This window comes from Petromyzon marinus, chromosome 23 (genome assembly GCF_048934315.1).
Source record: "Petromyzon marinus isolate PM22_M1 ecotype Great Lakes invasive population chromosome 23, UKy_Petmar_22M1.pri1.0, whole genome shotgun sequence".
In the NCBI taxonomy this organism is placed as follows: domain Eukaryota; kingdom Metazoa; phylum Chordata; class Hyperoartia; order Petromyzontiformes; family Petromyzontidae; genus Petromyzon; species Petromyzon marinus.
Window position 1 is genome coordinate 3,730,783 of NC_133689.1, and position 72,089 is coordinate 3,802,871.

At 50.2% G+C, this 72,089-nt stretch overlaps 1 long non-coding RNA gene across 2 annotated transcripts; it reads right to left on the reverse strand.

Annotated features, from left to right (window-relative positions):
* Nucleotides 1–817: 817 nt before the first annotated feature.
* On the reverse strand, nt 818–39,349 carry LOC142925667 (uncharacterized). 2 transcript variants are annotated; one of them, XR_012942624.1, is made up of 4 exons: nt 38,993–39,349; nt 11,047–11,190; nt 6,253–6,421; nt 818–5,061 (listed from the first exon to the last, which is right to left on the reverse strand). It is a non-coding gene; the product is annotated as an uncharacterized LOC142925667 (long non-coding RNA). The 2 variants fall into 2 exon arrangements; XR_012942625.1 differs by lacking the exon at nt 38,993–39,349 and adding an exon at nt 15,707–16,564.
* Between the last annotated feature and the right edge of the window lie 32,740 nt (nt 39,350–72,089).

Sequence of the window (72,089 nt, forward strand, 5' to 3'; positions counted from 1 at the left end):
GCTACGAAACCCCGGCGACCCGAGTTCGATTCCCGCTCAGGGCCAACGCCAGCGACGATTATCCGCTACCGGTCCTGGGTGTCTCCTTGGTCGGCTCGGCCTCAAATGCGAACCTGGATGCGGTGTGTCTACGAGGGAGACAAAGGCGGCCGGGCGTGCTGTTGCCCACCCACCCTTCTTACGTGCAGTAGCGGCCTTCATCGTTGCACGCTAACAGCACTTGCCAACAGCATGTTAAGGCTATACGGGGGATCTTTGTCTCTGTCTCTGACACGTGCGTACGAGTAACTGTGTGCGTGTGTGCTGAACTTCTTTCGCACCCTACATCGTGCTAATCGGAGGTGCGGGGGGGTGGGAAGGACAAGCAAACGAAACACAACGGCAAGCAGTTGTGGCACGATGAGCGTCAACCTGCCTTCTGTCGGCTTTAATAGCGCACTCACAACAACGTGCAAGGGCAGCGGCTACATTTCTTCAAATCGTCGCCGTCATTTTTTTGAAAATTCGGCACCCTATAGTTTAAAGTTGTAAACTCTCCAAATGCAACATTCCTCATAAAACTTCGCCCAAAAGCAAACATGTTCAAACGTTTAGGACTCAAAAATGTTTTTTGGGGGGGGGGGCGGGGGCGGGGGGAGGGGTGCACCCATTTATGTAAGTAAATAAATATAACGTTGTGCGTTTTAAAATGCCTTGGCATGTTTTGATGTACAAACATTCATAGACGTAGGTTCACAAATTAAACGTTAAAAATGTTTCCCCAACCCAGTTTTTTGGGAAAGGGGTATGACCCAACATGAAACTTTTTCCTTGTGGGTTTGTCGTCGCCATAAACTTTATTTGTGCCAAAACTCAGTCTTCTTGCCGTTCTAAAACATCACGAGAATGTTCATCAAAAGACAAAGATCTCCTTTATATTCTTTAACAGACTGTTGGGGCAAGTGCTGTTAGCGAGCATCTATGAAGATCGGCACAGCTGTGGCCAACACCATGCCCGGCCACCTTTGTCTCCCCACTGAGTCGGCCTAGGGGAGGCTCAGGATTGGTTCAGATAATTGTCACTTGGTGTTGACCGCGAGCGGGAATCGAATTCACTGGGCACTCTCCCGGCTATAAAAAAAACTACAATGATGGTGTTGTTGCTGTTGTTGTATTATTATTTAAAAATATATATTTGGGGTGCATCAGAATCCCTGCCTGCTTTTATAAACCAGCGGGTCGGCTCAGTGGTTGTGAGGTCAGCCTCTCGCAGCCACGAGGTTGCGAGGTCAAATGATGGTTTGGGATTGACTCAGCTCATAACGCCTCCTGGCTCAATGAAATGAATATCACTTCATGGGGAAGTCAACAGCGGTTGTCCTATGGAGGGATGCTCACTTCCCGCCATAGGAATGTGGAATTTCCACCACTGGCTCAGGGCTGTAATGAAGAGATTAGCGCCAATGCATCAATGGCCATTTCAGTAGGAAATCATTTTTGACTTTCGATGTTTAACTCTACATTTGAATGCGTTTCGTGGCAACCTGTTTGCTCGTTTTTTCTGTTTTTTCGACGTCTTTTCGAAGAGAGACCTCTGGCATTCGCTGTGTTGTCACCTTCTCATGAATACAAGCACTACATTCAAGCTGCCCCCCCGCCCCCCAAGTGATACGGACACATTTGAGCCAAGTCTGAGCCAACCCTTAATCGTCTCGTTCTCAAAACGTTAAGCCCACACATTGTGCCGTACTGTGCACCTGTCGAAGACGCGAGCATAGCAAGGCGCTCACAAACACCAATCTTTAATAAAGGTACAGTTTTGGGGGTTAGATCGCGTAAATACAAATGCGTCGTTAAACCCGCCACCACCCGCCACAGCCAATCAGTAAGGTATGTCACGTAAACAAAAACACGCCAATTAGTTACCACTTCAGGATACCGGTGTGTCGGAGAGCAAACCCACAACGTTTATATTTACACGATCTAACCCAAAAAAAAACTTTGTTATGGATAACATTGGTCGCGAAAGCCTACTACTACTAGCACTACGTGTTAAACCAACACCTCTCTCGTGACCTCGGATGGGGCGCCCTCAATTACCCGGGGGGACCAGATCGGGGCCGGAGTGCCGAGCCCTAAAGTCTGCCAGGTGACGCCGGCGAAGGGCACCCCGACTCTCCGCTCGGCCGCACAAAGTGTGCCGCCGTTTAGACGCGAGCGCTGTGGACACGTGCTCTGGCGTGGGTGGCTTAGGGGACAGGGCATCTACGGTGTTCGCTGGAGCCTCCTTCAACCCCAAAAAATCCCGCGCCGCCCACCACGCCCCGACATCTCGTTCCCTCCGTGACCCCTCTGCCACAAACGCACCTACCAACCTGCCTACCTTGTTACCCGACCGTCCCCGACCTTAGCCACCCGCCCTACTCACATCAGAATTGCGCGAGATCAGCTCACGCCCAGACAGCTTGCGATGCCCTCTCACTGCCCGTGGGTGTTTGTAAGGGACACGCAGGTCAGGAATGTTGCATTCCAGCAGCCGAGTTTTTCATTCACCCCAAGCCCTTTGATGTCTGAGTTGAGGTTTTTGTTGTTGTTGTCCGCGTAGATTTCTCTCTCCCATCTCGGTCGTTATTTTGGAAACGCCCGCTTCGATCTGTCAGGTCGTCGATGCCGCTATTGCAACTCACTCCTCGGCGGGACGTCTGGCAAAAGAAAAAAACACACACATATTCCCAGCTGCAGCGTGTACAACGCTCTCTGGCACGTGCCGTTACGGGGTACTGCAAGATCCCACCGTGTCCTTCCGGTGTCTCGCCGAGCTGTATTGGCATCCGGTTGCCGCACGAATACACCGTGAGGTCGCACTCACCGCACACAAAGTGATTGGCACAAATGGACCACAATACCTCGCTGACCTCGTCAAGGAGTACGAACCATCGCGAGAACTCGATGGTTCATCATCGCAGCAGCGGGTTTTGGCTGGGCCATCGAACAAAGACGGTGGTCACCGCATCGCGCGCGGGGCTTTCAGATGCGCTTCTGCGGCCGTCTGGAACGCCTCTTCCTTCCGATATTAGGAAGCCACTGGGAGCTGTGGCACTTTTAAATCTAGACTGAAAACTAATTTCTTTAGAAACTGCTTTTCGTGTTTAGTTTTTTGGGCCTTCCCGCGCACCTCCGATTAGTCACGGTTGGATACGTGCGGCACGACAGAAAACGTTTAACATACGGTACAAACTACAGCAAGTCGGGGCATCAGGTCTGCTTGCATCTTTCCCATCTGTCTCCGTGACGACATAAGTCCACGGTTTATTTACTGCTCAAAAAAGTAATAATAATAGTACACTCGGAGGCGATGTTCATCTCTCGTTTGCGATCCTGTGCCAGCGGTGGAAAGGTCTGATCCCGATTGCGGGAAGCAATTCTCACTGTGAAACAACCACTGTTGACCCCCCCCCCGCCACCCTCCCCGCAAAGTGGTACTAATTTTATCGACCCCGAAAGAAATGGGCTCCATTGGCGAGTCCGCTGGCTGTACCGCACAACCCCATAGGCCAGTCCGTTGAATATAGTTACACACCATAGTTACGCACCATAGGTACGAACCATAGGTACGCACCATAGTTACGAACCATAGGTACGCACCATAGGTACGCACCATAGTTACGCACCATAGGTACGAACCATAGGTACACACCATAGGTACGAACCATAGGTACGAACCATAGGTACGAACCATAGGTACACACATAGTAGTCTGTCAGGTGTTGTGGGTACAGTACATCTTTCTCTCGGTGTTTCTCGCGAGATTGGCCGGCGACCCAGATTCACAGTGGGAGGTCGCTCACTTTCCTGTGCTGACCCCACTGCCTGGAACTCTCTTTTCATCCCACCCCCCTGCCATCCGTACTGTCGACTTCCCCGCCCCCTGTTCGTACGTCGAACTTCTTTCGCGCCGTACGTAGCCAACTGTGCTAATCGGAGGGTCAAGATCTTTAATGACCGCCTCTTGCTTTCTATAAAAAAAATAATTCCCCCTGTTTTGTACAGCGTCTTGCGGTGCGGGTCGCATGCACATCATCATCATCATCAACATGACGATCCATGGAACAGAGCCCCGTAGCTACCCACTGCTCATTTCGTCATTTGTTTCCACTTTCCTCCGTCTTGTGTCAGTATGCTCGCGCGTGTGTACACGTCGAGTATATATGAACAGAGTCTGCTTCATCGAGAGAAGGATGGGGTCATTTACAGCACGCACATTGAGGCCTACATACGGCAGCCTGTGAACGGTGATGATGGTGGTGGCTGTGGTGATGGATGATGGGCGCTGTGGTTAAGAGACGTTATCTCCCTCGCCTGGCACGCAGGAATTTCGTGAGTTGGATCCCGGACCCTGACGATGCCTGTTGTATGTATGCATGTTGAACTTCTTTCGCACTGTACGTAGCCAAACGTGTTCCTCCACATTTAGAATCAATACGCGCTTAGATTATTTGGCTGCTGCTATAAATTCCCACGTGTGATGATGATGATGATATCAGCCACTGCGATGAGCTGTCATCATCATCATCATCACGCGTTGCCAAGTCGTCTCTGAGAAAGAGCCAATAACCCAGTGGGCTTTACCTGGTAAGTCAAACAAAGTTTCGTTTACGGTGATGGCGATAGGTGTCTTCATTTTGGCCATGTCATTTGCATACTGTGCCATTAATTACCACCACGCGTTACTCGTACTACTCCGTGTAACCCGAGTGTGTGTACTAGGTATGTGTCATCACGTAACTAATTACTACACAACTATCTGTCGTTTTACACGTAAATATATAGATGCACAGGGTGGCCCAAAAGTCAGGACATTTTGGGTTATTATATATTTTAACAAATAACACCTGATTATTGAATTAATTTAAACAAATGTCCAAATGGACTTCCATTAAGATTAATGCATGATGCGTGAACTCTCTTTTGAAATTAATTTAGGATTTTTCTTCCAAACATTAAAGGTGTCATCTTTGAACATTCAACACGTTATGTCTTGTCTCAATTCACTGCATTTTCTTTCCATTCTTAAAGCGTCATCTGAAAGGGAAGAAGAAAAGTAGACATCAACAATGATAGCAATAAGTGAAATATGAACTTGCAGTATAAACAACGAAAACGTTCGAATGCTCGTGCTAAAATAATAAGAATAAGCCTACGTGTCCTGACTTTTTTTGGGCCACCCTGCATCGAAATATTGCGGTCTCAGTGATGTGTTGGCGTCCCATTTTTCTCCCTAGGGGCGACCATTTGTGAATGGCCCAGTCATCAACCTCATTTTTACTGCTTTCATGCCCGTCTTCAATCATTTCTGTGTTGTGTTTTCTGATTTATTTCCACTCTTCTCCTAATCGTTTTTGTAGACTTTCGCATGCTCTCGTATTTTTTTTTGTATATCGCAACTTCGTGCGTCTTCCACATCCTCTCCTCGCGGGCCATCAAGCTTTTTTTTTCCATTACTCGGATCACGTGGAATGATTGTTTCACGTGGAAGTGAGACCATCTGTTTAGAACCGCACTTTGGTGAAATCTGATGCAACAAACTAATGGTGCCAGAATCATTCTCCATCCAAAGATCTCACCCGAAGAACCACCGACCCCATTAGCGTCTTGTGGCACGTGCGCATTGAAACTTCTCACGACGCTCACTGGCAACGGGATGACGGCGGAACGATGTCCTAAAAAACTAAAATAGAAAATTTGCGGAGTTTCCGGAAGTGACGTTTTTGTTTCCTTACCCCATTCCCAAGCACGTCACTTTGTTGATACAAAGTGACGTGCTTGGAGAGTGATCGGGTCATTGCCTGGAACGTCGCTTACTATATATGTGCGTGTGTGTTCCTTTATAGGGCCGCAGCGCTATTGACGGATGCGTCGACTGTTTACATTTTAATTAATCGCGCTTATGCACCACTGCCAAAGCAATTTCACAAACAACAACACTTCTTTTAATGCGTTCCACCAACGTAGCGCTGCACACACACACTCCACATACTATTCACGCGGTGCAATGTACAAGTTGGTCCAGATGTCTTGTGACCCGCATTTACTTTGCTAAAACTTAATGAAAAAAGTAAGGTTTATTTAAAACATAAATTAACATGAAAATTAGAAACAAATGTTCGGTGGTAAATTAATTGGGGGTCATAAGACACCTGGACCACTCTGTGTGTACTGTAGTACATTTTAAAACGTAAATGGCTAGCGGTGGCGAGATGTCAACTACCTTACCAGGTATACAGGAGGTCGCGGGTTCGATCCCGGCCTTGAGTTCGCATGTTCTCCCCGTTGTCGCGTGGATTAACCCCTCCACATTCAGAAACACGGTGGTTTAGAGTATTTGTCTGCTGTACATTTCCACGCGATGTAAGCCACTTCGTTTGTGGTAGCCAGGTCGCTTCTGAAAAATAGATAAATACAGCTCAGTGGGCCCTTACCCCGTAAGATTAACAACTCCGTCGGGCAGCGAGGCGGCGACGAGACGTGAGTACAGCAAAAGGATTCTTGAATCTACCTGTGTAGACAATTGGGTGTTATCCCCTTGTATGCGTGGTGGGGTTTTGTCCGGTTGTAACCGTAATGCCAAACGCTCGTAAATGGAACTATTGGGCCAAACTTCCCGATGCAGGACCCTCCTGCCAATGAACAATGAAATAAACAAATTAAACTTAACCTATTTATTTTGTTACCGGTTTTCAACAGTTTTTTTTTCAAAATACAGTTTTAGCGTGGGGCCCGTTCTCTGCCGAGGTACCCGTGGAAAGTGGCCGTATTCTGGCTCTCGTACGGCCCCCACAAAGCCGCAGATGTCGGAGTCAGAAGGTGTTTTAATTAAGCGCGCTCAGCCAGCGGTTAATTCTGGGCGACAGGGAAAATGCTGCTGGCATCTCGTCCCGCGTGACCTCATTTTCACATCCCTCCACCCCCCCCCTCTTGTTCTCCCCCCCTCCAACCCCACCCCCTCACCCTCCACCCCCCCCTCTTCTTCTCCCCCCCTCCAACCCCACCCCCTCACCCTCCAACCCCCCCCCTCTCCTCGCCCGCGCCCCTTCGCTTTTGTCCGCTGCCATCCCCACGCGCGCGCCTCCCCCCCAGCCCCGCCGGCCGCCGCCCCCCCCCGCCCCCCACATCGAGTGGCGTGACTCCAACACCGCTCTCCTTTAGGACCGTACCCCGCGGGGGGGAGGCAGGGAGAGGGGGAGGCAGGGAGTGGGGGAGGCAGGGAGTGGGGGAGGCAGGGAGTGGGGGAGGCAGGGAGTGGGGGAGGCAGGGAGTGGGGGAGGCAGGGAGTGGGGGAGGCAGGGAGTGGGGGAGGCAGGGAGTGGGGGAGGCAGGGAGTGGGGGTGGCAGGGAGTGGGGGAAGCAGGGAGTGGGGGAGGCAGGGAGTGGGGGAGGCAGGGAGAGGGGGAGGCAGGGAGTGGGGGAGGCAGGGAGAGGGGGAGGCAGGGAGTGAGGGAGGCAGGGAGTGGGGGAGGCAGGGAGAGGGGGAGGCAGGGAGTGGGGGAGGCAGGGAGAGGGGGAGGCAGGGAGTGGGGGAGGCAGGGAGTGAGGGAGGCAGGGAGTGGGGGAGGCAGGGAGTGGGGGAGGCAGGGAGTGAGGGAGGCAGGGAGTGGGGGAGACAGGGAGTGGGGGAGGCAGGGAGTGAGGGAGGCAGGGAGTGGGGGAGGCAGGGAGTGGGGGAGGCAGGGAGAGGGGGAGGCAGGGAGTGAGGGAGGCAGGGAGTGGGGGTGGCAGGGAGTGGGGGAAGCAGGGAGTGGGGGAGGCAGGGAGGGGGGGAGGCAGGGAGTGAGGGAGGCAGGGAGTGGGGGTGGCAGGGAGTGGGGGAGGCAGGGAGTGGGGGAGGCAGGGAGTGGGGGAGGCAGGGAGAGGGGGAGGCAGGGAGTGGGGGAGGCAGGGAGTGGGGGAGGCAGGGAGAGGGGGTGGCAGGGAGTGGGGGAGGCAGGGAGTGGGGGAGGCAGGGAGAGGGGGAGGCAGGGAGTGGGGGAGGCAGGGAGTGGGGGAGGCAGGGAGAGGGGGTGGCAGGGAGTGGGGGAGGCAGGGAGTGGGGGAGGCAGGGAGTGGGGGTGGCAGGGAGTGGGGGAGGCAGGGAGAGGGGGTGGCAGGGAGTGGGGGAGGCAGGGAGAGAAGGAGACAGGGAGTGGGGGAGGCAGGGAGTGGGGGTGGCAGGGAGTGGGGGAGCCGTCCCCCCCCCGCTCCCCCCCCGCTCTGCGCCCACAATGAAGGGGATTGTCCATCCACACAACCAAACTTCCACATCTCCGGCAGATCGCCTGATGGTGCTGGTTGCTGCTGCTGCTGTTGTTGTTCAATCACCGGCGAATGGTCACGGTACGCGAATTGTAAATGCTGCAGGGTTTACTAACTCCGACACACAGCCGGTATGCTCAACTCGTAACGAATTGTCACGTTCTGTTGACGTCACGAACCTTACTAATCGGCTGTGTCGGGTAGTGGTGGGTTTAACGACACATATTTACGCGATATAACCCACACACACACACACCCCTTTATCATGGGCAACATTGGTCGCGCAAGCCTACTAACGTGTTAAAATAACCAAACATATATAGTTTCGTTATAATATTCACGTTTCCGTTACAAATTGGGCACCAATAGTCACACACACAGGCCGCCCGGTTGCGTCCCACAGCTCCTGCCGTGGTTTTCCATCGCTCCAGGTGCGCGTGGGTGGCTGTTAGTTCGGGAAGGGGGCGACATCGCGCAAGTCGCGAGGTTGTGCCTCCCTCCCCTCCCCACACGTAACGAACCTTCATACCGTAAAGCAAGAGCCAGATTCGCGTCTCCGACCATTACGTCGGTTCGCAAATACGTCGTCACTTGACTGTGAACACCGCGAACCGCTTGTCCGTAACCCCCCCCACCACCACCACACACTTGCAGTCGCCCGCAGAGTCATCCGTCATTTCTCGTTATCCGTCGGCTTCATAATTCTACGGATCTCCGTCTAACTCTATGGATCTTTACGTAACTATATGTGTATATATGGAACTCTATGGATCTCTATGTAACTCTATGGCTCTCTATGTACCTCTATGGATATCTACATAACTCTATGATTCGCTGTGTAACTCTATGGATCATTATGTAACTCTATTGGTATCTACGTAAGTCAGCGGAACTCAGTGTAACTCGATGGATCTCTATGTAACTCTATGCATTTATATGCAGATCTACGGATCTCTATGTAACTACGCATCTCCATGCAACTCTACAGTGAGGGAAAAAGCATTTGATCTCCTGCTGATTTTGTACGTTTGCCCACTGACAAAGAAATGATCAGTCTATAATTTATATAGTAGGTTTATTTGAACAGTGAGAGACAGAATAACAGCAACAAAATCCAGAAAAACGCATGTCAAAAATGTTATAAATTGATTTGCATTCTAATGAGGGAAATAAGCATTTGACCCCCTCTCAATCAGAAAGATTTCTGGCTCCCAGGTGTCTTTTATACAGGTAACAAGCTGCGATTAGGAGCACACTCTTAAAGGGAGTGCTCCTAATCTCAGCTTGTCACCTGTATAAAAGACACTTGTCCACAGAAGCAATCAATCAATCAGATTCCAAACTCTCCACCATGGCAAAGACCAAAGAGCTCTCCAAGGATGTCAGGGACAAGACTGTAGACCTACACAAGGCTGGAATGGGCTACAAGACCATTGCCAAGCAGCTTGGTGAGAAGGTGACAACAGTTGGTGCGATTATTCGCCAATGAAAGAAACACAAAAGAACTGTCAATCTCCCTCGGCCTGGGGCTCCATGCAAGATCTCACCTCGTGGAGTTGCAATGATCATGATAATGGTGAGGAATCAGCCCAGAACTACACGGGAGGATCTTGTCAATGATCTCAAGGCAGCTGGGACCATAGTCACCAAGAAAACAATTGGTAACACACTATGTCGTGAAGGACTGAAATCCTGCAGCGCCCGCAAGGTCCCTCTGCTCAAGAAAGCACATATACATGCCCGTCTGAAGTTTGCCAATGAATATCTGAATGATTCAGAGGACAACTGGGTGAAAGTGTTCTGGTCAGGTGAGACCAAAATTGAGCTCTTTGGCATCAACTCAACTCGCCGTGTTTGGAGGAGAAGGAATGCTGCCTATGACCCAAAGAACACCATCCCCATCGTCAAACATGGAGGTGGAAACATTATGCTTTGGGGGTGTTTTTTCTGCTAAGGGGACAGGACAACTTCACTGCATCAAAGGGACGATGGACGGGGCCATGCACCGTCAAATCTTGGGTGAGAACCTCCTTCCTTCAGCCAGGGCATTGAAAATGGGTTGTGGATGGGTATTCCAGCATGACAATGACCCAAAACACACGGCCAAGGCAACAAAGGAGCGGCTCAAGAAGAAGCACATTAAGGTCCTGGAGTGGCCTAGCTAGTCTCCTGACCTTAATCCCATAGAAAATCTGTGGAGGGAGCTGAAGGTTCGAGTTGCCAAACGTCAGCCTCGAAACCTTAATGACTTGGAGAAGATCTGCAAAGAGGAGTGGGGCAAAATCCCTCCTGAGATGTGTGCAAACCTGGTGGCCAACTACAAGAAACGTCTGACCTCTGTGATTGCCAACAAGGGTTTTGCCACCAAGTACTAAGTCATGTTTTTGCAGAGGGGTCAAATACTTATTTCCCTCATTAAAATGGAAATCAATTTATAAAATTTTTGACATGCGTTTTTCTGGATTTTCCTGTTGTTATTCTGTCTCTCACTGTTCAAATAAACCTACAATTAAAATTATAGACTGATCATTTCTTTGTCAGTGGGCAAACGTACAAAATCAGCAGGGGATCAAATACTTTTTTTCCCTCACTGTATGTCTCTCTCTAACTCTATACATCTCTGTGTAACAATATCGATCTCTACGTAGCTCTATGGATCTATCGGTGAGTCGATGCATGTGCCGTACGTAGCCAAATGTGCTAATCGGCTGTGTACATGCAGTGTCCTGCAAATCGCCGCAACTGCCGACGGTTTTTCAGCCGTGGCCTCCTTCTCACGGATGGCGGAGCCGCTCAGCTCGATGGGTTGGGGATCTTGCGAGCTGAAATCTCGACTCGGCCCGTCCAGAGTAGCCGTCTCTGCTTCGACGTCGCGTCCGCGTGGACCGCATGGAAAGAGCCCGAGCTGGACATCCGTGGCCGCTGGTGATAACGCACACAAGAGTTCCACTCGGATGAGTCGACATCACATTTCTTAAATTTGGTGTTAAACTATTTTTTTAAACGTATATATATTTGGTTGTATCTTTATTTGACCAGGTAAGGCCCCAACTGAGCTAGGTAGCTCTTTTTCAGAAGCGACCTGGCCACAAATAATCGCCAAAATCGACGTGGCTTATCATCCACGTGGAACTTTTATAGCAGCAGCCAGACGCTCTAAACGAGTGAGTCTAAATGTAGAGGGAAAAACCGAGGACCCGGGGAAAAATCCACGCGACCGTGGGTTAAACATGCACACTCCAAATATACAACAGGCGTCAAGGGTCGGGATCGAATCCACGAACTGCTGTATACCAGGCGAGATAGTTAACATCTCACCGTAAAATAAATAGACAAATGAGATTCTCACCCATGTCTTAACTCAGCCCTTACGTGCGCGTACAATGAGATCCCTCCCTGAGTTTGAGGTCTTCTCCTAGGTTAACTCAGCCTGAAATTAGCGTACAACGATGTCCTTCCACCGGTCACATCAAGCCTAAAACGAGCACCTGATAAAGTCGCTACCCTAGAGCCACTCATCCTGAAATGAGCACCCCTCAACCACTCCCCCCTCCCCTTCCTCTTTGCTTCAAGACGTTGCACGGAATAGCCAGCGCCTCCGTGCGCTGGGGTAGAGAGTTGGAGTGGCTCCCTAACCTCCTCACTCCCCACCTCATCCTCCCTTCTCCTCCTCCTCACCCCCATCCCTCCACCTTCCTCTTATCATCGTTACCGCCTCACCGCCGGTCCATCACCGATCGTGCCAACTTCTCCCCGGGTTCACGGAAGTCATCACCAAGCCACTCTGCGTGAAGGACCCCCCCCCCCCAACGCCCCCCACCCCGTCACCCTCCCTGCCTGCCCCTGCCCCGCGACCCCGCGAGCGTTAATGATTTAAACAAGGTTGGGGGGGGGGGTAGAAACAAAGGCGCCCTTCAAGATGAGGCTGAGGCTCCGCTGCCGCGGCCAATGTCGCAGATCCCCCAAGCAGCAGGGCCGCTCTGCACGTGCGCGCGGCAGGTGCCACCTCGCCCCGATGCACGTAAATGTTTCGTGGGGTTTACTACTCCAAAAGCACAACCGGTTGGTGCCGAACTAGCCAGCTAATTGGCACGTTCTGTTTTGTTTACGTGGTAAAAACCTTTACTAATTGGCTGCGTCGGGTGATGGCGGGATTGACGATGCATTTATATCTACGTGATCTAACCCCAACTCTCCCCCCCCCCCCCAAAAAAAAATAATTACGAATAATATTGATCGCGAAAGCTTACGTGGTAAACTACTGTACGTATGTTGAACTTCTTTCGCACCATACCTAGCCAACCGGGAGGTGCGGTGGGGGTGATAACGCACTATGGAAGGATCGATGGCGCTGAGCTGCATCCGTTTGCCGAACGAAATTTAGAAAAATCTTGATTCGGACTGCTGGAGGAATCCGATGAGCGCTTGAAGCTCTTTTTTCACCACAGATGTCCAGCACGGGCAGGTCTGCGACGATACGGTGCGAGCTCGCGCTCGTCACGCACACAAAGTGCTCGCCACAGAAATGTACCACCGATAACCTTGGCGATCTCGTCAAGGAACCTAAACCATCACGCGAGCTCCGTCATCCTCGCATCGGCAGCTCTTGGCCAACCGTCGAACTAAGACGGCGGTTACCGCAAACACGCGCTTTCAAATGCGCTTCTGCGGCCGTCTGGAACGCTCTTCCTTCCCATGTTAGGAGGCCACTGGAGCTGCGATGCACTTTTAAATCATCTAGATTGACAGACCCATTTCGTCGAACTGTTTTTTGTGTTTAGTTTGTTGTCCTTCCCCAGCAACTCCGGTGAGCAGGGTTGGCTATGTACGGTGCGAAAGAAGTTCAACATACATACAGGACCATACAAACTACTAGTAGACATCTGTGAAAAAGAGCTTCATAGCTCGTCGGATTCCTCCAGGCTAATTAACGATTCTTCTCTTAATTTTGGACCTCCCCTCTTTAAATGTATACAAAGTCCTCTCGAGGTGACAGAAGAGGGATACAGTGTATAGACATGAGATCGAGATGACGTGAGACGAGACACATGCATAGACGGACAAGTCGAGAGATGAAGAGAAGAGATGCAGTGAACAGACATAGATGCCGCGAGATGAGAGAGACATTCCCTGGATTGTGATATGAATTGTCTTATTTTGTTCATTTGGAATTTGAGCGTACAGTGAGGGAAAAAAGTATTTGATCTCCTGCTGATTTTGTACGTTTGCCCACTGACAAAAAAATGCTCAGTCTATAATTTTAATGGTAGGTTTATTTGAAAAGTGAGAGACAGAATAGCAACAAGAAAATCCAGAAAAACGCATGTCAAAAATGTTATAAATTGATTTGCATTTAATGAGGGAAATAAGTATTGACCCCCTCTCAATCAGAAAGATTTCTGGCTCCCAGGTGTCTTTTATACAGGTAACGAGCTGAGATTAGGAGCACACTCTTAAAGGGAGTACTCCTAATCTCAGCTTGTTACCGGTATAAAAGACACCTGTCCAGAGAAGCAATCAATCAGATTCCAAACGCTCCACCATGGCCAAGACCAAAGAGCTCTCCAAGGATGTCAGGGACAAGATTGTAGACCTACACAAGACCATTGCCAAGCAGCTTGGTGAGAAGGTGACAACAGTTGGTGCGATTATTCGCAAATGGAAGAAACACAAAAGAACTGTCAATCTCAATCGGCCTGGGGCTCCATGCAAGATCTCACTTCGTGGAGTTGCAATGATCATGAAAACGGTGAGGAATCAGCCCAGAACTACACGGGAGGATCTTGTCAATGATCTCAAGGCAGCTGGGACCATAGTCACCAAGAAAACAATTGGTAACACACTACGCCGTGAAGGACTGAAATCCTGCAGCGCCCGCAAGGTCCCCCTGCTCAAGAAAGCACATATACATGCCCGTCTGAAGTTTGCCAATGAACATCTGAATGATTCAGAGGACAACTGGGTGAAAGTGTTGTGGTCAGATGAGAACAAAATGGAGCTCTTTGGCATCAACTCAACTCGCCGTGTTTGGAGGAGGAGGAATGCTGCCTATGACCCCAAGAACACCATCCCCACCGTCAAACATGGAGGTGGAAACATTATGCTCTGGGTGTGTTTTTCTGCTAAGGGGACAGGACAACTTCACCGCATCAAAGGGACGATGGACGGGGCCATGTACCGTCAAATCTTGGGTGAGAACCTCCTTCCCTCAGCCAGGGCATTGAAAATGGGTCGTGGATGGGTATTCCAGCATGACAATGACCCAAAACACACGGCCAAGGCAACAAAGGAGTGGCTCAAGAAGAAGCACATTAAGGTCCTGTAGTGGCCTAGCCAGTCTCTGGCTAGGCCAGTCTGGAGACTGGCTAGGAATCCGATGAGCTACAAGGCTCTTTTTTCACAGACGTTCAGAACTTTATAACAACAAACAGTAAAAAAAAACCGCACACACGAATACAACTAAATTATTTTATTTTACCAGGTAAGGCCCACTGAGCCATTAGCTTATTTTTCAGAAGCGGCCTGCCGACAAATGGGAGCGAAGCGGCTTAGCATCACGTGGGAATTGATATCAGCCATATAATCTGAATGTGCCAACATGAGTTCGACTCCCAGCCATGGCTAACGATACTCTTTGCCAGCGCGGAGTGACAGCATGGTGAAGTATGGTCAAGCCCCCCCCCCACCCACCATGACGTACACAGAGTTGAGAGTTGTTCATCCAGCAGTGGATTGACAAAGGGCTGAAAACTACGAATTATGCCAGTCACACCAAAGATTGTGCGATTGCTTGTCTAATGACAATATACATTTGCTGTACTTGAATGTAAATAATATAACTTGGGTAAATAAGACATTTCAAATGATTGCACTTGCTTGAATAAAAAAATAAATGATACATGATTACACAATATTCCATTGAGCCAAAGTCCTTGTCAGTGCAACGTCTTAATAACAGTAGCAATTATAGAAATCATCACCACCATCACCTCCATCATCACCATTCACGACCACACTGCTAAATTATTGACATCGTCATCATTACACTGCTAAATCACCAATCACACCATCATCATCACCACCACCGTCATCTTCCACCACACTGCTCAATCATCAATATCATCATCATCATCATATAACACTGCTCAATCACCAATATCACCACGACCGTTATCACCATCCACCACCACACTGCTCAATCATGAATATCAATATCATCATCATCATTACATTACACTGCTCAATCACCAATAACACCACCACCACCACCACTATTATCATCATGAACACCGTGACACTATGCAATTAGCACATGATCATCATCATCATCATGTCACTAGCAGGCACGTACGCGTGTTAGCGAAGGGCCGAGTGCCCTGTCGGGCGAGCGTGCGCTACGTGCAGGGAATGGGACGGCTGGGACGGCACGAGGACCCACCGTGTTTAGTCCCTGGGCATTTGCGCTCCTCCTTCTCCTCGGCTCTCATTTATACGCAGCCCGAGGCGGGCGAGCCAAGCACAAAGTGAGCAGGCGTGCCGGTGTGCGAGCGAGCGTGCGAGAAAGAGGGCCGAGAGAGCGGAGGAGGGGGGGGGGGGTGAGAGAGCGAACGAGCAAAAGGAACGACCGAGTGAACGAGAGAGCGAGCGAGAGAGCGGGCAAAAGGAACGAGCGAGTGAACGAGAGAGAGAGAGGGAGAAACGGGGGGCAAGAGGAGCGAGCAAGTGAGTGATGGAGCAAGTGAGTGATGGAGCGAGTGAGAGAGGAGATAGGGGCAAGGGAGAGAGGGAGCGAAGGGAATCCGAGCGCTCCCATATTATTTATTTATTCCCCACCCCCCACCCCTCCACAGCTCCCCTTCGAACTCGCGGGGATGATAATCGGATCTCATCGGGGCGATCGGTCGCGGCGCGATGGTGCTGATCACTCGTGCGCGAAAAGATCTCGGCCCACTGCCCCACTCCGTGTTTCGTGTACAATTAGCGGCGCGTCGCCGCCAGTGACATTCAAAAGCCCCGTTCGCACACGAGCGACATTCAAATTAAATAATAATAACATCAATTTATCTTAATGTTTTACACTCCGTGCACAATACGCATGTTTTTTGAGCTTGTATTGGTTGATAAATAAAATTGCCAACGCGAATTTCTGGTTAGTTTTTTTTTTGTATCCAGATGAACCATACCATCATGATGTTTGTATAACTTTTGCCGATAAGCCAAGATTTAAAACTTTTTAAAATTAAAAGGACCCTTCAGTAAGCCCATCTCCGCATGCACTCATTTTCATCATTTGAAAAATTTCGACTTTTTAATGTTTAAAAAAAAATCTCGAAAAGAAAACCAATTTTGGCTGTTTAATGTTTAACGGATAACGCGGCACAAAGAACAACGGGTGTCTTCAAAATCACTCTCATAAAACACCCCCTTCGTAACACACCCCCTTCGTAACACACCCCCTTCATAAAACACTCCCTTCATAAAATAGTGAAACAACCTTTTTCACACCACAAAGCCAATGTCCACGGGCGACTGCGGCCTGACATACATTATATTAATTGAGATTATTTTTTTGTGAGGGGCGGGGGGGGGGGCGATTTCGTTAAAAAAAATTTAGCCGAGGCATTTGGACTCCACGTGGCCTCCTCCAAGCCCAGCCAGTGGCATCTCGAAGACCCCCACTACTTGCGGCGACGACCCTCGCTAACCTCTGACTACCTCCCTAACGAGATTCGGACGATTAACCCCGATTGAAGGTAAACATCCCCGCCTTGCGGACCACGCTGCGACTCGCGCGTGGCCCCTTGCGATGATTGTGCTGCGATTTCCTCTCTGCCCATTTCCTCACACAAACCCCCCCCCCGCCCCCCAAAACCATTCGAAGGGCGCACAAGCGTGGCAGACGCGCGCGCGCGCGCTCGCTTTCCATTCAACACGCGCGGTGCGTTCTCGACGTTTTTGGTACCGTTCCCCCTTGCCCCCCCCCCTTGCCCCCATTCTCCACCCCACCACGACGTACCACCCCAATCACGACCACGAGTTCATGCACCCCCAGCCCAGGGCGCAACACACGGAGTGCGCGCACGAGCGCGCCTACGCATGCCGTGAACGCGGTGTCAACGAGACGGGCACGGAGGGCCGGAGGCTCGGATCCGATATGGATATTTACATCGATTGGGAAGTTCCTGCAGCGAGGCATTTGTTTCCGTGTCGCGTATGAGTGCGTTGTGTCGTCACAACGTCGCCCCCCCCCCGCCACACCCCCGTCCCAACCGCGCATTTGAAATGTGTCCTGCACGGTATCCACGCCGCAGCCTGCGCCCCGCCCCGTGGGTGAAACAAACCGCTGAAATTAAGCGCCGCGGCTGATGTTTCACAACCGGACGAAACGGCTCCTGTGACACCCGGGCGGGCGGGCGGGCGGGCGGGCAGAACGTGGCGAGAATTTCGCCGAGAGCGACGCTGCTCACCACAAAGGGGATGAAGAATAATAATGAAAATAAAAATAATAATTAATGAAATGAAATTATTACAACGTTCTCTATTTACCCAGTAAAGCCTCACCGCGTCTCCCCCCAAACCAACCTCCTCGCCCAGCATTACTTGTGATGCAGGAGGGCCCTGCTACATTGGGATATGTTAGCCAGGTCTATTACTCAGTGTTTGACGCGTGATAAGGAAATCAGTGTCCGGTGGAAAACCACGCAAATCGGCGTGAGGGGGTGACATTCAAAGCTGCGCCATGGAGGCGAGATATTTACTACATCGCCTGGTATACAGGAGGTCGTGGGTTCGATCCCGACCCTGACGCCTGTTATTTGGAGTGTGCGTGTTCTCTCGCCCCATGGTTGCGTGCATTTACCCCCGAGTTCTTCGGTTGTTCCCTTCACATTTTGCAACATGTGTTTAGAGAATTTGGCTGCTATAAGGTCCACGTGATAAGCCACTTCGTTGAGCTATCATTTGTGGCCAGGTCGCTTCTGAAAAAGAGCTACATAGCTCAGTGGGCCTTACCTGGTCAAACAAAATAAAACAATGTCTAGTAGTTTCAATAGAATACGGTGTACCCTAGTTTATACTTCGCAGCCCATGGCCTACACCAATCTGGTATTCCCACCCAGGCAGTGAAACCCATCATCCAATCACTTACCAGGCCCAAGACCCCTTGCTTAGCTTCCTCCGATACGTGACGAGGTCAGGTGGTGGTGGTGGGTGGGGGCGCTACTGCGCGAGAGCTCCACGCGGATTCCTCGTCCCGTGACACCGATCGCGCGATTGTAAATTGATTGGGGGTGGTGGTGGTGGTGGGGAGGGGGGGGGCATGTAAGGGGCGCGGGGTGGATGTGGGGGGTGGAGGGGTGGGGGAGAAACGAAGGAAAGAAAAACAAAAGGAAGATGATCGGTGTGAAAGAGCAGCAGTTCTGGGACGAGAACGCCGCCCGCGCATCTGCTTGCTTGGAAGCCTCGAGCTGTTATTTCTTCCGCAGTTGCAAACACATTTTTCCACTGCGTCGTGTGTTTTTTGCTGGAGCCCCGTGTTTTTTTTTTCATTTTGATGTTCTCAATTATTGGGAGAATTGAAAAAAAAAACATTTTTAGCCGAGGTGGTATAGTAAAAAAACGACACTAAAATTGACGACTGGCGCAGAGAGGAGCTGAGCGGTTAAATGTTTAATTTTGTTTTTATACTCTTTGGTTCTTTCGGTAAAGTCACGTAGATAGAAAATGTATAATTAAAATAAAGTGAATAAAAAACCCATGAATGTAGACTGTAGCCTGGTTCTTAATTGTAGTGAGTGTACTGGCAGTCTATAATGTAGACTATAGCCTGGCTATTACGTTTGGTGATTGTACTGGCAGTTTATAGTGTAGACTGTAGTAATGGTTATTGAGCTGGGTGAGTACTGGCAGTCTACATTGCAGACTGCCAGTACTCACTCACCGAGGTTAAGAACCAGGCCTACAGTCTACACTGCCAGTACGCCCACCAAACTTAATAACCAGGCGACAGTCTACACTATAAACTGCCAGTACACTCATTCCGATTACGAACCAGGCTACAGTACACGTTAATGTTTATTTATTTAATATTTTTATTTTTATTCACTTTATTTTTATTATAACTTTCCCTTCTACGTGACTTTACCGATAGAACCAAAGAATGTGAATTCCTGCAGTCACGAAAGTTTTAAGTCAAAATTGTATCTTGTTGTTTTGTTTTGTTACGGTTGTTTCTTGAAAAATAAAAGTTGGGCCTGGGTGGCTTTAAAGGGCTGGGCTGGGTTGGGCCCCATCGCTTGATGGGATCAGCGTCAACGTTGATGGGATAATAGGAAAAGCGTTTAAAGACCGCGGGGGATTACCCCCGGATTTAGGGGAAGTGGAGCGGAGAAGTGTGCACGATACGAGCGCAGCAGCTTGGCACAGCGGAGAGACAGATAATCCGTCCGGGTCACCTGAATTTTGGTAGATCACAAAAAAAACATAGAAATAAAATATATAAAAGAAAAAAATAGGCGGCACAACGTCAGTGAGTGGACGTGTTTGTATATATTTCCAGCGGATAATCGTGACACGCAAAGCTCCAAACAATACAGGCGTCAGGGTCGGTCGGGATCGAACCCACGAACCTCCTGCATAGAGGGCGAGATTTTTATTTTTACTGGGGAACGAGATTTTTATTTTTACTGGGGAACACCCCCCCGCCCCTGCCGTCGACGGTGAGAGTTGAGTTTTAAACGAATGAGATTTGGGAACACGCACTTCGTAGAGCGCAGCGCATGCACCGTGCTCGGGGAGAAGGGGTAGAGGGGAATTGGCGTGGCGATGTGAGCGGTGGTGGAGCGGATCGAAACCCCGCGACCCGAGTTCGATTCCCGCTCGCGACCGACACCGGTGACGATTATTTGAACCTGTCCTGGGCCTCCCCTAGGTCGACTCAGCCTCAATCGAGTAACGAGTGCGATGTGTAAACAACCATTGCCACTAGGGAGACAAAGGCGGCCGGGCGTGGTGCTAACCAACCCACCCCCTCGTGTGCCGTTCTGGCCATCATAGGTGCTCGCTAACAGCACTTGCCCTAACAGTCTGCTAAGGCTATACGGGCGGGAGGGGGGGATCTTTATCTTTGGTGGTGTGCATGGGTCATGGCTTAGGAGTGCACAGGCAGCGGTGGTGGTGGCCGCTCACGAGTAGATACCCACATTGAGCAGTAGATATAGCACCATCACACACTCGGCCAGCACGCACAATGAATAATGAACTCCACTTGACTTCACGCATATCTAATTGCAGACCGTCTCCAGCTGGGGTTCTCCGTGATTTCATCCCTGCCCCCCCATTCCCCCCCCCACCCAACCCTAGCCGCCACCCCCCACCACCCACCCACCCACCCCCGCTCTTCTCCCTTCCAACCACCCACCCGCCCGCCCGCTCGCCTGCCTGGAATGATGGTTAATCATTTTAGGTGACCTCTGCCCCTCACCAAATTACACAGAGGTCATCGCTGTCAGCCCCAATAGGGAGCGTGTCCAATCCGCACTTATTGAAGGTGTCTGCAATAAACTGCTCCGTTTTATTTTATATATAACAAAACAAAACGACATGAAAAAAAAGCGACAACCGGCCCGGCACCTCGGCCCGTCCCCGTTAATCGCATTAACGTCCGACATCAACCTCGTTACCACTTTTATTTAATTGCCTCTCATCTCCTCGTTAGACCGTAATTTGACAATCTAACCCCCCCCCCCCCGCCACCATCGCCCCCCACGGGCATCCCCACCCCAGTCCACCTCTCGTCTTAATTTGCGAGCGAGGTCGATTGCACACAAAAACAAAAAAGCTAAAAAATCCACGAAAGTCTTCGCGTTCCGCGGCATCTCGCGGGGCGCCAGCTTGGTGGAGGGCATCGGCTTCTGGAACAAACAAACAAAAACATTCCCTGAGCCACGGAACAACGCCGTGTTGGCTTGCTCGCTTGTTCGCGATGCTAACTGTGAGTCGGCCCCCATCCCTTATGGGATCGCGCTGCTGCTGCTGCATGCACGTTGAACTTCCTCCGCACCGTACGTAGCCAACCGTGCTAATCGGAGCTACTGCTACCGGCACCTACCCCAGAATCTCACCACGGACAACCCCCAACCGGGGTGACTCCGCCACAAAGCGGTGCGCGTTTTTTCGACCCAGGAGGGATGATGGGGCCCGAGCCCAACCCCCTGCAATACCTGGAGGTGGACTCTCTCAACCTTCTGTGATCGCGAGCCGCTGTTGCCGCCACGCCACCTATGGCTGGTCAGAGTCGGTGGGGCGATCCTTGACTCGGGGTAGTGCGTGGATTGCGACGGGGGGGGGGGGGGGCGCCGGGGATCGGTAAGGGATGGAGAGGGGTGGTAGACGAGGCCGTCCTCAATGCTCTCATCAGTAGGGGTGTGGGGGGTGGGATATAAGTAGACGGCACAACTTGTGTTGAGAATTAAATCGCGGCTCTGTGATCACGGTGCATCAACAGGGAACCCATTCATGTGCATCTCTCTCCCCGTTCATCTCCTTTTCCCCCTGTGCATCTCCCTTCTCTCTCCCCGTGCATCTTCCACTCTTCCCGTGCATCTTCCTCTCTTTCTAACCCATCACCCTCATGCAGCCCCCCCCCCCCTCCACCACTGCACGCTGTCTTTCTGCGCGACTGCGACGCAGATTCCCCAGCTGGGTTACGTGATGAGGGTTGTAGGGAGGGAGAGAACGAGTCTGAGAGGGAGACGGATACGGGAACCGTGCGATAGACGGGGACACGGAGACAGCACGAGAGATATGGAGACACGTCTCGGGAAAAGAGAGACAGAGAGACACACCGCAGATAGGGAGAGCGATTAAGATACATCCACTCATAAAGAGACAGACATGGGCAGAGACACACGGACACTTACACGCTCTCGAGAGTGAGACAGAGTGAGACATATATTTCAGAATATTTAAGAGCTTTCGCACCGTACGGAGCTAACCGTGCTAATCGGAGGTCTGGGGGAAAGATAACAAAATAAAAACACGAAAAATCAGACACAGCCAGACAGACAGAGGAGAGAGCGAGAGAGACACGGACACGGAGAGGAAGAATCGTCTCATGGACAGAAGGCGCATGGACGCTGCCATAGACACAGTTTCAGTTTATTTATTTGGTATAGCCATGTGAGCCATTCGGCTCTTGAATCGGGTGCAACCACAACAAACAAAAAAAACTAAAACACGAACAAGAAAACATCTTAAAGTGACTGTGACTGTGCAAACTGGTCTAATTTGATTATTGGGCTCATTCTTATCACAATTATTATGACAATAACGACAGTGCTCATATTTCCACAAATCAATTCTCAGCGTTAGATACGACTGCGACTAGTAATAATAACCATTCTTAATCATAACGACAACGACTCACTTAAGGAAGTACATTAGCATTGGCTCGGTGTCAAAAAATAATGCATCACCTACGGACTTAAAATTACTGCGGTAAAATAATACGAATAATAATTATTATTACCGTGTTGTGAATCTACTCGATATCTGTAAAAGTCCCAACGAGGTTCGCGACTTTGTAGAAGGTCCTGCAATGTTTCAGGAAGGTCCTGCAATGTTTCAGGAAGGTCCTGCAATGTTTTAGGAAGGTCCTGCAATGTTTCAGGAAGGTCCTGCAATGTTTTAAGAAGGTCCTGCAATGTTTTAAGAAGGTCCTGCAATGTTTTAAGAAGGTCCTGCAATGTTTCAGGAAGGTCCTGCAATGTTTCAGGAAGGTCCTGCAATGTTTCAGGAAGGTCCTGCAATGTTTCAGGAAGGTCCTGCAATGTTTCAGGAAGGTCCTGCAATGTTTTAAGAAGGTCCTGCAATGTTTTAGGAAGGTCCTGCAATGTTTCAGGAAGGTCCTGCAATGTTTTAGGAAGGTCCTGCAATGTTTCAGGAAGGTCCTGCAATGTTTCAGGAAGGTCCTGCAATGTCTTAGGAAGGTCCTGCAATGTTTCAGGAAGGTCCTGCAATGTTTTAAGAAGGTCCTGCAATGTTTTAGGAAGGTCCTGCAATGTTTCAGGAAGGTCCTGCAATGTTTTAAGAAGGTCCTGCAATGTTTCAGGAAGGTCCTGCAATGTTTTAAGAAGGTCCTGCAATGTTTTAAGAAGGTCCTGCAATGTCTTAGGAAGGTCCTGCAACGGGATGTTCGGCCGCTTCCACTCACTCCAGCTGTGTTTGTTTAGCTTCGTGCGGGCGCAGTTAAGACGAGTATCGGGAGAAGGCCCATCGTCTGTACGAGTGGGGTAACACTTAACACTCCGTACAGATGGATTCAGGAAGCATACCATCTGCCGACCTGCTCGCAGCGTGAGCCCCACTCGCTCCTCCCCTTGAGTCCTTCGATTCCGAGGCCACGTGTTCCATTACATTCCCCCCCCCTTCTCGCTCTCTCCTTCTCAGAGAACCGCTTGACTCGCTCGTTCGCTCGCTCACGCAAGCCGCGAAGAGGACGGAAAAAGCAAAGCACGCGAGGAATTTTAATCGGGTGTAGGGGGGGGGGGGCACTGCCGATGAAACACACGCGGCCTCGCCACCCCACAGAGCCCCCAGCCATTGCACCACCACCACCGTGCCCTGCGCACCCGCCTGCCTAACCCCCCCCCCCCCTATTACCACCCCAACCCTCGACCCCTCTCTCACCGCTCCCATCTCGCCGGACACTAATGAGCTTCATCAGGCTGCGCCCACTGGATGAGACCGAGCCGACAATCACTCACACGGCTTAACGATGCCTCGAATGACCAGGAGGGCTCGCTCGGCAGTGGAAGGGGCGATTAAGGGAAGATTGTGGCTCGCCGGACTGACCGGCCGATCGGTCAGTCGGCCGGACGGTCGGTTGGCCGGTCAGTCGGTCGGTCGGTCGGCCGGTCAGTCGGTCGGTCGGTCGGTCAGTCGGGCGGTTGGTCGGTCGGTCATTGAGTCGGCCGGCCGGACGGTCAGTCGGTCGTTGGGTCAGTCGTTTTTGACCGGTGACGGAGATTCGTGGTCGCCGCCGATTTGCTGCGCGCCGGGGGTGGACACACAACCGGGTGGACGGACACCCGGAGGGACGGACGGTCCCGCGCCCACTCGCGGCGCTCCGCGAGTGGGCGCGGGGGGTGGTGGTGACCAGGCCGATCGAAGCACAAGGAACGCGTTGGGTTACACCGCGCGTGCAAGGGGAGACGATGCTGCTCACGCTGTTGTTTACGATGTTGTTTGTTTACGATGTTTATGATGTACGCGTGTACAACATCCCCCCCCGCCTGTCACCCACCGTGTGTGACTGCGCTGCGGCACGCGATTCCAACTTGGTCGCGTTTCGTCATTCTTTGTTTTGTTGCTCGAAAAAAATAATCATCGGCGCGTCTCGAGAGTCGATTAAAAAGAGGGCGCTGTATCGGGAAGTTTGGTCGATTCCCTCTTTTTTCTTCGCCACATATAAACAAAATACATTTCATATTCGTGGTTCTTTCGGTAAAGTCACGTAGAAGGGGAAACGATAAAATAATAAAAATATAAAACAATGAAATTCTCACGACGTTTCGACTGCAACACAAGCAATCATCATCAGGTGTGAAAACCACAGAAAATTTTCTTGCTGTAGTTTTCACACCTGATGATGATCGCTTGTGTTGCAGTCGAAACGTCGTGAGAATTTTATTGTTTTATAATTTGTATTACTTTATTGTTTCCCTTCTACGTGACTTTACCAAAAGAACCAAGAATATGAATCCCTGCAGGCACGAACGCTTTAAATAAAAAAATACATTTCATTTAGATGTTTTTTTTTACGAATGGGAGGAAATGACAGTGCCTGGATAAATGAGAGTGGCATCTGCGCAATAAAAAAGAGCCTCATAGCTCATCTGATTTCTCCAGTACATATTAAAAAAAACATGATCAGATTCTTAAATCGCCACGAAAGCTCGCTCAGACGTTATAGCATGAATGCCGCCTGGACACCTCCTCGTCACCCCCCTCCATCCCCTACAGGGACCTCGTTAATTCTAAATGATAATGTTTAGAGAAAGGCGGTAATGAGAATGCGTTCATCTGACCTCTTGGCTACGCCCTAGCACACACATACTTATCGGGGCATCAGTCTCTATTGATATAGACACCATGCATATCGCTGCATGATACGATGCAAAGTAAAATTCACAGCGATTACTGTCGAAGTGCCGGAGATAAATCTTGTACAGGCACACAGGCGTACCATGGACGCAAATTAACACAGTGCCACGGTGCCGCACGCGAGACGCATTGCTCACGGCGCTTTACCAAATGACTCAAAACCGCGTTGATTAAGGACAATGCACGGTGATCGGTTCACAAATAGATTCGTCTGGATCGCACAAATGTTGGCAAACTTCCCATCCCCGTGGGCGTCGAGGAGATGTTACGACCCTGACTCGCCCCGAGAATGTGGCGCGCCAAAGTGCGGAAATAATTTAATTTGTTCCTTTCTGTACGGGGATAGTGTGTTGCCTCATCTCGCACGCGTGGGGGTTTAATCGGGACGCTCCGGTTTTCCTAGTACGCGGAGAGACACGCTTTCATTGACTGGACCATCTTAATTTAGCCAGGGCTGCAGAGCACGGGCAATTGTTGGTAGCAGCGGCTCACCGCCTCGCTGCTGCCCCCGCCCGCCTCACTCCCCCGCGTGTTTGTGGATCCTCAGCGATTGTGAAGTACAATTTTAATGAATGACAACGCCTTATAAAAACCAAACATCGGGACTATTAGTTGAATAAAAAAATATTAATTGTTAAACAAGCAGGGGGGTGGGGGTTCACTATCGAATGTGTAACTTCAACTTCCATCTGTCTTCGCGCTTCCTGGATCAATATATATATTCTAGGGCAGCATTTGTTTCAGCAGATCGGTGTTGCCCTTCTGGTTCTCATCAGCAATGCGTGGCCTGTTTTGTCGATGACGCTGTGTTACTGGTCTCGTTTTAATATGAAATAAAGTATTCGGTGATTCTGCTGTTCAGTGCGTTGGTCGTGGTGGACGAGCACAATTAATAACACAACCCGACACATCAGTCAATAACACTACGACCTCAAACGTAAATCGAATCGGTGATGTTTTGTAAAATGGCCCTTCTTCATAGCAGATAGAGGGAGAGGAGAGAGAGGCAAAGAGTTGGAGACGCCACTCGTCAACACGATGGGGCCTGATAAGGATATTCTTCTGACGACCCGTTTTTAAATCGCCACATGAAGTGTTACAGTCACAGTAGCTACTGAGTAACAGTCAACCCCCTCCCTTCAATAATCACGAAGCATTGCGACTACATAATAATACAACTAATTGACATCAAAATGTTGTAGCTATTTTTTTTGTTGTAAATGTGTTGTCAATAATATCGCGAAGTAACAAATGTACGCACGAGAAAGGCAAAAGCAAAACAAAAACCGGTCCGGAATTTTCGGGTGGAATTTTGTTGTTGCCAAGACGATTTTGGGGAATGATTCATAGCGCGCTCAAAATATAAAAAGGGAGAGTTTGGGGGGCTGGAGGGTGGGGACCACTCGAAAATTCTTCTGCGGTTCCGTAACCGCCGCCGAGTTGGAGAGATGGAGCGACACAAAGCGAGGGCTTTGTGTTGCGTCGGCGCGTCATGTGACCGAGGGGAACACAGCACAAAGGCGGCACGGGGACGTCCCCGTCACGACCGGGCCCGCAACTCAGAGTCACAGCTCCCAGTCTCTCCCTCTATCGCTCTGTTTATCGCTCTCCGTCTCTCTCTCTCTCTTCATGTCCGTGCGTGTGTGCGTCTCTGTCTCTCTGTCACTCCATTTATCTCTCCCAATTTCATTATATCTGTGAATCTGTGTGTCCTTTTCTCTCTCTCTCCCTGGGTCTCGCTCCCTCTCCGTTTATATTTCTCTTACTCTTACCATCCTATCTTTCTATCTGTGCATCTTCCGACCCATCGATCCAACCGTTCATCCCTCCCGCTCCCCGAAACGCGCTCGTTCTCTCTCTCTGAGGCTGGCTTCGTGGCCACTCTGTGGCTGGCTTCGTAGTCACTCTGAGGCTGGCTTCGTGGTCACTCTGTGGCTGGCTTCGTGGTCACTCTGTGGCTGGCTTCGTGGCCACTCTGTGGCTGGCTTCGTGGCCACTCTGTGGCTGGCTTCGTGGCCACTCTGTGGCTGGCTTCGTGGCCACTCTGTGGCTGGCTTCGTGGCCACTCTGAGGCTGGCTTCGTGGCCACTCTGAGGCTGGCTTCGTGGCCAATCTGTGGCTGGCTTCGTGGCCAATCTGTGGCTGGCTTCGTGGCCAATCTGTGGCTGGCTTCGTGGCCACTCTGTGGCTGGCTTCGTGGCCACTCTGTGGCTGGCTTCGTGGCCACTCTGTGGCTGGCTTCGTGGCCACTCTGTGGCTGGCTTCGTGGCCACTCTGTGGCTGGCTTCGTGGCCACTCTGTGGCTGGCTTCGTGGCCACTCTGTGGCTGGCTTCGTGGCCACTCTGTGGCTGGCTTCGTGGCCACTCTGAGGCTGGCTTCGTGGCCACTCTGAGGCTGGCTTCGTGGCCACTCTGTGGCTGGCTTCGTGGCCACTCTGAGGCTGGCTTCGTGGCCACTCTGAGGCTGGCTTCGTGGCCACTCTGAGGCTGGCTTCGTGGCCAATCTGTGGCTGGCTTCGTGGCCAATCTGTGGCTGGCTTCGTGGCCAATCTGTGGCTGGCTTCGTGGTCACTCTGTGGCTGGCTTCGTGGTCACTCTGTGGCTGGCTTCGTGGCCACTCTGTGGCTGGCTTCGTGGCCACTCTGTGGCTGGCTTCGTGGCCACTCTGTGGCTGGCTTCGTGGCCACTCTGTGGCTGGCTTCGTGGCCACTCTGAGGCTGGCTTCGTGGCCACTCTGAGGCTGGCTTCGTGGCCACTCTGTGGCTGGCTTCGTGGCCACTCTGTGGCTGGCTTCGTGGCCACTCTGAGGCTGGCTTCGTGGCCACTCTGAGGCTGGCTTCGTGGCCAATCTGTGGCTGGCTTCGTGGCCAATCTGTGGCTGGCTTCGTGGCCAATCTGTGGCTGGCTTCGTGGTCACTCTGTGGCTGGCTTCGTGGCCACTCTGTGGCTGGCTTCGTGGCCAACTCTGTGGCTGGCTTCGTGGCCACTCTGTGGCTGGCTTCGTGGCCACTCTGTGGCTGGCTTCGTGGCCACTCTGTGGCTGGCTTCGTGGCCACTCTGTGGCTGGCTTCGTGGCCACTCTGTGGCTGGCTTCGTGGCCACTCTGTGGCTGGCTTCGTGGCCACTCTGTGGCTGGCTTCGTGGCCACTCTGTGGCTGGCTTCGTGGCCACTCTGTGGCTGGCTTCGTGGCCACTCTGTGGCTGGCTTCGTGGCCACTCTGTGGCTGGCTTCGTGGCCACTCTGAGGCTGGCTTCGTGGCCACTCTGAGGCTGGCTTCGTGGCCAATCTGTGGCTGGCTTCGTGGCCAATCTGTGGCTGGCTTCGTGGCCAATCTGTGGCTGGCTTCGTGGTCACTCTGTGGCTGGCTTCGTGGCCACTCTATGGCTGGCTTCGTGGCCACTCTGTGGCTGGCTTCGTGGCCACTCTGTGGCTGGCTTCGCGGCCACTCTGTGGCTGACTTCGTGGCCACTCTGAGGCTGGCTTCGTGGCCACTCTGTGGCTGGCTTCGTGGCCACTCTGTGGCTGGCTTCGTAGCCACTCTGTGGCTGGCTTCGTGGCCACTCTGTGGCTGGCTTCGTAGCCACTCTGTGGCTGGCTTCGTAGCCACTCTGTGGCTGGCTTCGTGGCCACTCTGTGGTTGGCTTCGTGGCCACTCTGTGGCTGGCTTCGTGGCCACTCTGTGGCTGGCTTCGTGGCCACTCTGTGGCTGGCTTCGTAGCCACTGAGGCTGGCTTCGTCGGGCGCACACGCGACGTCAGGAGGCACCAAACTCGCGCTTTGAACTTCAAATTACTTTAATCTTAAACAACTTCCTTCTAACAATTACTGGAGGAAGTGGCAGGCAAAGATGGGGAGAAGACGGTGAAGGGGTTTTTTTTTTGGTAGTGGTGGGGGGGGGGGGGGGAGTGGGAGATGGGGGGTGGAAGTGAAAAATCCCCCCACGTTAAAGAGGAGCTGCTCTCCTTGGCCACTCGGTCCCGGAAAAACCAAATCAGAATCTTTTGATGTTTTATTTTCTTCCAATTTCCTCCTCCTCTCAGTTTTTTTCCCCCTCTCTCTTTCTTTCTCCAGGACTGTCGCTGCCACTAATCATTCCCAGGTTGGGATATTGGAATGCTGAGATATTTCCTGTGCGGAATTTATACGAAAACGAGAAAAAAAAGGACGGGGATTGCGGGGGGGAGGGGGGGGGGAATCCACTCCCAGTGTCTTTTTGTTTGGACGATTCTCTGGCGCGGCAGGGGAATTGTGCGACGACTACGGAAAGTCGTCCATGAGTGGACTCTCGCTACAAGATCAGCAGCGCTTGAATTTCGTTGAGCGCGGGTCGTCAAAAAAAACACGGAATTTGGCGTTCGTCAAAGATAACACGACACCGTCCCGTGCACGTTTCACCCCGAACGCACCCAAATATTCACTCCGTCTCGGTGGATATGCGGGCGTTCAGCCGGGTTAGCACTTGGATGGGGGGGGGGGGGGGGGGTGGGAGACAGCTTGGGCTGTGAGGTGGCAAGGGGATGGCAGTACAGGGGATGAAGTCTTGGATCGAAAGTCCAGCCGTGAGGGTGACCCCCCCCCCACCTCTCGCTCTGACCCCCCACTCACCCACCCGACTGCCCCCCTGCCCTCCAACAGGGAAAAGTCACACAGATTCTCAACTCAACTGCTGGGAAGTCGGCAACCTCTTTCAAATCGAAGCTCCCACCAAATAAATGTTTACCGTCTTCATCATCATGATCATCATTGTCATCGTCGCCGTCGGCCATGATCGATCCACTGCTGGACCAAGGTCTCCGCAAATGTCGTCGTCGTCACGTGTTGCGGTGTCTGCCATGTAACCGATTCCACCGGCGACCCTCGCACACGAGCGGATTCCATGGCTCCATCTCCACGGCCAGCGTCCCTTTGGACACGTGTCCATTTCCTGGGCTGTCGCTCCGTCCGTATTGCCACGCCTTTCCGGGGGACACACGCCACCGGCCCAGCGAGCTTTTGCTTTCCTGAACAGTGAATTATGTTAGTGATTAAGCCAGACTGTCGGGGCAAGTGCTGTTAGCGAGTAGCACATACAAAGGCCGGGCACGGCACACGAGGGGGTGGGTGGCCAGCACCACGTCCGACCGCCTTTGTCTCCCCAGCGGCGATGTTTTTACACACCAAACCAGTCGACCTGGGGAGGCCCAGGACAGGCTCAGATAATCGTCACTGGCGTTGGCCATGAGCAGCAATTGAACTCGGGTTGCCAGGTTCGTAGAGCAACGCGCTAACCGCTACACTCCCAACAAGTAGTAAGTACAATTATAAACGAGCAATTCTTATGACCTATGTTATCACGAGTTACCACGTGTTCCTCTATCCCCACTGCGGTAAAGCCTCCATAGCAATGATGTCCTTAACTCAGCCAGACAATGTTCACTCACTAAGGCAATGGGTGCCACCGTGGCGAGGTGTTAACTACCTCGCCTGGTATGCAAGAGGCCGTGGGTTCAATCCTGACCCTAACGCCCGCTGTAAATTTGGAGTTTGAATGTCTCTCTCTCCCTGTGGTGGCGTGGATATTTTCTCCGGATCCTCCGGTTTTTTCCCCCCTCCACACTTAGAAAAGTGCGTTTCGAGTATTTGGCTGCTATACGCCTCTGCACGACGAGCCGCTTCGTTGAGCCATCGTTTGTGGCCAGGTCGCTTCTGAAAAATAACTGCAGAGCTCAGTAGGGCCTTACCTGCTAAAATAAAACATGGTTGAGTTAAAATAGCTTAAGTTTAGTTTTTTTTTATTCTTGGTTCTTTCGGTAAAGTCACGTAGAAGGGAAACCATAAAATAATAAAAATATAAAACAATACAATTCTCACGACGATTGCTTGTGTTGCAGTCGAAACGTCGTGATAATTTTATTGTTTTATATTTTTATTATTTATTGTTTCCCTTCTACGTGACTTTACCGAAAGAACCAAGAATATGAATCCCTGCAGTCACGAAAGCTTTAAATCAAAATTTAGTTTTTTTTGTTTCAGTGCTCATTCGCAGGAGGGTCCTGCATCGAGATGTTTGGCGCAATAGTTCCATTTACGAGCGTTTGGCATTACGGTTAAAACCGGACAAACCCCACCACGCATACAAGGAGATAACACCCAACGCTCTACACAGGTGGATTCAAGAATCTTTTTTCTGTACTGCCATCTCGTCACCGCCTCGCAGCCCGGCGGGGTTGTACGAGTTTCATAAACTATTTAAAGTATAGATTTTATTTTGACCAGGTAAGGTCCCACTATGCAAATAGCTTGTTTTTCAGAAACCACGTGGTTATCACAAATGATAGCTCAACGAAGTGGCTTATCACGTTGACATTTATATCAGCCAAATACTCTAAACGCACGATGTTGATTCTAAATGTGGAGGAGAAAACCGGAGGACCCGGAGAAAAATCTACACGCCCACCACGAGGAGAGAGAGACATGCAAACTCAAAATATACAGCAGGCTCCAGAGTCGGGATCGAACTTACAACCTCCTGAATACCAGGCGAGCGAGTTAACATCTCAACACCGCAGCGCCCTAAACATGGATCACGGCCTGCTTCAACACACGACTGAATTTTTGGTCTAATATTACAGCAGCGATGACGCAGAGTAAAAAAAAAACCCCTTTAGCCGTATAATCATTACCAAGCACACGTCTTTAAAAGCTGAAAGTGAATACAATAATAATCGTTTTGGGTAATGGCTTTGCAAAAAAAAAAGTTTTTCTTTCCCCTGCCAGAGGAATTTTTAAACGTCGCAAATGCCACTAATTTAGCGAGCGTACATAGGAGAAAACAACAACAAAAAAACGAATTCTCACGAGTTTAAATTTCCACGCCTCTTGAGAGGTCAGCTGCCATAGGTGGAGCCATCGCCAATCTCAAGAGATGCCACCGCCGACTTGAGATCAGCCACTCCCTTGAGCTGAACCCAACAACGAGATTTCAACTCTTCTTCGGACTTCCGAACTTACTGCTGCGAACAAAAAAGCAACCCCCCCCCCCCCCAAAAAAAAAAAAATTCGCTCCGTTTACGTGAAACACAAGATTTTTTTTTTAAACACCACGGTCATGAAATTAAACGCAGCTTCGACATTAATGTATCCGGTTCCCCATCCCCCCCCCCACACACGTTTTTAGATCCCCTCCTAAAACTCGACGATGCTATACTTGCACAAGCGCGCGTGCTTTGACGGCACAATTATTACGGAGAACGCTCCGTAGTTCCGAAAAATGACAAGAATAGGTTTAACCCTTTCCAGCAATAAAACTGGGGGTGTTAAGATGTTTAATAGAACCAAGCAGATACCGTTTGGCAAGGCATCGAGTCTGCATTAACCACACATTAAGCGTGGCAAAACACGCGTAAACAAACGTGCTCTGATAATAATTGCATTGTCTTTGAAACCGATTGGCCTACACCAGAGACAGCCTTATTCGCGGCCTTGTCTCACCAGTGTCAGAATCAGAGAATGCAAAAAGGCGAACGGTACAAAGACAATGCAAGTATCAGCGCATTTATAGCTCGGGTCGGACGACTATATCCACGGGATACTGGCGAAAAGGACCCGTGGTCTGTAAACCGTAAAAATAAAATGTTTAGCTCCGTCTGTTCTGTATGCCAAAAGACAAAAAAAATACAAATGGGCCAACGTTTCACTTTGGCGACCCAGACTAAAACAGTTCTAAAAACGACGTCCGGAGACGAAAAAACCCGCAAAATGTAGCCGACATTTCAACCCCCGGACGACCGTTCGTTTTCCTTGGCGTGCCCAGTTAAAAAAATAAAAGAATAAAAATGTCACGCATCTGCCACAAGTGGCCTTACTCAGGTCCGCCCAATTATCATGTAACCTTTCGCGCAGCTGTGATTGGGCGAGCGGCAGGTCAGTCAGGTGTCAGGGTTCAAAGGTCGGCTGCAGGGTGGTCCCGTGGAAACAAAAATACGTGGCCGTCCGTCACATGGGGGAGGCGGGGGTGGAAGTTGTGTCGCCAAAAGTTTCACGAAGAACGTCCGAAAAAAAAGAAACCACTCGACCAAAGAGGGGGGTAACGGCGACTGCGAAAGGCGAGCACAATGCGCTCATACAAAGGTTTGACACGTGGTCAGCTTTCGTGACAAATATTATTCATAATCGTTTTTTTTTGGGTTAGATCGTGTAAGTCAAAATTCATCGCTGAACCCGCCACTGCCCGACGCAGCCAATTTAGTAAGGGTCTGTCACGTAAACAAAACGTGGCAATTAGTTACTACTTCAGCCCACCAGTTGTCCTGCACAGCAAATCCACATGACGATTCGCTAGTTATAAAAAATATCAATAACTCAACGGCGTCTCCATTAAATGACAAAGGACATTCATTACGTATACGCAAGTGTGTATGTATGTTGAACCTCTTTCGTACCGTACGTCGTCAACCGTGCTAAGCGGGACAATGAGGTGCCCCCCCCCCCTAATGATGTGGTGGCTGCTGCTGCCTCGCCCGGAGGTCGAAAATGGTGGACTCGCCGTGACGCCACGGCGGCCGGGAAACAAACAGCAGCAACCTTCATAAACACTGATCGTGTTGCCGTGACGGAACTGCCGCGCGTATCATCGCCGATTTACTGAAACCGACGCTGATCCTATGGCCCTCTGTGTTCTGGTTACAACATTCTGCCGCCAAATATCCGCAGAGACACGAACAACTGCGAGGTAGTTGTTTTTTTCCCCACGTGTTTTCTTCAGAACGATAACCACCTACAGCCGGTCTCAATCGCCCTCCTGGGATCACGCCGCTGCCGTCACCATCCGAGAATCTCGGCCCAGATCCGGAAGAACGCCACAGTCCAGAATGAACACCTTATTCGGGACCCAAACATCGCACCTCCCCCCCCGCTTGACATTCCTCGAAGACACTGGTCTAACCCGTCAACTAACTCGCTCACCAATTTACTCACTCACCCACCCGCTCACCCACTCACTCACTCATCCAATCACTCACCACGGGTGGAACCATCAACAGCATCAGAACATCAACAGGCTGATGCGCACATCTCCATGAAAGTAAAATTAAAGACGAGCCACAGTTATGAGCCTGTGACCATGCATCCCGAACTACGGACCATACAGAAAACCCACAGAGACGCACAGAGATGCATCGATACACACAGAGACGCATATAAACCCATAGAGATCAATTAAAGACGAGCCACAGTCATGCAATTGTGGCCATGCTACCCAAACTATGGGCCACACAGTAAACCCACTGTGGTCTACGCTCCTTCGACGGAGGAGGAGGAGGAGGAACAGCAAAAAGACACAAATCTCTCTCCCGCTCTGCTGAAGCCCTCTCGTCGTGGCGAGCAGCAACGCAAATCAACAACATTGCTGCTGCTGCTGCCGCCATCACGCTCGGCGCGTGCGGGGGAGAATATAACGGACGACGTTGTTGTTGTTGTTGTTGCGCAGAGTCGCTGAGGAAGAGCGACGGACGATCCGAGACAGAGACCGGGGGAGGGAGAGAGAGAGAGGCGGGGGTGACGCGCCCCGCGAGAGGCCGGAGCGGGCAAAAGAAAGAGGGGGGTTGGGGCTGGACCCCCGGCAGATGCGAGGCCGCTGCCACGCGAAGTGGCCGCAGGAGGTCAGCCACCCCGGGATAAATCATCGCTTTCCTGAGGGGGTCACGATGTCAAGTGGGTACACGGCACCGCCGCTCGGTGAGGGGAGGGCATTGTTCCAGCGGGAGGCGCTTCCCTCCCCTTGTTTGTGCGCGGTCGAGGCTGGCGGCTGACGGCAACCAAAACAAATGCAGCCCGCCGATAAACTTAGAATGTGTGGCGTATGCCGACTTGGACGATCTTCGTTTCGTTGTTGCGCGCCTCTTTTACTTTGTGGTTGGAGCGGTGGTGCAGCGGTGGTTGGGGCGCTGCGCTACGAACCCCGGCGTCCCGGAGTTCAATTTCCCAGCTCGAGGCTAACACCAGTGACGATTAGTTGACAAATCGCCCGATGAGGCTGGTTGCAATCACCAGGAGAAACGTCGTACTCGAATTGTAAATGTTGCGGGCTTACTCCGCCAGCACGCAACCCGGTGCGCTGGACGAGTAACCGCTGGGAACGTTTTTGTTGACGTGACGAACATTTACGAATTGGCCGAGGTCGGGTGGTGGCGGGTTTAACGACGCATTTTTAAATCACGCGATCCAACCCCCACGAACACCTTGATGATGAGTGAATTGAAACTCTCGACGAAGAGCTTTAATCACAAATGAATGCCGCGGCTTTCCACTCTGCGACGGAGGGTGCCTTTACCAACAACGGTAACCATATTCGTGGTTCTTTCGGTAAAGTAACGTAGAAGGGAAAAAATACACTAATAAAAATATAAAACAATAAAATTCTCATGACGTTTCGACTGCAACACAAGCAATCATCATCAGATGTGAAAACCACAGCAAGAAAATTGAATAAAAAAATTATTGCTGTGGTTTTCACACCTGATGATGATTGCTTGTGTTGCAGTCGAAACGTCGTGAGAATTTTATTGTTTTATATTTGTATTATTTTATTGTTTCCCTTCTACGTGACTTTATCGAAAGAACCAAGAATATGAATCCCTGCAGTCACGAAAGCTTTAAATCAAAACGGTAACCATCTTCGACGCATTCCTGCCACCGGGTCACAAGTCGAAATAAAACCCCGGTGGAACTGTTCTACATATATATTTATATTATTATTTGTTGTACATATATATTTACGTATGTTTAAGTTTCTTTCGCAGACTGTTTTTCGTGCTCTGATTTTTATTGTTTTGTTTGTTTTCTTTCGTCTCTTTCTCCAATTAAATACAAATGGACTTCTCAGGTGTGCTTGCGATGCGTCCAATTTGGTCAGCCCGTGAGATCCAACGCCCACTGCACTGCGCAATTATTAACCCGAGAAATAACAACATCTTTACAGATCTGGTCACGAGTCACGAGCGCAACTTAGCGGGCGATAAGGAGTGCGCGTCTTAAACTCCGGATGACTCGCTATTTTGTTGATCACGTTCGACATTAACAAAGCTACGCTTCAGAGCAATTCAGTGACCCTTCAGCACACGAGCATGGTTGGGGCGGTACGTCACAGGTTCACTACCGTGCCTCGTATGGTGGAGGTCGTTGGTTCGATCCCGACTCCGACGCCTGCTGCTGTATATTTGGAGTTTGCGCGTCTCTCTCCATTTCCCCGTGAACACGTTGATTTTTCCCCGGGTCCTCCGGTTTGCCCCTCCACATTTAGAAGCAACATCACGCGTTTAGAGTATTTGGCTGCTATAAATTGCCACATAAGCCGTTCCTTTGAGCTATCATTTGTAGCTTAGGTAGCTTCTGAAAAAGAACTATATAGGTCGGTGGGCCTTACCTGTTAAAATAAAAAAAATAGTTTTCACTTTTCAGTGTGATCCCGCGATAAAATACTTCGAGAAAAAAAGCATTGTTAACATTTGTCACCCTCGGTGGTACCGATAGGCATTCTTTTAGGCCAAATTCTCAAAGAGGTAGGGAATTGGTGTTGGGTGGAGGCAGATACTCCTTTAGCTATCCACCCAGAGGCTGCGGTGAGAACGAGACGGCAGGGAGCTCGCCACGTGACCGCACGATCTCCCCCCACTCGCGGCGCAGGCTGCGTCACTGCCACGAGGAGCATCGTTAGCGTCGTGAACGTCGTCCGTTAGCGTCGTGAACGTCGTCCGTTAGCGTCGTGAACGTCGTCCGTTAGCGTCGTGAACGTCGTCCGTTAGCGTCGTGAACGTCGTCCGTTAGCGTCGTGAACGTCGTCCGTTAGCGTCGTGAACGTCGTCCGTTAGCGTCGTGAACGTCGTCCGTTAGCGTCGTCGACCTCCGTTAACGCGACTCCATCCCTCCGCCCGCGCGGAGCCACGGGGTGACCGCATTTCTGCCCCGGCCCCGCTCGCTCTCACACTCTCTCTCTCTCTCCGTCCTTATTGGCGGCTTGTGTGCGGTGTTTTTTTACAGGTGTATTTATGGCACGTTGTAAAGGCTCAGTGTGCAGACAGTGTCCGCGAGGCCGCTACAGGAGGGGGGGGGGGGTGGGGCGAGGTCGCCAGCTTTTTTTCTTGTGCCTTTCATTAAAGCTGTTGTTGGAATGAGACACACAGCCCTCCTATATATACACACACACACACTCTTCTTACACTACCTATCCTTCTTATTGTCGTATGGCCGATGTAGATGCCAAGCAACGACTAACAATGTCACATTCAGGCGGCCAAGCCTCCGATTAGCACGGTTGGCTGCACACGGTGAGAAAGAAGTTCGACCTATATACAGGCCAGATAATCGCTTCGGGAGCAGCCGAGTGGTGCATCGTCGTCGCTGCGATGCCTCCTTCGTATTTGTGGATCGGGGCATTGCTCCGTTACACGTTGCGGTCTGTGCTGGATGACCACAGTCGGCACACTGCTACCGGAGAGTTTAGCATTTTCCATTTGTACATCCGGTACGTACGCATTTTCAACTTGTTTCGCACCGTGCGTAGCCACCTGCGCTAATCGGGAGGTGCAGGGGGAAGGACAACAAGCTAAAACACAAAGCACGTATCCACGTCTGCCATGGGTTTGTGCGAATGTGGTTGACGTATCCCCAACGACATAACAATAATTGCCAATCATGGGATTTAGCCAACGTCTCGAGTGACATTCATGCGGCAGTTAACAATGAAGCTTAATTGACATATCGCGCGTATGCAATGGGCACGCAGACGAACACCAGCCTTGAAGTCCTTCTAGCCACACTTTTGGGGGTGGTTCCATCGGCCTATGAATGCTAATCATATCTATTGTGGTTTGTATCGCATGAGGCTGCGTTTCGTTCTCGCGTTCGGGATGGAGGTTTGTTTTTAGCGAAAATCGTTCCTGATGACAAAAGGACGCACGCTGCATTTTTTCGCCTCCGATGAAGTCTTCTTGTTGATTAATCTGACCGTCGTTATATTTCCCATTAAAGCTCTGCGCGTGAATCATTTATACGCCGTTCCTCGCAAACCACCACCACCACCACCGCGATCTGTCCTTTCCGCGTTTACTAATTTACCACCGCCCCAAAACAAACAAACACACAGACTACTGGTGAGCAGCCGCACAACTTTGCATCGAGTGCAAATAGCGGGCAACGACGTTGAATTGTTAGAGCAAAAAAAAAATCGCTCGCCTATCTCGGCTGCACTATGCAACACACCGGGGAAAGCAGCGACGTGGACATTAAAAGGCGAATCTCAAATTGCACACGCGATAAGGAGTGCGTCTTAAACTTCCGATGTCTCGGAGCAGGATGCCTTCGCTCGGGCGGCGCCTGCGGCGGACACTCCGCACGCGCCTCGGCGAACGCATCACAGCCAACGCCGATCTCCGCCTACGCACGGCCATGCCTCCGGCAAGTAGCAGGGAACGGTCCCAGTGCCAGAAGACGTTTTTAGGCCCTCTTCGGACGCGTTTGTCCCGGGCGGACGCATCGGACAGATCGCGCCCGAGGCCCTTCGCGCTGATCGTCGACGTTACCCACCGCGGTGACCCGAGGCGCCACCCGGGGCAGACCACGGCCTCCACGCGGACACGCACGGGTCGATGCCGATCTTCGAAACCACGGCCTTGGCTTGCATTCAGCGTGGCGGATAGGGTGGGATAGGATCGCCTGGTGGCGGCTCTTGGGCACTGCTACGCCACCCACACATGATGATCTCTTACCGCGCCCCCCAATTGAAATAGCAATTAACTCGATACACGCTGCACGCGCCCGACGATTGTTAAACACGTCCCACGTCACGTGAAGTAATTAATTAATAGAGCCGATCGACATGAAGATTGAGATCTCAGTTTTCGTGTTCAGAGCCAAAACCAGTGAGGATGGTCTGAACCGGTCCTGGGCCTCCCCTAGGTCGACTCAGCCTCAAATACGTACCTGGTGCGGTGTGTACAAAGGCGACCGGACATGGTGCTGACCACTCACCCCCTTGTGTGCCGTGTGTATACACGCGTATTGTGTTAATTTCTAAGTGCGTGGGAGGTTTTTAACATTCATCGGGCGAGTTAATTAGTAATTCAAATGGGAAGGAGTGATTTGGTACAACGCGGAAAGATGGCGCGCGGTGGGTGGGTGGAGTTTGGGAAACCTTGATTATTTAACGCAATCTCAGTCACCCCAGGTGATTTGGAACTCCCTGTCGTATAGAGGTGGACACAAAACAACTTAGAAACATACGTCTTCCCAAAACACAAATATATGCACTCAATTAACAGCTGTGTAAATGACAGACATTCAATTACTCCGGCAAAAAAAAGTGGCCGGGCGAAATTCAATCGCCACCGCTTCGCCTTTGCCCCAGAGCGCCGCTTTATGGGACACGGGACACCCGCCGTATGTCCGGCGGGCGACGGGGAACACTTTGTGAGCGTTTGTCCAGGGGGAAGGAAGCGAGGGCCAACAGAGCGGGGTTTTGTGCTCGCACCCCGTGTGTCATGCGGCAGAACGGGCGCGATTAGCGGCGGGGCGGAGCTCACCCTTCCAGCAGAGACAAAGATTCCATCCTCCCCCCACCTCCCCCCCACCTAACCTCCCTACCCCCCGTGGGTATCTGTGCGAGTCTATTAATCTCTGCGCGAGTCCCTCGGTCTCTGTTGCGAGTCTGTGAGTTTCTGTGCCAGTCTCTGGTTCTCTGTTGCGAGTCTACAAATCTTTGTGCCAGTCTCTGGTTCTCTGTTGCGAGTCTGTGAATCTCTGTGCCAGTCTCTGGGTCTCTTTGCAGTCTGCGGGTCTCTGTTGCAGTCTGTGGGTATCTTGCAAATCTATGAATCGCTGTGGCAGTCTGTGGGTCTGGTCTCTGTTGCGAGTCTACGAATCTCTGCGCGAGTCTTTGGGGTCTCTGTCGCGCGATCTCTGTTAACCGGCACTCATTGCGGGCGACGTGGCCGCAAAACGGCGCCGCGTCTCCCCTTCAAGCCTCCCCTGTAGCTCTTCATCTCAGCTGTCAGCTCGGCGCACAAACAAGAGTCCTGTCCTTTTAATGAGGCTCACTCCGGGAAGCGTCCGAGCGCCGCCTTGCAGCGGGAGGGGCAAACGTGGCACCGTTATTGATTACAACAAAAAAAACAACATCAAAAAGGGCTGTGATGGGGGAACTTTGTTGTTGCGCGATTCTCAAACAAACGCAACATTGTCCCCATTAGAATAATGATAAATTGCGAAGAAGTTTCGGATGATGATTCGCCGAGCTGAAATATACTATTTAGATTATTTTGCTGTTACAAATGTCCAAATGATGAGCCACTTTGAAGAGCTATCGTTTGTGACCAGGTCGCTTTTGAAAAATAAGTTAATACTTCAGTGGGCTTTGTCTGGTAGGATGGCGATGGTTTAGTTGTTGTATTTGTATGTGTTTGGTGATTTGTTTACCTAACTTGTACTTTGCACTACTGTCGTGATTTTTGTACTGTTTGTTGTTATAACGTGCTTACCTGCCCCTGCTGGGCATATGTGAAAAATAGCTTTATAGCTCATCGGATTCCTCCTGTATCAATACAGATTCTGATTCTGATTTCGCGGCTGGGTTGTTTAAAAAATAGTCTCTGGCCATTCTGTCTTCACGTGTCGTTGTTATTATTTTCGTCTGGTGAGGTGCCACTGTTTTTGTTAGATGCTGCTGTTATGCATTGAAAAAAGAAAGTGGTGGTGATGCTGCTACTGCTGCTGCATCGGCAGTAATACACGAGCGCACGTAATTATATTTATATAGAAACGCATACAACAATAAGCGAAACAACTTTCTGTAACGCTGTGTGGGATTTAAAAAATAAGGCCTGTTTATTAGGCGAGGTTTCGGGAAATGCCCTTTGGACCTTTGCTCAGCAATGGTAATTAAACAATAAATAAATAATGGCAGGCAGGTGACAGATTGCGAGGATGGGGCCCGATTCGTGACGATGCGGGCACGTGCCGTGCCGGGAGAACGAATCGGGATTGCAACAGCCCATCAGCGCGCTTCCCACGACACCGCTATGTCAGTGTTCAAAACCAATAAAGACAAAGATCCCCATCATCTTAACACTGCCTGTTGACTCAACACTGCCCGTAGACTCAACACTCTCCCATAAACTCAACACTGCCCGTAGACTCAACACTGCCCCTAGACTCAACACTGCCCATAGACTCAACACTGCCTCTAGACTCAACACTGCCGTAGACTCAACACTGCCCATAGACTCAACACTGTCCCGAGACTCAACACTGTCCCATAGTCTCAACGCTGTCCTCCTGACAGTCTCGTCCCTTCACCTGATGAAGGCCGCTTGTGTTGTGGCCGAAACGTCGTGATTTTTTGTTAATTTTTTTGTTATTTTATTTTCACCTACGTGACTTTACCCAATAGAACCAAAGAGTATACTGCCCGTAGACTCAACACTGCCCAAAGACTCAACACTGCCCAAAGGCTCAACACTGCCCGTAGATTATGAGACCTCCTTTGCCAGTAACAAGATATAGTAATAGGTTTTTACCCTTTTATCTGGTACAAAAACTGACACCTTTATACAAGGGATCATAGGAATAGGTTTTTCCCTTTTAACTGGCACAAAAACTGACACCTTTATTCAAGGCATCATGTTTGCAATGTCCACAACACAAGCAGTCAAAATGCAAACAAAAAAGACAACTCTGATAAGGGTAAAACCTATTCCTATATCTTGTTTCTGGCAAAGGAGGTCTCATAATGTTAACAAGGGATCATGTTTGCAATAACCACAACACAGTAGTCAAAATGCAAACAAAAAAGACAACTCTGAGAATATGCACTGTCCTTGAAATTGATTGGTCCACACCCGAGACGGCTTTTCTTAGAGCCTAGTCTCCACTGGTGTTGGACCTTTTGGCGTCTTCTGGTCCAACACCAGTGGAGACTGCGCTCTAAGAAAAGCCGTCTCGGGTGTGGACCAATCAAATTCAAGGACAGTGCATATTCTCAGAGTTGTATTTTTTGTTTGCATTTTGACTACTTGTGTTGTGGTTATTGCAAACATGATCCCTTGTATAAAGGTGTCAGTTTTTGTACCAGATAAAAGGGTAAAAACCTATTACTACTGCCCGTAGACTAAACACTGCCGTAGACTCAACACTGCCCCGAGACTCAACACTGCGCGTAGACTCAACACTGCCCGTAGACTCAACACTGCCGTAGGACTCAACACTGCCCGTAGACTCAACATTGCCCGTAGACTCAATACTGCCCGTAGACTCAACACTGCCCGTAGACTCAACACTGCCCATAGTCTCAACACTGCCCATAGACTCAACACTGCCCGTAGACTCAACACTGCCCAAAGACTCAACACTGCACGTAGACTCAACACTGCCCGTAGACTCAACACTGCCGTAGGACTCAACACTGCGCGTAGACTCAACACTGCGCGTAGACTCAACACTGCCCATAGACTCAATACTGCCCGTAGACTCAACACTGCCCAAAGACTCAACATTGCCCAAAGACTCAACACTGCACGTAGACTCAACACTGCTGTAGACTCAACATTGCCCGTAGACTCAACAATGCCCATTGACTCAACACTATCCCTATACATTGATCAATCCCCCTCCTTAACCTTCTCGACTTCCTCTCTTGAAGCTCCACCTCTTCTCCATCGCCCATTCTCTTCCTCTTCCCTCCCCTCGCCCCTCCACTCCTTCCCGTCCCTCCCCTGCCCTTTCGTGACCCCAAAGTGCCCCTCTGTGGCTGCCACTCGGCCATCAACCCTTTCACGCCCCCTCCTGTCAACGACATAATTCCATTCTTGTCGTCGTCGTTTTGCAAGCGATGTTCGTCAAGCGCGCCGTGAGTGAAGGCATCGCGCTCGATACAAGTCAGAATTAGAGTAACGCACGTGCGTTGCACTTCTTTCGCACCGTACGTAGCCAACCGTGCAAACAGGAGGTGCGGGAATGAGCGCTTATTTGTTGATGACCCCTTGGCATTCTTGTTCTCGTCGTCGTTGTTGAACCTATGGATCTGTGCCCAGCAACCGTGATAGATAAACAACAACAACAACAACAAAACGGGCAGCTCTAGTTGATGCACGATCTGTCCGTCGCGGGACAGATCTCGCAGATGTGGCCTCTTCTCTCGCGCGCCCCGGGGGTGCCGGTGGGGGGCTGTGGGGGGATTGGTGGGGGGGGGGGGGGCTTGTGGCGGGGGGGGGCGGTGGTTGGCCATCATCTGGGCCATCTCTCACCGGCAATCTCCAGGACGGCCGTCGACGGCTCTCCTCCCGGCGGCGGTCGACGCTTCGGCGATTGGTTAATCCATCACTGCTGCCCCAATCATCGCGGTGGTGGTGGCGGTGGCGGCGAGGGAAGCGATCGGCGTGGGGCGGATTCATCGAGCTGCTGTCGCCGCAAGGCTTCTCGGGAAATGGAGCCCCCCCCAACATCCTCTCGGACAAACATTGGGACAGAAGGGGAGGGAGCAGAAGGGAGCAGCGAAAGGGAATTTGAGCGGTTTTCAAAAGTCAAGACAGAGATGTGTTTATGTTTTTGTTTTACACAACTGCTCATTTCCCGCTCATCGCTAGCCAGCAGCGGAGATGCCAACACTCGTACGGATGAGGGTGAGGGCATCCGTGGGACAACCACCGTTGACTTTCCAACAAAGTGGTACACAGTACCTGCGTTCGTTTTATCGACCCCCCAGAGCGTAGATGGGCTGAGTAAACCAACCAACCACCGACCCCACCCATTTCATCCACCCCGCCAACCGGGATGTGAACTCGTAACTCTCCCATCGCAAAGCCGCCCGCTCGCCCCGCCGCCGAGCCACCGACCGCAGAACGTCTCCCATTAATTTAATTTCCCTACAATTATTTCTGTCGCGTTAAGCCGGGGGTACGCTGCTTTTTCTCTCTAAAAATATATAAATCAGGGAAATATCTTCATCAATTTGTAATGACAGCAACCACCAAGCGAGGGTTTTTTTTCTCTCTTTCTCTCTCAATAATACAAAAAAAATATACGGTCATATCATTGCCAATTTGTGTTATTTTAGCCCCAGTCCCACAGTGTTCTTTCTTTCACGACGTGAGCCAAATGAGTTGCAACAGCGACTCCGGGGGCAGGGCGCATGTCACTTTGCGTTTGGAGACGCAACGCGTCTGACCTCTTGTCAAATAGTTGTCCCGGAAGTTGTTTTTGTTGTTGTTGCGGCGAACGCAGCAGCCTCGGTTGCAATGCCGGCGTCTCGCGACGCAACCCGTCAGGCGAATCAGAGCCGCAGCAATCGCCCCGTGGTATCTCTGCGATCCTGTGGGGGAAGTGGGCGGGGGGGGACACGCGGGATGCGGACAACGGATGGCTAGGAGATGTTGACTACCTCGCCTGGTGTGCAGCAGGTTGTGGGTTCGATCCCGACCTCTGATGCCTGCTGCTGTATATTTGGAGTTTGCGTGTCTCTCTCTCTCTCTCATCATCATCATCACGGTGGGTAGGAGATGTTTACTACCTCGCCTGGTGTGCAGGAGGTCGTGGGTTTGATCCCGACCTCTGATGCCTGCTGCTGTATATTTGGAGTTTGCGTGTCTCTCTCTCTCATCATCATCACGGTGGGTAGGAGATGTTGAGTACCTCGCCTGGTGTGCAGGAGGTCGTCGGTTCGATCCCGACCTCTGATGCCTGCTGCTGTATATTTGGAGTTTGCGTGTCTCTCTCTCATCATCATCATCATCACGGTGCCTAGGAGATGTTGACTACCTCGCCTGGTGTGCAGGAGGTCGTCGGTTCGATCCCGACCTCTGATGCCTGCTGGTGTATATTTGGAGTTTGCGTGTCTCTCTCTCTCTCATCATCGTCATCACGGTGGCTAGGAGATGTTGACTACCTCGCCTGGTGTGCAGGAGGTCGTCGGTTTGATCCCGACCTCTGATGCCTGCTGCTGCATATTTGGAGTTTGCGTGTCTCTCTCTCTCATCATCATCATCATCACGGTGGGTAGGAGATGTTGACTACCTCGCCTGGTATGCAGGAGGTCGTGGGTTCGATCCCGACCTCTGATGCCTGCTGCTGTATATTTGGAGTTTGCGTGTCTCTCTCTCTCATCATCATCACGGTGGGTAGGAGATGTTGACTACCTCGCCAGGTGTGCAGGAGGTCGTCGGTTCGATCCCGACCTCTGATGCCTGCTGCTGTATATTTGGAGTTTGCGTGTCTCTCTCTCATCATCATCATCATCACGGTGGCTAGGAGATGTTGACTACCTCGCCTGGTGTGCAGGAGGTCGTCGGTTCGATCCCGACCTCTGATGCCTGCTGCTGTATATTTGGAGTTTGCGTGTCTCTCTCTCTCATCATCATCCCGGTGGCTAGGAGATGTTGACTACCTCGCCTGGTGTGCAGGAGGTCGTCGGTTCGATCCCGACCTCTGATGCCTGCTGCTGTATATTTGGAGTTTGCGTGTCTCTCTCTCTCATCATCGTCATCACGGTGGCTAGGAGATGTTGACTACCTCGCCTGGTGTGCGGGAGGTCGTCGGTTCGATCCCGACCTCTGATGCCTGCTGATATATATTTGGAGTTTGCGTGTCTCTTTCTCTCATCATCGTCATCACGGTGGCTAGGAGATGTTGACTACCTCGCCTGGTGTGCAGGAGGTCGTCGGTTCGATCCCGACCTTTGATACCTGCTGCTGTATATTTGGAGTTTGCGTGTCTCTCTCATCATCATCATCACCACGGTGGCTAGGAGATGTTGACTACCTCGCCTGTGTGCAGGAGTTCGTCGGTTCGATGCCGACCTCTGATGCCTGCTGCTGTATATTTGGAGTTTGCGTGTCTCTCTCTCTCATCATCATCATCACGGTGGCTAGGAGATGTTGACTACCTCGCCTGGTGTGCAGGAGATCGTCGGTTCGATCCCGACCTCTGATGCCTGCTGCTGTATATTTGGAGTTTGCGTGTGTCTCTCTCTCATCATCATCATCACGGTGGGTAGGAGATGTTGACTACCTCGCCTGGTGTGCAGGAGGTCGTGGGTTCGATCCCGACCTCTGATGCCTGCTGCTGTATATTTGGAGTTTGCGTGTCTCTCTCTCTCATCATCATCACGGTGGGTAGGAGATGTTGACTACCTCGCCTGGTGTGCAGGAGGTCGTCGGTTCGATCCCGACCTCTGATGCCTGCTGCTGTATATTTGGAGTTTGCGTGTCTCTCTCTCATCATCATCATCACGGTGGCTAGGAGATGTTGACTACCTCGCCTGGTGTGCAGGAGGCCGTCGGTTCGATCCCGACCTCTGATGCCTGCTGCTGTATATTTGGAGTTTGCGTGTCTCTCTCCCTCATCATCATCCCGGTGGCTAGGAGATGTTGACTACCTCGCCTGGTGTGCAGGAGGTCGTCGGTTCGATCCCGACCTCTGATGCCTGCTGCTGTATATTTGGAGTTTGCGTGTCTCTCTCTCTCATCATCGTCATCACGGTGGCTAAGAGATGTTGACTACCTCGCCTGGTGTGCGGGAGGTCGTCGGTTCGATCCCGACCTCTGATGCCTGCTGATATATATTTGGAGTTTGCGTGTCTCTCTCTCTCATCATCGTCATCACGGTGGCTAGGGGATGTTGACTACCTCGCCTGGTGTGCAGGAGGTCGTCGGTTCGATCCCGACCTTTGATACCTGCTGCTGTATATTTGGAGTTTGCGTGTCTCTCTCATCATCATCATCACCACGGTGGCTAGGAGATGTTGACTACCTCGCCTGTGTTCAGGAGTTCGTCGGTTCGATGCCGACCTCTGATGCCTGCTGCTGTATATTTGGAGTTTGCGTGTCTCTCTCTCTCATCATCATCATCACGGTGGCTAGGAGATGTTGACTACCTCGCCTGGTGTGCAGGAGGTCGTCGGTTCGATCCCGACCTCTGATGCCTGCTGCTGTATATTTGGAGTTTGCGTGTGTCTCTCTCATCATCATCATCACGGTGGCTAGGAGATGTTGACTACCTCGCCTGGTGTGCAGGAGGTCGTCGGTTCGATCCCGACCTCTAATGCCTGCTGCTGTATATTTGGAGTTTGCGTGTCTCTCTCTCTCATCACCATCATCATCACGATGGCTAGGAGATGTTGACTACCTCGCCTGGTGTGCAGGAGGTCGTCGGTTCGATCCCGACCTCTGATGCCTGCTGCTGTAAATTTGGAGTTTGCGTGTCTCTCTCTCTCATCACCATCATCATCACGGTGGCTAGGAGATGTTGACTACCTCGCCTGGTGTGCAGAAGGTCCTCGGTTCGATCCCGACCCTTGATGCCTGCTGCTGTATATTTGGAGTTTGCGTGTCTCTCTCATCATCATCACGGTGGCTAGGAGATGTTGACTACCTCGCCTGGTATACTTAAGTTCGTGGGATCGATGACGACCCCTGATTCCTGCTGCTGTATATATGTAATAGTTTCGTTTAAAAGGGTTATTTCGAAATTAATCCGCGCTGGGACGTTGGTTAATAACGGCGCAGCCTCTGTGAGATTTAAGAATAACATTGCCCCTGACAGTTTGCTTGCGAGTGTTCTCTGCTGGGAGTGTGCCCGTGGGTTTACTCCGTGGCGAGTCGAAGAGATGAGTTATTGTTTTAAGTGGAATTAAAAACCGAGTGACCCGCGTGATCGAAGGCTTCATCCAGCAATAACAGAACAGCTAAATAGGAAGAAGAAAAACATTGGCTTTATACACGCAGAGTGTGTGCAAATGGTACACGTACAACGTTACAGCCCTTTTTATATTCACTGCTGGATGGAATCTTCGGATGAAATGCGTCTTACGAATGTAAATTATTATATTTATATGCGGTGTCGGCCATGCGGACTTGTAACAACAGGTTTTACCCTTTCTGGAAATAAAAGAGTTGAGTTAAGATGTTAAGACACCAAACATAAATATTTTGCAAAGAATCACGTCTGCATTAACCACGCACAGTACTTGTAGTGAACATGCAAACACAAAACATGCTCTGGTAGTGTATGATGATGCATTGTCTTTGAAACTGATTGGTCCACACCAGAGACGGCTTTCTTTAGAGCCTAGTCTCAAGCAGTGTTCGACCAGAGGACGCCAAAAGGCGAACAGCACAAAGACAATGCCACTATCAGGACATTGCGAGCTCAGGGTGAGCAGCTACATCGGTGTTTTGCATGTTCACCACAAGTACTATATGTGATTAATGCAGACGTGATTCCTTGCAGAATGTTTCTGTTTGGTGTTTTAACATCTTAACACAACTCTTTTATTTTTCCAGAAAGGGTGAAACCTATTAAATTTTGATACTGGCAAGCAAGTTTCCATTACATGCGGACTTGAATGGCAATACTTCATCACGCCGGTCTTATTACAGGGCTAACAGACAACCATGCAGAGTAATGACAATCTAATATAATGTCCATCATCATCCTTATGATAAATAATATTTTCAATGTCATCTACATCATCATCATCCTTGTCATCACTGCGATTACCATCATCATCATTGCCCATCATCACGACCACCTTTAATATCACTTTTATAAATCCGTTCTCATTGCAACATTATTCTGAAGCCAAATATCATGGCTAGTGGAAGAAAAGCCATCATTTTTAGTCAGCATCCATGCATCGCACAAGTTTTACTTGGTAATTCTCATCTCGGTTAAATGTTCATAGCCAGTGGGGACATTCCACATTCCTTATGACAAAGGATCAATCACTTGCTTCCCCGCACGTACGGTGCGAAGGAAAGTTCCATATACATATATAACATGGATGTATCTGGCATTTTGCCAAATATCTAGTTGCCTGGTTACCTAAAAACACTTGTTTACCTAATCACACACTCAGCTACCCACATACCTACCGATCTACCCTCCCAACTACCTGCCCATTTCACCACTCACCTATCTATCAACATATCCACCCACACCTAGCAAACCACTTACCGATCGACCTACATGCCTTTCCACCTACTGTACCTAACTATCCACCTATCTACCAATCCACTCACTCACTCACTCACCACCAACCCAAATCAGTTTTCTGATCTGTGAAGCGGCGAGCTGGCATCACAGCGATGAGCCTGCACCGCTGATATCCTGGGTTCAACTCCAGGCAGCTGCTCATAATAAAAAAGGGGGTTCTCGATTGGAGTGAGCCGGTGGTATCACGACCCTCCCCCACCTCCCCCATCACAATTACATTTTCTTCTGCGCTTCATTTGGCAGAATTTTAGCTCTGAGATTTCAAAATCGGGGTTCACTGCCGCGGGACTAACATTCTCTCTCACACGCAGAGCGGGTAGGGAAAGCGCTCCCGTCGACAGCGCTTCGCCCACTTGAGATCGCCCAGAAGGGCTTTCGGCGGTAGCTCTATGACATTCAACTTCCGTCGATTGCGTTCACTGAACGCGGAAGGGTCGCACACCGGCAAGGGTCACGAACGGATTCTTCGCGCGAACAGCGCAGACCCCCGGGGATTTAAATTCAACGCAAAGCGAAAATTGGTGGAAAATGAGCGCAATTGTCAAACAACGTCTACATCCATTGGCCGAGATATTGACGCAATCATCATCATCGTCATCATCATCGTCACGATAAAGAGAGCAGACTCGGGCGTGGGGGGAAGGAGGCAGGGGTGTGCGGAGGAGGGGGGTATGAGGGGGGAGTAAGTAGGGGGTAAGAGGGGGGAGGGGGATGAGGGAGGAAGGTGGAGAGGGATGGGAGGGAGGTGGAGGTGGATGGGGGAGAGGTGGAGGGGGGGATGTTGAGGGGGGGAAGGAGAGGGAGGGGTGAACGGGGGCAAGGGGGAGAGGGGGTGCAGGTAATTCTAGGTACCGGGTGCACAGCGTTCAGGCCGGGAGCCCGGCGCTATAAAGAGTCGGTTGTTATTGGCCGTAATAAGTGCTTCCTCCGGTTGACTTTGGAGCTCGCAGGTAGCCGGAAACAGACACCCCTCTTGCCCGTAGAGCGGGGGCCGGCGCGGCCGATAATCACAAGCAGATTTCGTTCCGCCGAGGGATAGAGAGAAAAAAAAAGACTTTGGTGGGGGAGGCAGGAGTGGGGGAAGGCCCCGGCGAATGTCTGGCCGGCTAACCGCTCCCTTTGTGTTACATAAAATGTCGCTGTGTGAATGTTTCCTCCAATTAGGTAATGGACGCTGGGGTGCGGAATTACACGCAGGGCATAAAAACTTTTTTTTGTGTTTAACTTTTCGTACCGCGCGTGCGTGCATCCGTGTGTTTGATGAGCGCGCGCGTGTGTGTTGTGTGCCTGTGGAGGAGGGGGTTCGTGAACGACGCTGCTATACCGGGCAGTTGGAGGCAAGTCGCCCTCCAGCAACAGCGGCAGGGCGCAGAGGAGCGAACGCTCACAACAACGAGCTGAGCCCCGGGCGGTTAAAACGCAGGAAGTTGGCACAGTGGGTTGCACAGTTGGTGCATCTGCCAGTCATCTCAGTCGGTCAACCCCGGGTCCGTTCTGTGATCTCCTGCCAGCAGCGAGCCTTCAACATTTGACGGCCTCACGGTGCACCTAGCTTGGCACAAGCGCCGTGGTGACGTCACCGCCACTTAGTGGTGAATGGTGATTGTTGTAGTGCCTGTGTGTTCGAGTGTGTGCGTGTGTGTGCCTGTGTGAGCGGTGGTGCAGTGGTTAGCGTTGTGTGCTGCTGTGAAGCCAGCGACCCTGATATTCCCAGGCTGTTTCCCATCCAAGTACCAGCCAGGCCCAAACTTGCTTGGCTTACGAGATCGGACAAGGTCAGGCGCCTTCGTGAGCCACGCCAAGTCAAGTTGATTTCGTTTCACCAGGGTCACACCTCACGAGACCGGGATCAGAGGCTAAGAATCAGAATATGTATTTACACTAGAGGAATCCGATGAGCTATAAAGCTCCTTTTCACAGATGTCCAGTAGGGGCGGGTAAGAACGTTACAACAACAAACAATCCAAAAACAAGATAGCAGTGCAAAGTACAAGACATGTTCAACAAATCACCCCAACACATACAGATACAGCCAAACCACGCTCATCCTAGCAGGCAAAGCCCATTGAGGTCATTGACTTGTTTTTCAGGAGCGACCTGGCCACAAATGATAGCTCAGCAACGTGTCTTATCATTTGGATATTTAAAGCAGCAAAATTATCTAAATTATCTCAATGCATGCTTCTAAATGTGGAGGGAAACACCGCAGCACCTGGAGAGAAAAAAAAACACGCGATCACGAGGAGAGAGACAAACTCCAAATATACAGCAGGTGTCAGGGTCGAGATCGAACCCATGCCCTCCTGCATACCAGGCGAGGGAGTTAACATCTCACCACCGTGGTGCCCCCTAAATAAATGGAAGTATATAAGTTAAAATTATATCATCGATTCCCAAGCTTCGGGAAGGCAGTAAAACAACATCATTAAGAGTCCCAGACCACACCAATGCAACACCGTACAGTTCCTCGATACAATTGTACATTCACATTTAACTCTCAGTACATTGTTAAAGATCAAATTTACAAATCTCGGGGGCCAATGTGGCCGTATGCAGCACTGATCTTCTCATTTGCAAGAGTGACCGGTGCTGACGTTTCTATGTAAGCATGGCGAACTTCTTTTGCACCGCACGTAACCAACCGTGCTCACCGGAGGTGTCGGGGGCCCAGCAGTTCGCCGCTTGTTGTTGCAGATGTTCGCGGTTCGGTGCAAGCGGCCCCCCCGATTAATACTGCGCTGGTGTATAATTAACCACGGCAATAATAATGATGATGAACGCCGCCTGCTCTACAGTTGGACGTTAAAGATCCCCCTTGGCGTCATTCGCAAGAGCACACCATTGTGTGCAGGGCGTCAAATGTAGCCAAATTCGAAAATTACCCACGGATTGCTCAATTGGGATTATCACACACACACACACGCAACAGCAGCAGCAATTATCGCCCCCTACTGTTGGAGACGATCGCCCCGGGTCACGTCTGCGAACGCGTCTTCATCCCGGTCTCCTGCGTCCTTCACAGTCTGGTTAAACAAAATCAAGTTGAACGTGAAACGTGAACCCGGCTCACCAAAAATGGCCTAGGTCAAAGGCAATAACGCACACCGCTGAGACAAAACAAAGACCAAGATCCCCCCCCCCCCACTCACCCACCACCCCGTGTAGCCTCCACAGAGTGTTTGGCAAAGTGCTGTTAGCGTGTAGCAGCAACTGTTCAGGCCGGAACTGTGGCACACGAGGGGGTGGGTGGCCAGCACCACGCCCGGCGACCTCTGTCTCCCCAGCGGTGACGTTTTACACGCAGCACCAGGTACTCATTTGAGACTGAGTCGACCTAGGGGAAGGCCCAGGACCGGTTCAGATAATCGTCACCGGTGTTGATTGCCGCGAACGGGAATCGAACTCGGGTCGACGGGTTCGTAGCGCAGCGCGTTAACCGCAGCGCCACCACTCCCCACAACACACACGCGCACGCTGTCTCAAACCGTCGTCCTGCAGAAAAGCCCAACCCATCTCTCACACCTCTCCACACAATTAAAGTCCACACGGTTTTTTTCTCTCGTAATATTTTTTCATTTTTTTCTAAAAAACCGGTTGGGGAAAAGCCAGGTAATTCACACCGTCCGATATTCCCAAATTCCTCCGGATGTGTCCATCACGTCAACGCACACGACCTGACAGAAATGCGGTCCGTATTAAAAACAAAATCTCGCTTTAATCACCACGGGGGAGGGAGGGGAGGGTATTGAGTGTATGAGATGGAAGTGCTACCCGCGTGTTTTTTTTTTACTCCAGGCGGCTGTGTTTACCGCCTAACGCAATTTGCACGGCGCATTAACGGACGGGGGCCAGCGACCCTTCCGGATATAATTGTCCATCATGTGAGCCAGTCATTAAGACGCCTACCTCGTTTATAAGCGCCGGTCATCATGGGCAGGCATTCATCACGGAACGCCCCCCCCCCCCCACCCACCCACCCACACATGATACCATGCGGAGACATGAGTGCAGGCGTCGCGTGCGGAACTCTTTTTCAGGAACTGTTGCTTCGTGACGTCGTTCTTTAAGGAACCACCGTCCCCTCGTTTTTCACCACAGAGTTGCAAGTGCGGATCATGAAATGCTGGGTCCACTTTTGTGCGGGGGGACCAAATAAAAACAGAAACAACGTCACTTCTTGTTATTCTGACTCGCGACCCCCTGCGTTAGTTGTGCAACCGCGAATTCTCATGGTCCAGTTAAGAAAGTTGGTTCTAAATTGATGGCAATTAAGCGATGGGCACACACAACGCAGAATTTCCCTGCACACACGCACAGAATGTATTTGCACACACGCAGAATTTCATTGTACACACACACAGAATGTATTTGCACACACGCACAGAATTTCATTACACACGCACAGAATTTCCTTGCACACACACGGAATGTCCTTGCACACACACAGAATGTCCTAGGCACATACGCACAGAGTGTTTTTGCACACACACACACACACAGAATGTACTTGCACACACAGAGAATGTCCTAGACACACACACACACACAGAATGTCCTACACACACACACAGAATGTCCTAGGCACACACACAGAATGTCCTAGACACATACACCATAATCGTTCTCTCCTTTTTCTCCAAGACGTCGCTAACGATGGCATTCTTTTTCCATTTAGCTCCGTTCATGATATTACTAAAAAAAGAAATACACCACAAGACTAATTACAAAACAGAAAATCGAAATTAATAGAACTACAACATAAAGGATAAAACCTTTGCTTTTAATGTTTCAACTGAGCCTTACACTGACGTTCGTGTAAAAAAAAACCCCGATGAATTATGTTTTATTTTACCAAGTAAAGCCCACTGAGCTGTATAGCTCTTTGTCAGAAGTGACCTGGCCACAAGTGATAACTCAACGAAGTCGCTTAGGGGCCGTCCATAAATGACGTCACGCACCTAGGGGAGGGGGGGGGGGCGTCAGACATTTGTGACGATGTGTGACGAGGGAGGGGGGGGGTTGAGAAGTGTGACGTCACATCAAAATGCGCAACTTTACATAAATATAGACAACACGTTCTACTTAATTAAATAGACTTTTTAATAAATGTTTTCTCCTACAACATCAGAGTGCAGCGCCACTTTAAATACGCACACTACAATGACAATAGTTTAAAGCGATTTGAAGCATGATTTTTTTTGGAGGGGGGGGGCAGAGTTTTATGACGTCATATTTGAGGGGGGGGTCTGACTTTTTGTGACGCCGTGCGACGAAGGGGGGTTGGGGTCAAAAATCGTCCAAAATCGCGTGACGTCATTTATGAACGGCCCCTCATCACGTGGACATTAATCGCAGCCAAATGCTCTAAACGCACGTTGATGATAAATGTTGGAGCGGGGGGAAAAAAACGGAGAAAAATCCACGCGACCACGGGGAGAGGGACAGAAACATGGAAATTCTGAATGTACAACAGGCGTCGGGGTCGAGGTCGAACCGACGATCTATTCTCGCATCGCGTGCGAGGTCGTGAACGCCTCGTCACCGTGCAAGAACGACGTCACTCGTACCTCGCCCCACGTGTGCGCTCGTCGCCCGGACAAGTTCCGTGTCTGTCTCTCTCTCGCGCGCGCGCACGTGGGTGACAGTGATGAATGATGCGGCCGATATCACACCCCCCACCCCCGGGACGACCAGGAATTAGCAAACACACAAACACCGCTGTCTCTCTCTCTTTTATTTCAGGGCCACGTTTGACGGTTGTCAAGAGGAGCGAGCGAGTGTTAGTGAGAGTGTTAGTGAGAGTGTTAGTGAGAGTGTTAGTGAGAGTGTTAGTGAGTGTTAGTGAGAGTGTTAGTGAGAGTGTTAGTGTTAGTGAGAGTGAGAGTGTTAGTGAGAGTGTTAGTGAGAGTGTTAGTGAGAGTGTTAGTGTTAGTGAGAGTGTTAGTGAATGTTAGTGAGAGTGTTTGTGAGAGTGATAGTGAGAGTGTTAGTGAGAGTGTTAGTGAGAGTGTTAGTGAGGTGTTAGTGAGAGTGTTAGTGAGAGTGTTAGTGAGAGTGTTAGTGAGAGTGAGAGTGTTAGTGAGAGTGTTAGTGAGAGTGTTAGTGAGTGTTAGTCAGAGTGTTAGTGAGAGTGTTAGTTTTAGTGAGAGTGTTTGTGAGAGTGTTAGTGAGAGTGTTAGTGAGAGTGTTAGTGTTATTGAGAGTGAGAGTGTTAGTGAGAGTGTTAGTGTTAGTGAGAGTGTTAGTGAGATTGTTAGTGAGAGTGTCAGTGAGAGTGTTAGTGAGAGTGTTAGTGTTAGTGAGAGTGTTAGTGTTAGTGAGAGTGTTAGTGAGAGTGTTAGTGAGAGTGTTAGTGAGAGTGAGAGTGTTAGTGAGAGTGTTAGTGAGAGTGTTAGTGAGAGTGAGAGTGTTAGTGAGAGTGTTAGTGAGAGTGTTAGTGTTAGTGAGAGTGTTAGTGAGAGTGTTAGTGAGAGTGAGAGTGTTAGTGAGAGTGTTAGTGAGAGTGTTAGTGAGAGTGTTAGTGAGAGTGAGAGTGTTAGTGAGAATGTTAGTGAGAGTGTTAGTGAGAGTGTTAGTGTTAGTGAGAGTGTTAGTGAGAGTGTTAGTGAGAGTGTTAGTGAGAGTGTTAGTGAGAGTGTTAGTGAGTGTTAGTGAGAGTGTTAGTGAGAGTGTTAGTGAGAGTGTTAGTGAGAGTGTTAGTGTGAGTGTTAGTGAGAGTGAGAGTGTTAGTGAGAGTGTTAGTGTTAGTGAGAGTGAGAGTGTTAGTGAGAGTGTTAGTGAGAGTGTTAGTGAGAGTGTTAGTGAGAGTGTTAGTGAGAGTGAGAGTGTTAGTGAGAGTGTTAGTGTTAGTGAGAGTGATAGTGAGAGTGTTAGTGAGAGTGTTAGTGAGAGTGTTAGTGAGAGTGTTAGTGAGAGTGTTAGAGAGATTGAGAGTGTTAGTGAGAGTGTGAGTGTTAGTGAAAATGTTAGTGAGAGTGTTAGTGAGAGTGTTAGTGTTAGTGAGAGTGTTAGTGAGAGTGTTAGTGAGAGTGTTAGTGAGAGTGAGAGTGTTAGTGAGAGTGAGAGTGTTAGTGAGAGTGTTAGTGTTAGTGAGAGTGTTAGTGAGAGTGTTAGTGAGAGTGAGAGTGTTAGTGAGAGTGTTAGTGAGAGTGTTAGTGAGAGTGTTAGTGAGAGTGAGAGTGTTAGTGAGAGTGTTAGTGAGAGTGTTAGTGAGAGTGTTAGTGTTAGTGAGAGTGTTAGTGAGAGTGTTAGTGAGAGTGTTAGTGAGAGTGTTAGTGAGAGTGTTAGTGTTAGTGAGAGTGTTAGTGAGAGTGTTAGTGAGAGTGTTAGTGAGAGTGTTAGTGAGAGTGTTAGTGAGAGTGAGAGTGTTAGTGAGAGTGAGAGTGTTAGTGAGAGTGTTTGTGTTAGTGAGAGTGATAGTGAGAGTGTTAGTGAGAGTGTTAGTGAGAGTGTTAGTGTGAGTGTTAGTGAGAGTGAGAGTGTTAGTGAGAGTGTTAGTGTTAGTGAGAGTGTTAGTGAGAGTGTTAGTGAGAGTGAGAGTGTTAGTGAGAGTGTTAGTGAGAGTGTTAGTGAGAGTGTTAGTGAGAGTGTTAGTGAGAGTGAGAGTGTTAGTGAGAGTGTTAGTGAGAGTGTTAGTGAGAGTGTTAGTGAGAGTGTTAGTGAGAGTGTTAGTGAGAGTGTTAGTGTTAGTGAGAGTGTTAGTGAGAGTGTTAGTGAGAGTGTTAGTGTTTGTGATAGTGAGAGTGTTAGTGTTAGTGAGAGTGTTAGTGAGAGTGTTAGTGAGAGTGTTAGTGAGAGTGTTAGTGTTAGTGAGAGTGTTAGTGAGAGTGTTAGTGAGAGTGTTAGTGAGTGTTAGTGACAGTGTTAGTGAGAGTGTTAGTGTTAGTGAGAGTGTTAGTGAGAGTGTTAGTGTTAGTGAGAGTGTTAGTGAGAGTGTTAGTGTTAGTGAGAGTGAGCGAGAGAGTGAGCGAGCTGCCCTACTGATCGTTAATCGTCGCGTTGTGTTCGTTGCGCTCCGGGCTGGGTCATCCTCGGAGCGAGCTCTCGCACGCGTAGTCCCCTTGGCACGCGAGAAAAATAAATAACAATTATTAATAAAAATACCCCGACGCCAGAAAACATCCCAAGCTATAAAACTATTTCATTTTTATTTTACCAGGTAAAGCCCACTGAGCGATATGGCTTCTTCTTTTTTTAATCAGAAGCGACCTGGCCACAAATTATCTCCTATTTGCTGATCTCGTTAAGGAGCATAAACCATCACACAGACTCCGGTCATCCTCGCAGCAGCAGCAGCAGCAGCGGCTTTTGGCTGGCCGCATCGCGCTTTCAGATGCGCTTCTGCGGCCGTCTGGAACGCTCTTCCTTCCGATATTAGGAAGCCACTGGAGAAATGAACTTTCAAATAATTGAGATTGAAAACTCACTTTCTTTAGAACTACTTTTTGTGTTTAGTTTGTTATCCTTCCTCCGCACCTCCGATTAGCGTGGTGGGATACGTACTGTGCGAAACAAATCCAACATATGTATTCATACCATACATGCAAATGACAGCTCAACAAAGTGGCTCATCATGCGCAAATGTATAGCAGCCAAATGTTCTAAACGCGTGATGTGGAGGGAAAAACCGGAGAACACGGATAAAAATCCACACGACCAGGGGGAGAGAGACGTCGCAAAATCCAAATATACAGCAGGCGTCCGGGTTGGGATGGTAACCCGCGACGTCCTGTATACCAGGCGAGAGAGATAACATCTTGCCAACGAGGCGTCCCGAGTGTCGATCGGGAATCCATCCCAATCGCTCCGATCTTTGATGATCTGAGAGTCGAAGCCACAGCGCGGTTGAACCGCCAGGTTACCAATTGACCGCTCGACTGCCTGGGGATAGGACGTGCGATCGAACGGTGTGAATGGCACCGCAGCGAATGGAATATTGAATCCATCTGTGCAGTTTGTAAAAGAAAAAAATCCTCCTGGCATGCACGGTACCGGTTTTAGTTTTTTTTTCCTTCTCAGGATTTCCCGGTTTTCCGCGAATGTGAAGTCTAAACGTTCATTCAGAGTCGTGGTCAAACGACATGGACTCGTTTTGAAAATGAGCCTCGAGTAAAAAAAATTAAACATTCGTCATCAGCACGTTCTCGTCGGCGAGGCGTTGAATTGTCACGATTGAGGGTTAAGAATCCACCCGAGAACGGATTCTTTATTTCATCTCACGTTGTAGTTGATAGTTATTTAAACGCCTCGAACCGCAGGGTCACGCGTGCACCGTTAGCCTGTCTGCAACATCAGCTAATTACCTCCATATCAATTGGATATATTTTGCGTGAATTGTAAAAAAAATGAATTTATCATGAGCATGAATAATGCATGCAGATAAAAAAACAACTGCTGTCTCGTTACTCGAATGCAGCGTGTGTCTCAAAAATTAAAGGAATTGCCAATCATCCCGGTACAAGACCCTCTTGAAAAAAAGCCATAGGCCTCATTGGAGGCTTACATTATTAATTTTAAAAAATAATGCATTTATACACCGAGTGAAAAAAACCCCAAATCATGCTGACCACCGCCTCACTGTCGTCTGCGAGTTCCGATTTTAGGAAGCCACTGGAGTTATGCACTTTTAAATCTAGATTGAAAACCAATTTCTTGAAAACTCATTTTTGTGTGTGTTGGTTTGTCGTCCTTCTCCCCGCACCTCTAATTAGCGCGCTTAGCCACGTACGGTGCGAAAGAAGTGTTCAACACACATACGTACAAAGCACCAGACATCGAGCGAATACGACCGTGTTCGCAAGAGTGCGTGTATGGACAAGGCAATCAGATCAAGTGGGCACTCACCGCAAGACATTCATTATCCACTCATCCATCAATGCATTCTATTCTATTCTTGCGAATGGCAATATGTTGTTGTTCAGGAGTTTAATGGCGATATTGAGGTCTGCTGCTAGTGACGATGAGAGGGCTTCAGGAGAGAGAGAGGGCTGGTGTAGGTTTGTTATTACTCCTCCGTTGAAGTAGCACATATTAAAATGGTTCATTGTATACGGCCACATAGTCGGTTCGGGTCGCATGACCACAACTGCACTACGCTGGCGTTTATTTAATGCGACACTGACGAAGGAGACGTACCCATCGGCCTTTCGATGTTCTGATGCTGTTGCTGGTTCCGCGACTTGGTGCGTTGGAGGAGGAGGGGAGGGAGGGAGGAATGTCAATCGAGGAGTTGGGGGGTTCAAAGGGCTCGCATAATGCACATTCATAATGTACGTTGTTTCAGTACCCCCCCCCCCACACTCATTGTGCAAGAGCGCAAAAGGGTGGTCAACACATCTGCGCCTCTATATAAAGAACGAAACAGTAAGACTTCTCGCCTGATGAAGCTAGTTGTAATTACTGGCGAAACGTCGTGCTCAGATTGTAAATGTTGTGGCTTGGCTCTCCAACACACCGGTGTGCTGTACTAGTGACGAATTGGCCACGTTCTGTTTACGTGACAACCCTAACTAGTAGGCTGTGTCGGGTTGTGGCGGGTTTTAACGACACATTTATATATTTACGCGATCTAACCCAAAAACTTATGTAATGGATTGGGGGGTGATGTTTTGATCTCGCACGAGGAGGTGTTTATTTGGGACGTTCGCCGTTGTTCCGCTCTGTTCGCGCGGCAGCGGCAGCAGCGGCAGCAGCAGCGGCGATCCACGGCTTCTGAATGAGATCCTAGGCCCGCTTGACAGCAGCAGCAGAGGCAGCAGTAGCGGCAGCGTTCCTCCGCTTCTGAATGAGATCCTAGGCCCGCTTGACAGCAGCAGCAGCACCCGCAGTGGTGGCGGCGGCGCGATCCCAGAAGCGATGGGAGATCGGGACTTGAGCCGGCCGCTTTGTGGCGAGCGAACGGCCACTGAAGACTCAGCCGCAGTAGCGAGACAGTGCCAAAGACGGTGGCGAAGGTGGCAGTCATATTCGGAGTTTGAGTGTCGCTCTCTTTCTCTCTCTCTCTCTCTCCGTGGTCGCGTGAATTTTTCTCTGGCTCCACTTCGTTGAGCTGTCATTTGTGATACCATCGTCGCTTCTGAAAATTGTTTTGCTACATAGCTCAGGGGGCCTTACCCGGTAAACAAAAAGAAATGTTTAATTAAAATAGTTTAGTTTAATTAATTAAGTTATTAATTAATAAACCGCATGAAGTGAACTGCGTGTTCAACCAATCCCCGCAAACCACACACCTTGGCGAGCAGCTGCGTTTCGCGACGAGACTTGACGGGCATGAACTTGAACAAATACGAAGTTCATTTTCCTTCGTGGCACTTTTTGCATCAACCGTTGTGTGTCCCTTGACTGAATTTTTTTTTATATATATAATCAACGTGCATCATTAAATTATCCGGACGGTAACCACCCAAATGTATTTTTCTAAAAAAAAATGTTTACGTGGCAGAGCTTCGTTCCAAAGACACAATAGACCCTACGAACTTTTTTTTTTGCGAAACCACGTCAATACATATAAGCCAACAAACAGACGATTAACCAACCAAACATTCCACCCTCTTCCTAATGTACGCGATTAATTGCATGGGCGTTTATCTTGGTAGGAAAAGCCACCGGGAGGTTTCATTGCCGATGTCACTGTTTAAGCGATTAAGATTAGCGGCTTTGACGTTGCTTATTTACAAACGGGAGCAATTAGCGAGAGCTCCGGTGTCTCGCGCAGAGATTAATCTTCATGAGCGGTCATTATCTCAGGGACGGCTGCGTGTCTGCGCTGTCAAAATACTCTGATGAACGCTGCAAGTTCATCGAGCTCACTGCATGCCCAGGCCAGTGTGTGTGTGTTGGGGAGCGGTAGTGCAGCGGTTAACGCTGCGCTGCGCTACGAACCCGGCGACCCGGGTTCGATAGCCGTTCACGACCAACACCGGTGACTATTATCTGAACCGGTCCTGGGCCTCCCCTAGGTCGAATCAGCCCCAAATAAGTACCTGGTGCGGTGTGTGTAAACATCGCCACTATGGAGGCAAAGGCCGGCGGTTGGTGGTGCTGACCACCCACCCCCTCGTGTGCCGTGCCGGCCTTCATAGGTGTTCGCTAACAGCACTTGCCCCAACAGTCCGTTCAGATTATACGGGAGATCTTTGTATTTGTTTTTGCGTATCACTTTGGGTGCCGTGGTGAGTTGTGTAGTTATGAGTGAGCGTGTCTTTCTGTGTGTGTGTGTGCCACTATGCAGTGAGCGGTAGTGCAGTCGGTTCGCGTGCTGCGCTACGAACACGGCGACCCGGGTTTGATTAGCACGGTTGGCTATGTACGGTGCGAAAGAAGTTCCCAAGATCGATTACCGCTCACGGCCATCACCAGTGACTGTTATCTGAACCGGTTCTGCGCCTCCCCTAGGTCGACGTAGCCTCAAATGTCTACATAGTGTGGTGTGTAAACATCGCCGCTGGGGAGACAAAGGCGGCCCGCCCGTGGTGCGGGCCACCCACCCCCTCGTGTGCCCTACCGGCCTTCAGAGGTGCTCTCGAACAGCACTTGCCCCGTAAGTCTGTTAAGGCTACACGGGGGATCTTTGTGTTCGTGTGTGTACGTCACCATGGGGGTGCGGTTGTGAGCTGGGTGGGTGCGAGCGAGCGCGTGAGTGAGCGTTCAGCAATAACATCGTGTGGCTTTAAAAGGAAAACAAAAAGGGCGATTGCCCGAAACGTCGCCTATTACATATATTTTTTGTTCCCTTTTAAGGCCAAAACATTATTATTGACGAACGCATTGAGTTGTTGCTGGTGGTGGTCATACCACCATCACCATCAGCACCGAATAATTAGTTTCATATCAACATAAAAAGCCACGCTGTGGCCTTCGGGCGCGGCTAACCGGATTTTGTGGCATTGACGACGATCAGCGGCAGAAAAACATCTCAGTCGAAGAGCTCCGTTGGGGGGCGGGGGTGTGGGGTGGGGGTGGTGGTGGGGTGGAGAGCATGGTGGTGTTGGGGTGTGGTGAGAGTGGTGGGGGTGGTGTGGGAGGACTCTGGAAAGGCGACGGTGAATCGGCCGAGAGGCGACCGCACGCCGTCAATGAATCTCGCGATAGGTTACATCGCCACCCACGAGCTACTCATTTGAGGCTGAGTCAACCTAGGCGAGCGGGAATCGAACTCTGGCGGCCGAGTTGGTAGCACAACTTGCTAACCACTACACTCCCCCCCCCCCCCCACATCACACAGTCGCTGGATCGCCGAGTCTCGCTCCGATACCAGCCGATCCCGAATGACGCCGACTCGCATTCGGAAAGCTGACAGCCTCCCCAAAACAGCGGTTTTACTGAGTCAAAGGGAAATTCCAGTGGCTGGTGCAGCATAGCAGTGTTTTTTGCTGTTCAATTCAACGCTCATTATTTATGAACACGTGGTGACCTGTTGAGACACCACTGGTTGTTTGGCCATGGAGAGATGGGGGAATTTTTATTTGAAATGACATTGCTAAATCATTTAAGACGCAACATGTTTGCATTAGTAATTCCCCAATATTTAGGGAATTGTCACCGATGCGCAGAGTCTCACTTATCGCAACAAACCTATGGGTGACACCCACACCACGATCTGCAGAAACGGTGCGTGTACGTGAAGTGCGTGTAACGTGTGGTATTAACATTCACAATTGTTTTCACCATTTAATTCACGATTTAAATACAATTCCCAAGACGAGGGCCGCTGTTGACGACAAAGTGTGTAATTCGACAATGCCGATGAGCTGAGTGACTGAACGTGTTTATGATTATATCTGCACAGGACACCACTGTCAATGCTGTCCCTTCATTTTGTTCAAATAAATGCCTATCAGAGTGGTTAATGTCCATTCCGCCTTAATTAGCAGTCCATTGTCAGTGCAGCCGTTCATGCCCTCACCTGTTCAGGCTCTCATCTGTCCAGGCCCTCACGTGTTCAGGCTCTCATCTGTCCAGGCCCTCACCTGTCCAGGCTCTCACCTGTCCAGGCCCTCACCTGTTCAGGCCCTCACCCGTTCAGGCTCTCACCTGTTCAGGCTCTCACCTGTCCAGGCGATCACCTGTCCAGGGTCTCACCTGTTCAGGCTCTCACCTGTCCAGGCGATCACCTGTCCAGGGTCTCACCTGTTCAGGCTCTCACCTGTCCAGGCGATCACCTGTTCAGGCACTCACCTGTTCAGGCACTCACCTGTTCAGGCCCTCACCCGTTCATGCTCTCACCTGTCCAGGCTCTCACCTGTCCAGGCGATCACCTGTCCAGGCTCTCACCTGTTCAGGCTATCACCTGTTCAGGCTCTCACCTGTTCAGGTTCTCACCTGTCCAGGCGATCACCTGTTCAGGCTCTCACCCGTTCATGCTCTCACCTGTCCAGGCGATCACCTGTCCAGGGTCTCACCTGTTCAGGTTCTCACCTGTCCAGGCGATCACCTGTTCAGGCCCTCACCTGTTCATGCTCTCACTTGTTCAGGCCCTCACCTGTCCAGGCGATCACCTGTCCAGGCGATCACCTGTCCAGGCACTCACCTGTCCAGGCACTCACCTGTCCAGGCTCTCACCTGTTCAGGCACTCACCTGTCCAGGTCCTCACCTGTCCAGGCTCTCACCTGTCCAGGCCCTCACCTGTCCAGGGTCTCACCTGTTGAGCCTCCCACCTGTTCAGGCTATGGCGACCGAGTGACTTTGAGATCTGACTCCACGTCTCCGAGTTCTCGATCGATGATAGCGTCCGATGTGTGGAATATGCGCGCTATGAAGTGTGTATTGCTATTATTAGTAGTATTATTATTCAGACTGCCTGGAGATTTGAGAAGTTCGCCTGACATTTGAAGTTGCCCCTTAGTCCGTCTGGAAATGTTCGAGGAACGTCGAAGTAGGAATCCAGATCAGAACCAGGAGTCAATAACCTAATAATGTTTCGTCCTTTTTTAAATGTTCAAGAACTACTTGGCATCACTAATAACAGCGGCGGCAAAGCCCTACATCGACCGGGCTGCCCCAATATAATTTTTTGTTCGCGATACGATATCCATTTTCACAGTTCTTTGCAGTTGGCTTTTAGTTGTTATTGTTGTTATTGTTGTATTGAATTGAGTTTGTGCTTTGCTGTACAAACATAGAACTTAATATGCCTTTAAAAAGTTAGTCAACTGCACTTAATATAAAGCGACTGCAATTGTTTTTTTTCTGGACCAAAACATTTAAACTTAAACCACTCATAAGGAACGTACTCGTCGCAACACAACAAGTTATTTGTTTGCACGTATGAGCATTAGTTTATGAGATATTTCACCACAAAGACAAATATAAATATCCTCCCGTATAGCCTTAACAGACTTTTTGGGCAAGTGCTGCTAGCGAGTAGCACCTATGAGGGCCGGCACTGCACACGAGGGGGTGGGTGGCCAACACCACGTCCGGCCGTCTTTGTATTCCTAGTGGCGATGTTTTCAAATCGCAACAGGTATTCATTTGAGGCTAAGTCTACCTAGGGGAGTCCCAGGAGCGGTTAGGATAATCGTCACTGGTGTTGGTGGCCGTGAGCGGGAATCGAACTCGGGCCGCCGGGTTCGTAGCACGGCGTAGCGCGAATCGCTACACTACCGCTCCCCACACAGACACACACAGACAGACAAAGATCCCCCGTTTAGTCTTAACAGACTGTAGGAGCAAGTGCTGTCAGCGAGCACCTGTAACGGCTGGCATGCCACATGAGGGAATGGGTGGCCAACACCACGCCCAGCCGCCTTTGTCTCCCTAGTGGCAATGTTTATACATCGCACCAGGTCCTCATTTGAGACTAAGTCGACCTAGGGGAGGCCCAGGACCGGTTCTGATAATCGTCACTGATTTTGGCTGTGAGCGGGAATCGAACTTGGGTCGCTCCCCCACTGACACATACACAGACACACAGACACACACACACACACGCACAGACACAGACACACACACACGCACAGACACACAGACACACACACACACACCCGCACAGACACAGAGACACACACACACGCACAGACACACAGACACACACACTCACACAGACACAGAGAGACACACACACAGACACACACACTCACACAGACACAGAGAGACACACACACAGACACAAAGACACGCACAGACGCACACACACACAGACACACACACACACAGACACAGAGACACACTCACACACAGACACACACACACAGACACACACACACACAGACACACAGACACACAGACACAGAGACACACTCACACACAGACACACACACACAGACACACACACACACAGACACAGAGACACACTCACACTCACGACCACGCTCGTCCCTGCTCATTATCGGAGCCCAGGGCCATGTTCTCAGAGGAGACACGGAGTGTTCCCACAGGGTCAGCGAGATGCCGCGGCTGCCGAATCGCAACATCAAATGCGGCCCCACGTTTCGTCCTCTGCCAAACAGAAGCCAGAGGTTTTTTTTTTTTACAATTCTGGGAAGTGCCGAGGCTGTCGACGGAGGGCCGGAGTGTTGAGTCGACTTGCCCGCCTCGCCGAAGCGCACCTGTGCTGTGCGTCGTTTAAAAAAATATATTTTCCCACCTCCACCCCACCCCGCTCCCCTAATTTGGAAACGAGGCAAAAACTTAAATAAAACAAAACTAAAACCGAAATATAATTGGGTGGTTCCCCCCGCACCCACGGGGCGTGTGTGTGGCAGGTAGGAGGAAATGCGGGCCGCGCAAATAGGATCGACGGCTGACGAAGCGGGGGCGGGGGGGGATAGAAACACATCAGTACATCTTGACTAAAGCCAGGCGTGAGTCGTTCAGACTGCCATGGAATGGAATATAATGGCCCAGGGTCCCACCCCCCCACCGCTCCACCATCAACCAAACTCCAGTCCGCGCGACCACCCGCCACTGCGCCTACCAAATTTACTCACCATTCGAACACAAATTAATGCCTTGCACGCTGCTCGCGCCCGATGATTGTGAAACACGCGCGCCCGCCTGGCGCGCGATTGTAATTAGCACGGCGATGGCCAGTAGTGGGCATTTCTGCAGAAAACAAAACAATAATGTTTTTTTTTTCCCCTATCGTTTAAGGCCCATTTCAGATAACGTGTGGATTTTCGGATCATTTACATCACGTATATAAATCCACGTGTCTGCGTGCTAACGAAAGTGACGTCATGAGACGCCACGTGACGCCACCTTCGTGGCGAAAAAAATCAGAGGGGTCACGTGATGATCTAAGTTGACGTCTTTCCACGATGCGTTGAACTTTCTGGTCAATCCGAAAAAAAATATTCGCTTCCGAACCATCTGAAAAGAAGTGTTGATGTCTCTGCCAGAGTTTTGGATACTTCAGAAGAATAAAAAACAAATCTGAACACATCCCGAATACATATCCGATAGTATTGTACGTTATATCGCCAGTAATATATTTATGTGACTAGCAATAATAATACGTTAATACGATTTATAAATGCAAAGAAAGCTACAGTTGTATAAACGCCCACTGACAGTAGCTTTTCGAGTAGCCCTGCCAAATATTGCACAAATATAATTACAAATAGCGTCATGCCAAAAGCGAACCGGTTTGCATCGTCGTGAATCACAGCTCGTTATGTTCGTCGAATTTAATTCACTGCCACAGTCACGCGGTGGTGGCTTCGTTGCACGGTGGGGCTGACCGTGATCCAACACTGTGGAGGAGACAGCGGCGAGGGGTTGGTGGTGATTCACCGCACGCACGCACACACAGATGGTGTTGCGAAACTCGTCTGTGTGTGCGTACCCATGGCTCGCCAGGAGAACGCGGCACGGCATAAAATGCGGACTCCATCTGTTCCGTCCGTATGGGATAGAGTGTTTCTCCGTCACGCGCGCCTGTGGGTTTTCTCTGGGTACTTCGGTTTATTGCCACGTTCATTGACTTAACCAATCAACCCAAATGGCGAAACCATCTGGATTTAGGGCTCTTCCACTCATCTTCCTCTGGGTTCTTTCACCATCTTTCGATAACCACCTCGGAGTAAAATTTTGTTCATCTCTCAATAAAACATATTTCATTCTGAGTTTAGCAGATGAAATATTTATTTAAGCGATATTTGTTTCAGTGAGTGCATTATATCTGAGCTGCATTTTTGCCCGTGGGGTTTTTTGCTTTGTTGTAAAATCCCGTGGTATATGCCCTGCGTGTAGCGTGGTGTACAGGCGCCAATTGCATTGTACCGTGATTTAAAGTTTGTTGCTTGTAGGTTAGAGTTTCTTAACATTTGGGTTTCAGGCCAAATATGAGAACTAGGCCTGTGATTCTGGAACATAATAACATCAGCTTCGACATTATAAACTAAAACTAAACTATCTTTATTTTACCAGGTGAGGCCCACTGAGCTGTACAACTCGTTTTCAGAAGCGACCTGGCCACAGATGATAGCTCAACGACGCGGCTTATCACGTGGATAGTTATAGCAGCCAAATACTCTAAATGCAAGCCGATTCTAAATGTGGAGGAAAACAACACGTGACCACGGGAAGAGAGGCATACAAACTCCAAATATACATTAGGCGTCAGGGTCCGCATCGAACCCACGACCTCCTCTATACCAGGTGAAGGAGTTAACATCTCTTAGCCACCGTGGCGCCCCTATGTCAGCACCATCATCATCAGCCATGGCCAATCCACTGCTGGATGAAGGCTTCCTCTCCCCCATTCTGCCACCAACCTCACGAACCTGCAACCCAAATAATCCATCTCGCACTTGCATTGGGATTATGCAAATACTTTAAATGTATAATTAATCAGGCTCTGCGCATTATACAATCACGATAAGTAACGTGAATATCAAGATGACGCACTTACACACATCCAAATGCGTGCATGTTAATAATGATGATAATAAAATGGACACTTTATAAAAACAAATATGTATTGGAGAGACGGTGGATACTGGAGGAGCTCCGTGTCTGAGATAAAGCAAAATCACGCTCTCATATCGCCGCCTACTGCCACTATTGAGGTACTCGCTGCTTTTGTCTGTACTGACCAGCGTAGAGAAGTATGGTCCAGTAGCTGCCACGCTCCGTACGGCAATGACAATCAACTGCCTTCGTCCAGGAGTGCATTGACAAAAGGGTTATATACGGTGCATGGACCATGCATCGGTTTCAACTTTTCCTCGGCTCATCAGCAGCGCGTGCCTGGTTGAACGAATGCCACTGGGTGTTGTTGTGATGTTTAACAGGCAAGGACGCTGCGTGACCGCTGGCGCGGATCCGTTTTAAACAAGAGCTGCCGAGCACGTGGTACAAAATGCCAAGGCGGTCGGCAACAAACAGCGCTGCCATAATTGATACCCATTGTAATTTATATGAATGCATTTAACCCCCTCCCAACCCCGCCCCCCTCTGGCCCTGGCACCTGATTGGCTCACATAGTGACGACACATTGTGTCCCCGCCCTGTGGCTGTCGCCTGTTGTTGTAATTACCGGCGAAACGTTGTAGTGGGTTTACTCTCCAACGCACAACCGGTGTTCTGTACTTGTAAACGAATTGGCACGTTTTGTTTACGTGACGAACCTTTACGAATTGGCTGTGTCGTGTGGTGGTGGGTTTAACGACACGTTTATATTTACGCGAACGGACCCACAAAAAACCTCGATTATGGATGGCACTGCCATAGATTTCCTTTCCGATATTAGGAAGCTTCTGGGAGCTATGCGCTTTTAAATCTAGGATTGAAAACGTATTCCTTTAGAAACTGCTTTGTCGTGTTTAGTTTGTTGTCCTTCCTCCACACCTCCGATTAGCGTGGTTGACTACACTGCATCACACACACACACACCAGCCCGGGTTGGCGAAGGCGGAGAGCATCGACGGCGATGCAGCATAGAAGTACAGCGCAACAACAACATACCCCTTTTACATTATGAGACCTCCTTTGCCAGAAACATGATATAGGAATAGGTTTTACCCTTTTAACTGGCACAAAAAAGCCCTCAATACTATGATAGTGCGCTGTTTTTGAGTTGTATGCCTTTTGGCATCTTCTGGTCCAACACCAATGGAGACTAGGCTCTAAAAAAAGCTGTCTCGGGTGTGGACCAATCAAATTCAAGGACAGTGCATATTATTATCAGAGTTGTCTTTTTGTTTGCATTTTTGACTGCTTGTGTTGTGGTTATTGCAAACATGATGCCTTGAATAAAGGTGTCAGTTTTTGTGCCAGTTAAAAGGGTAAAACCTATTCCCAACAACATACCCCGTTCAGCAGCTCATATCAGCCGGCTGTGCATGGTTGTTGCCACTGCAAGCTCTGCACACAACTCGACCCCTCCCCGTTCGTCTGAGATCCGACGAGATCTCAGGCGCGATCGCGGGTGATCGCCACGTGGAGTTTCGTTGAACCGGGGCCGAGGACTTCCAGAGACCAGGATCGGAGTCTCGTTCGCAACAGCGACCGGACCTGGCTCACGAGGGCAAATCAAAGTACGATACGCACATAGTCGTGACAGACAAAGGCCCAACACGTTTCTTGTATTGAGCACGATGATTGTGTGAAGAGCTCGGGAGGCAAACAGACGACGGCGACGACGGTGACGACGATGACGATGACGACGACGACGACGATGATGACGACGACGATGATGACGATGATGATGATGATGACGACGACGATGATGATGATGACGACGACGATGATGACGATGATGATGATGATGACGACGACGATGATGATGATGACGACGATGATGACGACGACGACGACGATGATGACGACGACGACGATAACGACGACGATGATGACGACGACGATGATGATGATGGGAGAAGGAGGAGGGAATACCAAAGTGGAGCAGCAAGAGGGAATGAGCGGAAAGATAAGTATTGTGGCCTGTAGTGTGGTCCTTCTTCTTTTTGTTATTATTATTCAAGAGATACATTCCATTGTGCAGCTCTGCTAGCCACGACGAGAGGGCTTCGGGAGAGAGATTTCGTGTCGTTTCGCTCTTCCGCCACACAGGTTTACTACGCGGGCCATCGTTTGGGTTGCATGGCCGTGGCTTGTTGTGGCTTTAACTTTAAATTCATGGAGGAGATGTCCGCATCGACCTGTTGTTAATGTTGTTAATGTTCTGATGCCTTAACTGAGTACCCAGCAGCACTCAAGACAACAACAATTAGCTGTTTGACTGCCGGTAGACTAGTACAGGCTTCCAACTCGCTCTATGCGGTGGTAGTAATTGCAGTAGTAGATACGTTCTAAAGGAATGGCGCACAAAGCGAAACCGCACGAGGAGACAGCAGCCTACCGAGTAGGGCACACACTACACAAACACAGTACACACATCGTACACACACGGTAAACACTGTACACAGTACACACACAGTACACACACAGTACACACAGTACACACACAGTACAATACACAGAGGACACACAATGTTGTCCCACGTCCAACCGTTAATCCGCATTGAGTGAATTCAAAAACTAGGTTCGCCGCATAAACGCGAAATCGCATAAGCAGAACCCGCACAAAGCGAACGAATCTTAAACCATCTATTAGCTCGGTATATGAGAGGGTGCACCGCCGTGTGTGGGTAAGAGGCAAGTCACGGGTCCTCGAGAAGTAGCCCTGTAAGGTCTCCTACCAGAGGCCATTCTCGAACACAGAGTGGTGCACTGCTTTCTACAAGAGCTCCTAAAGCAGGGAATCTCAAACTCCGGGCTTCGCGATCCCCCCCAACGCCACGAAATGTCTTTACGCGTTTACCAACTTACTCCTCCAATTTAAACGCACGATATCTCGTCCCCCCGCTGCACGCGCCCGATGATTGTTCACCGTCCGACGCGCTAAGCAATTCACCCTGGGTGGGTTACTTTGCGGATTCCATGGCTCCATCTCCACGGCGAACGATCCCTCCTCGGATGCGTTTCCATTACCTGGGCTGTCGCTCCGTCCGCATTGCCTTCCCTGTCCGGAGACACACGCCACCGACCCAGCTTTCACTCTCCTAAACAGTGAATGATCTTAGTGAGTCAGACATAGATCCCCCCTGCCCCCTCGTACAGCCTTAACAGACTGTAAGGACAAGTGCTGTTAGCGAGTAGCGCCTATAAAGGCCGGCACGGCACACCAGGCGGTGGGTGCCCAGCACCACGCCCGGCCCGCCTTTGTCTCCCCGGTGTTGATGTCCGCACAGACACACACCTGGTACTCGGTTAAGGCTTGCGTCCGGCCTACGGGGAGGTCCAAATCAGAGATTTTTTGCCCGTGAGCTGGAACCGAGCTTATGGGCATCTGTGAAAAATTGCTTGAAAGCTCAGCGGATTCCTTCAGTACAAATACATATTCTGATGATGCTGACATCGGGCTCGTCGTGAGCGGTGGCGCAGTGCGCTAACCACTGCACCGCCGCTCCTCGCCTATCGAACGTCGGCCCTGGCACGCAAAGAGAGAGTGTTTGCTGTGTTCGTGGCGTGCCTGTCTCTGCGGTCCGCACGCTCGGCTTACCCACACAAGTTGCCTTTACGTAATTGGACGAGCGGGCAAGATTTTTTTTTTCCATTAGATTACAGAGAGATCGAAAAATGACGCGAATTAATTTATGTTTCAACAAAAAAAAACTACAGCGGTGGCAATCACAG